General features: G+C 47.7%; 1 protein-coding gene across 1 annotated transcript; it reads left to right on the forward strand.

Annotated features, from left to right (window-relative positions):
- The first annotated feature begins 19,506 nt into the window (after positions 1–19,506).
- LOC142261644 (uncharacterized) lies at positions 19,507–23,170 on the forward strand. Its single transcript, XM_075332122.1, has 2 exons — positions 19,507–19,589; positions 22,347–23,170. Exons 1-2 carry the CDS (start codon positions 19,511–19,513, stop codon positions 23,168–23,170), a joined length of 903 nt encoding a protein of 300 aa, XP_075188237.1. The 5' UTR covers positions 19,507–19,510.
- The last annotated feature ends 48,919 nt before the right edge of the window (positions 23,171–72,089 follow it).

Consider the following 72,089-nt stretch of genomic DNA (forward strand, 5'->3'; position numbering starts at 1 on the left):
TAGCCTGGGCCAACGAGATGCAGAGGTGGGGAAGATCACGCTGATGGAGTGGTCTCAGATCAAGGACCTATGCACCCTTCTGCACAGCTTCGACATGGCGACGAATATGTTTAGCGCTGACAATGCCATTATTAGCATGACAACGGAAGGGCTAACAAGATCTACAAGGACCAGACATTCATCATCACCAAGGCGGCAGGCATGGGACAGTGGGGGAGAGGGATTAACAAGGGCGCATGGTAGCAGCCAAACTGTTTAGGAAGGGGCAGGAGCCCATGAAGAAATGGAGGACGAACTGTCGATGGGCATGGAAGACTTAGCTTATGAGGGAGACCTTGGTCAAATTTCGGTTGTTCAAGGTTGGGAGGATATGTCAGAGGAAGGCAGCATGGTTATCACCTTGCCGCCACCAACACAGCAAGGACTTGGTCCGCAGGGATGCGTAAGACACATGAGTGCCTTCTTGCTGCACTACCTTCAACATGACCCTCGGATTGTCCGAATTAGAAGTAATGATGACTACTGGCTTGCCACACTCTTAGATCCCCGGTACAAGTCCAAGTTTTGCAAAATAATTCCAGCCATAGAAAGGGACGCACGTATGCAGGAGTATCAGCAGAAGCTGTTACTCGATCTTAGCTCGGCTTTTCCACCAAACAACCGTGCAGGTGCAGGGATTGAATCTCCCAGTTGTAACTTGACAAACATGGGACTGTCTCGTCATCAACAGTCAAACCGTACCAGCAGCACCGTATCTGGTGGTAACAGCAGTTTTATTGAATCGTTTCATAATTTTTTAGACCCTCCTTTGCAAGGCCACCAGAGACAAGAAGTCTGACATATAGTCAACGGCTGGAGAGGATGATACAGGAGTATCTCCAAATGAACATCGATGCCATGACTTTGCAAATGGAGCCTTGCTCATTTTGGGCTTCAAATCTTGAAAAATGGCCAGAGCTCTCCACTTACGCCTTGGAGATCTTGTCGTGTCCCGCGGCCAGCGTTGTCTCTGAATGTGTCTTCAGTGCTGCTGGGTGTGTGCTGACAGATAAGCGCACGCGTCTGTCCAGTGACAATGTGGACAGACTAACGTTCATCAAGATGAACAAGTCATGGATCCGCAATAACTTTACTACCCCTGTGTCATCCTGGGGAGAGTAAAGGCTTGTGGATTTGGATTGTGCTTGATGCAAGTCAACATGTGAAGTTTACAACTGGGGCACAAGTGATGCCACTGATGTGGTTTCTGTGGGGCCCAATTTTTTGAAAAAAGGGAGACTCCGCTTGGAGTCCCCTTGCTGTGTTTTTAAAAATGATCCAAGATGAACAAGTCATGGTTCAGCAAGGACTTTGCTACCTACCCCGGTGTCTTCCTGGGGACAGTTAAGGCTGGCGTATTTTTGAATGTGCTTGATGCAAATCAACAGGTCAAGTTTGCAACTGGGGCACAAGTGATGCCACTGACGGGGTGTGTGTGGCCCAATTTTTGGAAAAAAGGGAGACTCTGCTTAGAGTCCCCTTGCTGTGTTTTACATGATTTTAGAAGGGCGTGCCATGCCTATATCTGTGTCTCCTCCTCTTTTTCCTCGTCCAGCTGTTTTGTTTTCGCACGAGTATATGTCCTTGTCACTTTCCCATGTGTTTGTGGTATGTTGTGAGTTGTTTGTCAACTTTTGGACACCTTTGAAGGTGTTTTCTATGTGTTTTTATGTGTTTGCCTCCCATTGTTTTCAATGGGGTTCGAGAGGTTCGTCAAACGGTTCGTCGAACGGCGCCTCGAACGGAGCCTTCAGAGGCTCGCTCATCTCTAGTAACCGCACTCCTCCATGCTGAAACATCAGTGTCTCACAGACACATAGTAGTAGAATGATTAGAAATAGAGTGTTCTGCTCCTCCTCGCATTGTTCCTTTCAATTGTATTGGCATCTGTGATGGTGATGCCGATATAAATGAAAGTACGATCGTCGTCAGGAGGTCCACGGGGCCACAGTGACTCATGGGCCCAATCTAGACAGCTCACTGCTGAATCACCTAGAACAGAGTGGCTAAAATGAGGTCCTCAAAAAATCCACTCTGATATAGACGGCTCACTACTGAAGCAGCTAGAACGGAGTGGCTAAAATGAGGTCCTCAAAAAATCCACTCTGATATAGACGGCTCACTACTGAAGCAGCTAGAACGGAGTGGCTAAAATGAGGTCCTCAAAAAATCCACTACGACACAATGTGGATATTATGAGGACTTTCAGCTGCGCACTGTTACGCTTTTTGCTTTGAGGCTCCTCCCACTCTTCGAAAAAATCCATTGCAGTCACCTCAGCACCAAAGGTACATAATGTAGTGGCTAAAATGAGGTCCTCAAAAAATCCACTCTGATATAGACGGCTCACTACTGAAGCAGCTAGAACGGAGTGGCTAAAATGAGGTCCTCAAAAAATCCACTACGACACAATGTGTGAAATTATAAGCACTTTCTCGGCTGCGCTCTGTTACGTTTTTCGCTGTGAGGCTCCTCCCACTCTTCAAAAAACTGAATTTCAGTCACCTCAGTACCAAATATACATAATGAAGGCTACAGAGAGATCCTCAAAAAAACCACTCTGATCCAATATGGTAAGTTATGAAGACTGTCAGCTGCGCGGTTCCGTTTTTCCTTGTGAGGCTCCGCCCACTCTTTCAATGTCAGTCCTGCAGCCACGACTTGTGGAAATACGGTAAAATTAAAATTCCAGCAAAACTGAACAATCAGCGCTGTGTGTCATTATTTATATTGTAAAAAATAATAATAAAATGTAAGTTATAATAATAATGAAAATAAAAATTTGCCCTTTGGAAAAAAATAATAAATATAACAGTGTGAGCATCTAATAAATAAAAACATGAAATCATTCCAATTATAAATCTGATTCCAGCCCCTGCTGTAGAAACTGAACTGTGCTGTATGGAGAAAAGATCACAGAGATCATCAAAAAATCAACTCTGATCTAGTCACCTCACTGGTGAAGCAGCTAGAACGGAGTGGATAAAATGAGGAGACCAAAAACATGTGACTGCAGCGAGGCCTCAAGAAATCAACTCTGATCTAGACACTTCAGCACTGAACCGGCTAGATCAGAGTGGAAAAAATGAGGCCTCAAAAAATCAACTCCGATATAGCCGGCTCACTACTGAAGCAGCTAGATCAGAGGACCACAAAAAATCAACTCTGATCTAGACGCAACCTAGGGAATACAGGCTGTTTGCAGGTTATGACGTCACTTCCGGGGCGTATTCAGGTACTGTTAGGGGGCGTGTCCTTTATTCAGCGCGGCCTGTAGCTCTAGGCTCAACCGATCTGGATTTTGGGGTAAGAAATAAAAGTGTCTCCTGTCACTACTGGGGGCTGCAGCTCGTGTATATATCACAGGGAAGGGGCTGAAGCTGCAGCACAGGGCTGTGGAGGCTTCCATAAGGAAGGGGGATATGGGGGGCTACACAGGGCAGGGAGTGATGCTGCATATTGGGGGGGGGTTACACTGGGCGATGCTGCATATTGGGGGCTCAAGGGGAGAGAATGCAAGTCAGGGGGGACTGTAGGATGGATGGGGCACATCTAGGGTTTTTAAATCCAGTGAATAAAGACCACAATGTGTGTCAATCAGTGACGTTTCGGTCCTTCCTTGGACCTTTATCAAACTCACACTATAAAGATACATAAGAAAAATACTAAGTGAATATTCTCTGAAAGGTGCATGAATATTAGAGCAAACATCATACATATTACTTGTGGGAAGATCCATAGGAAAGATTTATCTATAGAACAGGAAATGGGCACAATTGGATCATGGCCTCGTCCCCAGCGGCTGCAATATCCCATAATATTCACTTTGTATTTTTCTTATGTATCTTTATAGTGTGAGTTTGATAAAGGTCCAAGGAAGGACCGAAACGTCACTGATTGACACACATTGTGGTCTTTATTCACTGGATTTAAAAAATATTTTTTTGGATATTTTGAGTGCCAGATTTATTTTTTCACTTTATTTTCATTTCATGTCAGATAGTGAGAAAAACCTGCAGATGTGTCTGTATAGAGATCGGAGGGAAAAACCTGCAGATGTGTCTGTATAGAGATCGGAGGGAAAAACCTGCAGATGTGTCTGTATAGAGATCGGAGGGAAAAACCTGCAGATGTGTCTGTATAGAGATTGGAGGGAAAAACCTGCAGATGTGTCTGTATAGAGATTGGAGGGAAAAACCTGCAGATGTGTCTGTATAGAGATTGGAGGGAAAAACCTGCAGATGTGTCTGTATAGAGATTGGAGGGAAAAACCTGCAGATGTGTCTGTATAGAGATTGGAGGGAAAAACCTGCAGATGTGTCTGTATAGAGATTGGAGGGTAAAACCTGCAGATGTGTCTGTATAGAGAGCGGAGGGAAAAACCTGCAGATATCTGTATAGAGTGCAGAGGGAAAAACCTGCAGATGTGTCTATATAGAGAGCGGAGGGGAAAACCTGCAGATGTGTCTGTATAGAGAGCGGAGGGAAAAACCTGCAGATGTGTCTGTAAGGAGCGGATGGAAACTTCTTGTTTTCTTACTGACTCCTCAGCCCTGGTGTGGAGGAAGTGACTGTGGAGGTATCATACAGTGCTTGTATTATACATTATGGGGCAGTGAAAGGGGAATATTTGGGCTTTAAGAGGAAAATTGCTTTGTAAGGGGCTGTAAAGTTGTGAGAGGTTCTTATATGACCCAGCTGAATATTAATTACATTTTTATTTTTTGGGGGAGGGGTACCAATTAGAACTTCCGCTATGGGGGCCAGTGGCGTACAGTCAATAGAGGCAGGCCACGCGACTGCTATGGGGCCTGTGAGCTAGACGGGCCCGTGGACGGCTGCCCGCGGTATCAGCTCCAGCACCGCCCCTCCTCCCCGATCGCACTTTCAAATGTATCAGCATCTGAAAGCGACGGTGACAGAGTGCAGCGCGCCCTCTCATCATTGTCCCGCTGTGCTCTGACAGTTCTTCAACACAGCGGTGACGTCACTAGTAAGCGCCAGCCGCCACTGTGTTAAAGTACTAATCAGAGCACAGACATCTGGTGAACTAGGAGCAGCGGCGGGGGACCGAGGTGAGGTGAGTATGCAGGAACAGCAGGGTATCCACCGGAGGGCCCCGGGTCCTCAGTGAGACCTCCCCCGTGCTTCATACTGTATGGGGCTGGTTATCTGCCCTCTGCTATTGGCTGGCTGGGCTAGGGCAGGGGGCCTCATGCGGCTTCACATGTCGGCCAGATCTGCACTGCACCTTCAGATGTTCTTCTGGAGCCCCAGGAGTGTCACGGTTAACAGACGCTGCCGTGTCTGCACGCTGTGCGCCCTGGACTCCTGCTCCCTGCCGGAGAGAATCAGTGGAGCCTGCAGACCAAAGACAAGCCAGGGGAAGGTAAGAACTGTGTGTGTGTGTGTGTGTGTGTGTATATATACAGTTTATAGCTCTATTGTGTGTGTGCGTGTGTGTAATAAATATATATATATGTGTGTGTGTGGGTCTGATACATATCTAGTGTGTGTGTGTGTAATATACTGTATATTTAGTGTTTGTAATATATTCAGAGTGTGTGTGTGTAATATCTGAGTATATATGTGTGTGTGTATGTATGCATTATATATATATATATGTGTGTGTATGTATGAGTGTATATGTTTGTGTGTGTATATTTGTCTGTTTTTGACTTTTTTTTGTATGAATGAGCATGTATCTGTGTACATGTGTGTATGTATGCATTGTATATATATATATTATATATATATATATGTGTATGTATGAGTGTATATGTATGTGTGTGTGTATATGTTTGTGTGTATATTTGTCTGTTTTTGACTTTTTTTGTATGAATGAGCATGTATCTGTGTACATGTGTGTATGTACAGTATATGCCTGTGTGTCTGTGTATTTGTGCTTGTCTGTGTATGTGCCTGTCTGTATTCTGTGTGAATGTATGTGCCTACGTTTCTGTGTCAATGTACATATATCGCATACTCTCCACATACACACACCACATACAGTGTGTGCAGGCTTGTGCCTGTGTCTACATATGTGTGCGTGTCTTTGCATGTGTTTGCCCTTCTGCATGTCTACATATCTTTGTGTGTATCCGTGTGCAGGTATGTGCCTGGCTGCATTCTTGTGCATGTCTGCATATGTGTGTGTGTGTCTGTGTGCGTGCATGTTACTGGCTGCGTTCTTGTGCGTGCGTCTGTTTGCCTGATTATTAGTGTGTGTCTGCATTCATGTGTGTGTCTATGTGAATATGTGCATGTGTGTCTACATGCACCTGTCTGCATGTATGTACATTTTTCTGTATATGTGCATATGTGTGCCTGCCTATTTGTATGTGTGCCTGTTATTGTGTGTGGCTACGTATACAAGCGTATATGTATGTATGTGCACATTTCTGTGTCTGCATATGTATATCTGAGTGCATGTCTTTGTGTGTTCAGGCCTGTGTGTTTACATATGTATTAGTGTGTGTGCTTGTCTGCATGAGTGTTCATATCTGTGTGCATTTGTATGCATCTGTCTGTGCCTGTCTGCATGCATTTGTCTGTCTTTGTATATCTGTTTGTCTGTGTATGTAAGCGTGTGTGCATGTATGTGTGTCTACATAAGTTTGCATGTCAGTGCATTTTTGTATGTGTGCATGTCTGCATGCATGTGTTAGTCTGTGCCTGTCTGCATGTGTATGCATGTATGTGGGCCTACATCACATCTTTAAACATCGCTGCTATGCGCCGCGTTCAGATGTCATCGCATGGTTTCGGATGGGTGGGGTGGCCATTTGACCACACAGGATATGAAGCCGTAGGGTGGAGGGGGGAGCGCAGAGAGGTGAGAAGAATCTTGTTCCTCCCTCTGTGAATGGACAGAGTAGTGCATATAGGATCCCAGGATGGGGCAATTTAGAGGGCCTGGGATGGAGGAAGATAGGGGCCCAGGATGGGGCAGTTTAGGGTCCTGGGATGGAGGAAGATAGGGGCCCAGGATGGGGCAGTTTAGGGTCCTGGGATGGAGGAAGATAGGGGCCCAGGATGGGGCAGTTTAGGGGCCTGGGATGGAGGGAGATAGGGGCCCAGGATGGGGCAGTTTAGGGGCCTGGGATGGAGGAAGATAGGGGCCCAGGATGGGGCAGTTTAGGGTCCTGGGATGGAGGAACATAGGGGCCCAGGACTGGGCAGTTTAGGGGCCTGGGATGGAGGAAGATAGGATCCCAGGATTGGGCAGTTTAGGGGCCTGGGATGGAGGAACATAGGAGGTCAGGATGGGAGACATTATTAAATACAGGGGGCCAGGATGGGGGACATAATTACTATATGGGGCCAGAGTGAGGAACATACATTATTGGTTTATGCTGGCAAATAGTAGAGATAATTACTGTCGGGGCAAATTAGGGGACATAATTACTGATGAAATATAGTTTATTTTCTATGATACTATCTATCTATCCATCTATCTATCCATGGTGGGAACAAAAGTCTGATGTAGTGTAGAAATTGGGGAAACAGTGTGGCATGTGCCCTGGGAGTGATCAGCTATAGTGACTGTGTGTTATTTTCTGCAGAGGCATTTTCTGGCTGGAAGAAATGATGGCGGTCAGCGCCAGATGGAGAGGAAAAGCGAAGGTGAACAACGTCAGCTAGAGACATCACTGATAAGTCAGTGTATTATATGTCCAGACACACACTATACACTATATACAGAACTCCTGTGTTTAATGTCACTGGTGATCACTGTATTACCTATATACAGATCTCCTGTCTATAAAGTCACCAGTGATCACTGTTTTAGTTGTACCCTATATACAGAATTCCTGTGTATGTCACCGGTGATCACTCTGTTACCTATACACATACACTATATACAGAACGTCTGTGTATAATGCCACTGGTGATCACTGTATTACCTGTACACTGACACTATATACAGAGCTCCTTTTAATGTCAGATAGATCTTTTGCCAGAGGTGCTAAGGCTGTTTTGAGTATTCTGGTAATAAATGCCTGGAGATTGGCTTGTCTGGACTATCAAGCAGTTCTGCTTCTGTGTCAGAGACATCTGAATTGTGGTCAGGTGTATGTTGTCCTCCTTTGCTCTGCTCTGTTTGTTGTTTATTTTTCTGTTGCTTGTTAACGAATTTGTCCATCTTTCTTGTGGGGTTTGGATACGCGATATACCTCTGTTGATGCGGATTTCTGGCCAAACTTACCGTATTTCTCGGACTATAAGACGCACCGGACTATAAGACGCACCCTGGTTTTAGAGGAGGAAAATAGGAAAATAAAACTTTAAGCAAAAAAATCTGGTCATGACACACTGTTATGGGGCGAGGATCTGCTGCTGACACTGTTATGGGGGTAATGTCCCCAAATTCTCTACTAAGGTACCCCATCCTGGTAATGATCCTCCTGCCTTGTATATGATCCTGCTATAAACCCCCATCCTGCTCATATACCCCCATCCTGCTTATATACCAGCATCCTGCTCATATTCCCCCATCCTATTCATATACCCCATCCTATTCATATACCCCATCCTATTCATATACCCCCATCCTATTCATATACCCCCATCCTGTTCATATACCCCCATCCTGTTCATATACCCCCATCCTGTTCATATACCCCCATCCTGTTCATATACCCCCATCCTGTTCATATACTCCCCATCCATCCTGCTCATATACTCCCATCCTGTTCATATACCCCCATCCTGTTCATATACCCCCATCCTGTTCATATACCCCCATCCTGTTCATATACCCCCATCCTGTTCATATACCCCCATCCTGTTCATATACGCCCCATCCATCCTGTTCATATACGCCCCATCCTGTTCATATACCCCCATCCTGTTCATATACCCCCATCCTGTTCATATACCCCCATCCTGTTCATATACCTCCATCCTGTTCATATACCCCCATCCTGTTCATATACCCCCATCCTGTTCATATACCCCCATCCTGTTCATATACCCCCATCCTGTTCATATACCCCCATCCTGTTCATATACGCCCCATCCTGTTCATATACGCCCCATCCTGTTCATATACGCCCCATCCTGTTCATATACGCCCCATCCTGTTCATATACGCCCCATCCTGTTCATATACCCCCATCCTGTTCATATACCCCCATCCTGTTTATATACCCCCATCCTGTTTATATACCCCCATCCTGTTCATATACCCCCATCCTGTTCATATACCCCCATCCTGTTCATATACCCCCATCCTGTTCATATACCCCCATCCTGTTCATATACCCCCATCCTGTTCATATACCCCCATCCTGTTCATATACCCCCATCCTGTTCATATACTCCCCATCCATCCTGCTCATATACTCCCATCCTGTTCATACACCCCCATCCTGTTCATATACCCCCATCCTGTTCATATACCCCCATCCTGTTCATATACCCCCATCCTGTTCATATACGCCCCATCCATCCTGTTCATATACGCCCCATCCTGTTCATATACCCCCATCCTGTTCATATACCCCCATCCTGTTCATATACCCCCATCCTGTTCATATACCCCCATCCTGTTCATATACCCCATCCTGTTCATATACCCCCATCCTGTTCATATACGCCCCATCCATCCTGTTCATATACGCCCCATCCTGTTCATATACGCCCCATCCTGTTCATATACCCCCATCCTGTTCATATACCCCCATCCTGTTCATATACCCCCATCCTGTTCATATACCCCCATCCTGTTCATATACCCCCCCATCCCTCCTGCTCATATACTCCCATCCTGCTGTATGCCCCCATCATGCTCATATACCATCCTGGTATATGGCCTGTATCCTATAGCACAGAGAAAAAAAAACAAACGTTTATACTCACCTTTTCCTCACTCCCTGCAGCCGATCATCTTCCTCTCTGCGCCACTGACCTGTGTGTGTGTGTGTGTGTGTGTGTGTGTGTGTGTGTGTGTGTGTAGCCGTTCCCCTGCAGCACGCGATGTCTTCCTTTCTGTGCCGATCAGCTGACCGGCACAGATCAGCTGACCGGCACAGACAGGAAGACATAGCGTGCGGCAGGGGGACGGCTCCACACACGGGGACGGGTGAGTGCACTGATTTACTGCACTCCGCGCTGATGATGACGCGCGGGCAGTGAATACAGCCACACATGATCACTCCAGGCTGTAATTGCCAGGTGTGATCATGCGGCCCGGATCTTTACTATGCGCGCGTCCCCGCTCGTCCTCCCGCCCACCTGTCAGCGCCGGCTTCTACGCTGAGAAATGGGCGGGAGGATGGGCGTGCATATGTAATGAGCGGGCACACGTGGTCACAGCAGGCTGCTACAGCCTGCTCGTGCCCCCGATGACCCGCTCCACCGCAGCACCTCATTCCCCGCAGCCACAGTCAGACCATAAGACGCACCCCCAACTTTCCCCCAACATTTGGGGGGGGAAAAAAAGTGCGTCTTATGGTCCGAAAAATACGGTAACCATGTTTTATCCTGTTCATCTGTAGGTTGAGCTGGGGTTCTCCCAGGTAGCAGAGAGACTGATTTATTGCATTTCTCTAAGACCCAGTACCTGCGAGTCTGTTTAAGTTAGGTGCTTGGTTCTGGTGTATGTATGAACCTGGTGTCCCAGGGGGTATGTTCAGTGACCAGGCTTCCTGAGACAAGCAGTAAAGAGATCTATGTAAGGGGATATCTTCTTCTTATGATCTACTTGCTAGGATGTAGGTCGTTTCCCCTTCACAATATAATCAGATGTGTCCCCTTTAAAGCTGGGTTCACACATAGCGACAGCGACAACGACATCGCTGTTACGTCACCATTTTCTGTGACGTAACAGCGACCTTGTAAGTCGCTGTTATGATCGCTGCTTAGCTGTCAAACACAGCGACGCAGCAGCGATCATAACGTCGCTACATGTGCAGAGAGCAGGGAGCAGCGCACAATGCTTAGCGCTGGTTCCTTGCTATCCTAGCTACAGTACACATGGGGTTAATTACCCGATGCGTACTGCAGCTACATGTGCACAGAGCAGGAGCCGGCACTGGCAGCGAGAGCGGCGGAGGCTGGTAACGAAGGTAAATATCGGGTAACCAGGGAAAGGGCTTCCCTTGGTTACCTGATGTTTACAGTGGTTACAGCTTTCCGCAGCTGCCAGACGCCGGCTCCTGCTCCCTGCTCGCTTCATTTCGTCGCTCTCTCGCTGTCACACACAGCGATGTGTGCTTCACAGCGGGAGAGCGACGACGAAAAAATGAAGCAGGACATTCAGCAACGAGCAACGACCTCACAGCAGGGGCCAGCTCGTTGCTGGATGTCACACACAGCGACAGCGACGGGACGTCGCTGCAACGTCACAGAAAATTGTGACGTAGCAGCGACGTCATTGTCGTCGTCGCTGTGTGTGACACCACCTTTAAAGGTCCAGTCACACTAAGCAACTTACCAGCGATCCCAACAACGATAGGGATCGCTGGTAAGTTGCTAGGATGTTGCTGGTGAGATGTCACACTGCGATGCTCCAGCGATCCCACCAGCTACCTGACCTGGCAGGGATCGCTGGAGCGTCGCTACACGAGTTGCTGGTGAGCTCACCAGTGACCAGCCCCCAGCGCCGCGTGGAAGATGCTGCGCTTGGTAACTAAGGTAAATATCGGGTAACTAACCCGATATTTACCTTGGTTACCAGCACACGCAGCTACACGTGCAGAGAGCAGGGAGCAGCGCACACCGCTTAGCGCTGGCTCCCTGCTCTCCTAGCTACAGCACACATCGGGTTAATTAACCCGATGTGTCCTGCAGCTACATGTGCACAGAGCAGGAGCCGGCGCTGACAGTGAGAGCGGCGGAGGCTGGTAGCGAAGGTAAATATCGGGTAACCAAGGACAGGGCTTCTTGGTTACCCAATGTTTACCGTGGTTACCAATGTCCGCAGAAGACGGCTCCTGCTGCCTGCACATTTAGTTGTTGCTGTCTCGCTGTCACACACAGCGATGTGTGCTTCACAGCGGGACAGCAACAACTAAAAAATGGCCCAGGACATTCAGCAACAACCAACGACCTCACAGCAGGGGCCGGGTTGTTGCTGGATGTCACACACAGCGACATCACTAGGAACATCGCTGCTACGTCACAAAAGTTGTTCGTTAGCAGCGATGTTGCTAGCGATGTTGCTTAGTGTGACGGGGCCTCAAGAGTCACTGAGTACTGGACCTTATCTATATTTATAATTGCCTTATTCTGTCTGTCTGTCTGTCTGTCATGCTCCAAAATTGTGTCCTTACGGTGACATTGTGTCCTTACGGTGACACAAAGCTGATTGGCCGCTGGGCTCGCCATGGCCCCGCCCCCCCACACGGATTGGCCGCTCGCCCAGGCTGCGCCCCCACACGGATTGGCCAGCCGGTCGCCCAGGCTCCGCCCCCCCACAGATTGGCCTCTGGCCCCGGCACCCTGCAGGCATTGGCAACTCGGCCCCGCCCCCCTCACGCAATGCACGCTAGCTCTGGCCCCGCCCCCCCCGCGCATTCCCCGAACTGACACGGTCACGGAGCCATGACTCCCAGGTGAGTACTGTACTCCCCCCCCCCAACGGGAGCCCACATCAGCGTACGCCGCCAACCCAGCCGACACTTACCCTCGCATTGCTGGCCTTGCCGCCGTATGCTGGTGTGGGCTCCCGTGCGAGCGGGGGACGAGATGCGCTGGTAACCATGGTAGCATAGTTACCAGTGCATCAAGGTCCTGCAGCGGCAGAAGATCCACACGCACACACATAACAGCACATACACACACATACACACACATCAGATCACACTCACTCTCACAAACACCTCACACACACCTCACACACACATCGCATCCACACACTCACAGCATCCGGCGATATCGCTTGCTTCTCGGCCTCGATACTGTGCTGTTGTGACCTTCCAGGACCTGTCGGAGGATCACATGGCCAGAAGCATGTGGTATCTCCGGATGTTGTGAGTATGAGCGCGTATGTGCAATATCGTCAATGTGTGTGTGCGTGAGTGTATGCGATCGGGTGTGTGTGAGTGTATGCGATCGGGTGTGTGTGAGTGTATGCGATCGGGTGTGTGTCGGTGTGTGTGAGTGTATGCGATCGGATCTGTGAGTGTCGGCAGAGGAGCATGGCGTGCTGGAGGAGGCTGGGAGGAGAGAGGCTGATCCTGGGAAAGGCTGGGAGGGGGAGGCTGATGCTGGGGACAGAGAGGCTGATGCTGGGATGAGAGAGGCTGATGCTGGGATGAGAGAGGCTGATGCTGGGATGAGAGAGGCTGATGCTGGGATGAGAGAGGCTGATGCTGGGGACAAAGAGGCTGATGCTGGGGACAGAGAGGCTGATGCTGGGGACAGAGAGGCTGATGCTGGGGACAGAGAGGCTGATGCTGGGGACAGAGAGGCTGATGCTGGGGACAGAGAGGCTGATGCTGGGGACAGAGAGGCTTATGCTGGGGACAGAGAGGCTTATGCTGGGGACAGAGAGGCTGATGCTGGGGACAGAGAGGCTGATGCTGGGGACAGAGAGGCTGATGCTGGGGACAGAGAGGCTGATGCTGGGATGAGAGAGGCTGATCCTGGGGAAGGCTGGGATGGAGAGGCTGATGCTGGGGACAGAGAGGCTGATGCTGGGATGAGAGAGGCTGATGCTGGGATGAGAGAGGCTGATGCTGGGGACAGAGAGGCTGATGCTGGGGATAGAGGCTGATGCTGGGGACAGAGAGGCTGATGCTGGGGACAGAGAGGCTGATGCTGGGGACAGAGAGGCTGATGCTGGGGACAGAGAGGCTGATGCTGGGGACAGAGAGGCTGATGCTGGGATGAGAGAGGCTGATGCTGGGATGAGAGAGGCTGATGCTGGGGACAGAGAGGCTGATGCTGGGGACAGAGAGGCTGATGCTGGGGACAGAGAGGCTGATGCTGGGGACAGAGAGGCTGATGCTGGGGACAGAGAGGCTGATGCTGCGGGGAGAGAGGCTGATGCTGGGGACAGAGAGGCTGATGCTGGGGACAGAGAGGCTGATGCTGGGGACAGAGAGGCTGATGCTGGGGACAGAGAGGCTGATGCTGGGGACAGAGAGGCTGATGCTGCGGGGAGAGAGGCTGATGCTGCGGGCAAAGAGGCTGATGCTGCGGGTAGAGAGGCTGATGCTGGCGCAGCATGGCGGATGGAGCACGTTTGGGAGTGCGCAGCATGGGAGATGGAGGACGATGGGGGGTGCGCAGCATAGGGGATGGAGCACGATGGGGAGTGCGCTGCATGGGGGATGGAGCACGATGGGGAGTGCGGAGTATGGCGGATGGAGCACATTTGGGAGTGCGCAGCATGGCGGATGGAGCACGTTTGGGAGTGCGCAGCATGGCGGATGGAGCACGTTTGGGAGTGCGCAGCATGGGGGATGGAGCACGATGGGGAGTGCGCAGCATGGCGGATGGAGCACGTTTGGGAGTGCGCAGCATGGGGGATGGAGCACGTTTGGGAGTGCGCAGCATGGGGGATGGAGCACGTTTGGGAGTGCGCAGCATGGCGGATGGAGCACGTTTGGGAGTGCGCAGCATGGGGGATGGAGCACGTTTGGGAGTGCGCAGCATGGGGGATGGAGCACGAAAGGGAGTGCGCAGGATGGGAGATGGAGCACGATGGGGGGTGCGCAGCATAGGGGATGGAGCACGATGGGGGGTGCGCAGCATAGGGGATGGAGCACGATGGGGAGTGTGCTGCATGGGGGATGGAGCACGATGGGAAGTGCACACCTCCCCCCAACACACACACACGCGCGCGCACTGCACAACACACCACACACACACACTGGGAACCACAAACAACTGCCCTACACAGACACCCACACACTGACAACGCTGCACACACAAATATACGCACATACCGCACAACACACACATTGCACAAAACATACCTCCCCCCAAAACACACCACACACACACAAACCGCGCAACACACACACAGCGCTCCACAAACAACGCAACACACAAACAACACCGCTCTCACCCCCCATCACACCCAGACAACACCCAGAACATGTACAGCGCCTACACAAACACTTGGTAACTACACACAACAACATCTATATATATATATATATATATATATATATATATAATATACAAAAATCATACATGAACTACACAATACGTAAATTCTAGAATACCCGATGCGTAGAATCGGGCCACTTTCTAGTCTGGTTAATATTTGTTTAAGCCGCTGCCAGGAGGAGAAGGGGGGGAGGTTTATTCCTGTATATATGCTCCTCAGTGTCCCAAACAAGCTGTTCAGGACAGCGTTTCCCTGACTCTAGTCACCAGCTCCTGGACCAGTCACATACGGCAGATAAGTCACCACAGGGGGGAGGATTGTTTGCAGTGCTGCAGGTGATAAGGCCCTGTGTGGCCTCAGCAGCCGCTCTCACTAGCAGAAATCCCTGAGACAATGACTCCTGGGCAGTTCAGGGAGATGAGAGTGGTCAGGAGAGTGCTCTGTTTACCTCTGAGGGAGGGAGGAGGTTTGCTGGGAGCTATTCTGTGTCTGGGCAGAGCTTTCCTCCAGGCCGAGGCTTCCTCATGTGGACTAGGCCGCAACTTCTCCTCCCCACAGATACCCCCAGGGCTTGCTGCACAGAGGGTCCCTCAATGCTGGGGTCACCAGAGGACAGGTCTCACCGCTGGGTAAGCTTTAAAAGACTCGATGCCTTCGGATTTTTTCACTTTTTAGCAGAGCTCTCCAGCCTCACGTCTGCTCCTTGCTTCAGTCAGGCCACGCCCCTCCTTGTGTCTATATATACAGAGCTCCTGTGTATAATGGCACTTATGGTAACATTAGTGTTATTAGTATTGTGGTTTTTAATTCATGATCATTATTGTAGTATTATTCAGTCAGTATGTGGTCTGGTCATGGCATGTTGGTATTTGACCCTTGTATGTGGTTGTATTCGGTCACTATGTCGTGTTAATATGTTGTCTGGTCACGATATGGTGGTATTTCTCTTTGTATGTGGTATTATTCGATCACTATGTGGTCTGGTCATAGTGTAGCGGTATTTCTTCCTTTTGTATGTGGTTGTATTCAGTCACTATGTGGTGGTAATATGTTGTCTGGTCATGATATGGTGGTATTTCTCTTTTGTATGTGGTATTATTTGGTCACCATGTGGTTTAGTCACAGTGTGGCGGTATTTCACCCTTGCATGTGCTATTATTCGGTCACTATGTAGTCTGGTCATAGTGTTGCAGTATTTCTTCCTTTGTATGCGGTTGTATTCTGTCACTATGTGGTGGTAATATGTTGTCTGGTCACGGTGTGACAGTATTTCCTCCTTGTATGTGATATTATTGGTCTTGGTATACTGGATTGTGTTGTGTATGGAGGTCACTTTTTCTCTCTGATATCAATATGGGAAATATACTTTCCAATAGAGATTAAATACTTGAATGTTTAACCCCTCCCTGTCCTGTGATTATTACACTGTAGCACATATGCACTTACAGAGGTTGTCTGGTGAAAACAAGTAATCGCCTCTTCATTTTACTATATGGAGGACTATCTGAGGCCCATTATTCTCTTCTAAAGCCCTTGCACACGTTGAGTATTTGGTCAGTATTTTACCTCAGTATTTGTAGCCAAAACCAGCAGTGGAACAATCAGAGGAAAAGTAGAATAGAAACACAGGCACCACTTCTGTATTTATCACCCACTCCTGGATTTGGCTACAAATACTGATGTAAGATACTCACCGTGTTTGGGGGGCACTTTTGTTGTCATCAAATTTTATGGCTGCAGTGAAAGGGGAATCTAGGGGCTTCAATAGGAGGAAAATTATTTGGTATGGGCTGTAAAGTTGTGAAATATGCTCTTCTGTGTCCCAGCTGAATATTTTTATTAATTTTTTATTTTTTTTTGTGGGGGTGGGGCCCAATTAGAAATTCTGCTATGGGGCCCCATGATTTCTATGTACGTCCCTGATGGGGGCCCAGGATTCTATGTACACCTCTGTTCGTCCCCTTAACACTAGTCCCAGAGATGGGTCATTTAACATTTCTACCTTTGGAACCCAGAGAGCTCGACATTTCTGGGACTTCTAGTGTTAAAGAAAAACAATTGAATAAAACTAATTTTCCTCAAAGATTTTCAAAAATACAACATTGTTGACTAAACCAATTCCCAAATGACGGAAAAATAAGCATTAGGGCGTCCAAATTGTGAAGACAAAACAATGAAGGAAATCCCAATGTCATAATGTACCACACTAAGTGGACCCTGCCACGTCTGCTTCTATCCCTGCTGAACTGACTCTGGGGCCGCACGGGGGATATAGGAGGCGTAGAGGCCATGCATGGATTGGTCTCAGGGGCCATATGGCTCAAACAGGGGCGGGGAAATGACCTTTTCTGCGGCCCCCGGGGCAGATTCCCGGAGGCTGCAGTGCTTGGGCAGCCGCTCATCTTGTCTATGGCCGGCAGACAGCACTGGGGTGGGACTTCCTCCCTTCCTCCGGCTCCTACATGCTCCTCTGTGAGATTGCAGCTAGAAGCAGAGTGATGGGGGAGGGGCCTGTATAGTGCCGTGCGTTCTGCCTCTCACCCTCCCGTTCTGTGCACTCTGCCTCTGTGCTCAGCTATTCAGGTCTAGCACCGCAGAGGAGAGAGAAGACGAGAATGAAGCCAGCCCTTGAGCTGAGCTGCTGCATCCATCTTGCGTCAGGCAGGAACTTGTGCTGCACCTGATCTTACAGGGCAACTAAGCAGCAGGTATTTATATCTGAGCTAAGTGTGTTTATATCTAATATATACCACCATATATCAAATGTATTTGTGACTTCAATGTCCAGTATGTGTGCGCTGTGTATACGGCGTTTGTGCGCTGTGTATACGGCGTGTGTGCGCTGTGTATACGGCGTGTGTGCGCTGTGTATACGGCGTGTGTGCGCTGTGTATACGGCGTGTGTGCGCTGTGTATACGGCGTGTGTGCGCTGTGTATACGGCGTGTGTGCGCTGTGTATACGGCGTGTGTGCGCTGTGTTTGGCAATTAATAAAGTTTCATATTTTAAGTCTTATTGGTATATCTAATTCCTGGTGTGCACATGTTTACATGCAGAGCTTTTCATTCTCCTTATGTGCTGTGTATATGGCTTGTTGAATGCTGTGCATGGCTTCTGTGTGTGCTGTATACGGCATGTGTGCTGTGTATACGACGTGTGAGTGCTGTGTACAGTATACAGTACCTCCTGTGCATGTGTACTGTATATGGCCACTGTGTATCGTGGGCGGTGTACAATATGACCAGTCTGTCAAGGCTGTGTGCAGTATACGGCCAGTGTGTGATTACAATGTGTGGTTTACAGCCAGTGTGCGGTGTGCGGCCAGTGTGTCGGGGCTGCGTGCGGCCAGTGTGTCGGGGCTGCGTGCGGCCAGTGTGTCGGGGCTGCGTGCGGCCAGTGTGTCGGGGCTGCGTGCGGCCAGTGTGTCGGGGCGGCGTGCGGCCAGTGTGTCGGGGCGGCGTGCGGCCAGTGTGTCGGGGCGGCGTGCGGCCAGTGTGTCGGGGCGGCGTGCGGCCAGTGTGTCGGGGCGGCGTGCGGCCAGTGTGTCGGGGCGGCGTGCGGCCAGTGTGTCGGGGCGGCGTGCGGCCAGTGTGTAGGGGCGGCGTGCGGCCAGTGTGTCGGGGCGGCGTGCGGCCAGTGTGTCGGGGCGGCGTGCGGCCAGTGTGTCGGGGCGGCGTGCGGCCAGTGTGTCGGGGCGGCGTGCGGCCAGTGTGTCGGGGCGGCGTGCGGCCAGTGTGTCGGGGCGGCGTGCGGCACGCGGCCAGTGTGTCGGGGCTGCGTGCGGCACGCGGCCAGTGTGTCGGGGCTGCGTGCGGCACGCGGCCAGTGTGTCGGGGCTGCGTGCGGCACGCGGCCAGTGTGTCGGGGCTGCGTGCGGCACGCGGCCAGTGTGTCTGGGCTGCGTGCGGCACGCGGCCAGTGTGTCGGGGCTGTGTGTGTATGTACAGTGTCTACTGTGTGATCTATATGATTTACCAATCTTATTATCATGAAGAGTTGTCTGCGCTCCAGACAAAGACAAACCTGGAAAAGCAGTTGTGAGAAGCAGACATTATTATTATTTTTTATTTATTATTATAGCGCCATCAATTCCATGGCGCTTTCCATGTGAAAGGTATATACATAATAGGGAGAAGTACATTACATTACAGCCGCACCAAAGAGAAGCAGCTCCGGCTGCCACAGTAGGGGTATAGGAGTGAGTTAATTGTTTGACCAAATAAAGCCGGGTAATTTTCAAGTTGATAATTTTTTGTGGCCCCCGAAGGTTGTTAGAATTTTCCAAATGGCCCCCGGCAGAAAAAAGGTTCCCCATCCCTGATCTAGAACCTGCCACATGACTTTTCCTTCTGTCCGTGACTTTTACAATATTTATTTTACAGCTTTAAAATTCAGGGAAAAGATATGCAGAACGCTGCAGACACAATGGAAAAAGGAGAAATGGATGTGCGGGGTGATGAACGGAGTAGAGACCTTTCCACAGGTAACCCTCCTCAGTGAAGCGTCACCATTAAATAACAGAAAAAAATGACATTCCCAGCTGCAAGGAGAAAATGAAGTTACATTCTCCCTGCTGCCGCTCGTATACAGTCACCGATGCAGTGCAGGAAACAGTAACACTTACCGCTCACAGGCTGTCAGCCAAGGAACAAGAGGGTTGATTACTGGGCACTCACTATGTAGTGAGTGGTGACTGTTTCAGCCTCTCCCACTGTGCTGGTGACTGGAAGTGAGCAGCTGCTGGGAGAATGTAACTGCATTTTCTCCTTGTAGTTACTGTGTCACAATCTCTCCGCTGTCTTAGACGCAGTGAGTGACAATTTTGCCTCCCTGTGGAATCAGGGCCGTGCCAAGCTGTTCGTTTGTTGAGCAACAGCTCAATTCAATCTGAAACTGAGAGGTGCTTGGTTTCTTCAGCGGTTCCCTGTTCTGAGTGATCAGTTACTTAGCTGAGTAGTCAGTCCCAAATAGAGGGTATCACGGAGGTGCAAAGGTACCTGGAGAAGGGACCCCAAAAATGGCCCGCAGACTAGGGTCCGTGTGCTGTTCCTTATCCCACAGGTAGGCTTGATGGTATCCAGGTCTGGACCGCCAGCTTAACCCTAACTCCTGTCCAAACCCTGATCTAACACCCCCTCTCCCACCACCTGGAGTGGAGATGCAAATGCCACAGACACAGGAAAAAAAACAAAACTCGTGCACACTGCACACAAAAAGGAGACACAGTACGTGTATTGGAGGGAATAAAGTATAAGGAAGGAAGTAAATGTACAACGGGGAAACTTCCACACCACATCACTCCAACATCGGTATACTGGTCACCAAGAGTAGGATCGCCAGAAAGACCGGCATCACAGGAGCATAAGCTGGAGCTATCATCTGCAGCAACAAACACTCTCAAACCTTAAATAGGGAGAAGACAGGGGAATAGAAATTTAGCCTTCTGAGTCTCAAGGAGCCACACACCGCTCCACAGGAATTAACTCAGGACTGGAAAGCAATGGAAAAGACTCAGCGAAGGCTGAACAACTAAGATCAGGTTGCCTGTGAACAGAGTCCGACACCGCAGCTGCACCCCGCGAATATGGGCCTGAACACCACATGACACGGGGCCTTTATTATCTGTGCTCTGATCTATAGCTGCCAGATTTTGGACCTCCTCTTACCATTCATTTGCCCTGATCCACTATCCTCCTTATATTCTGACCCCAGACCTGACCACGCGTTTGTCTTTCCCCTTAGTTCACGGCATGCTCTCTTTGTATTTGACCCCAGAACATTTTATAACCCTGCCTCACGGCTTGTCCGTGCAGTGACTAGTGTCACACACTGTTCCAATAAACCAGATAGATATCACTTAAATGCTAGTAGGTACTCAGATTACCACTATATCTGCAGGTAAATAGTGTTTTTGTAGCTGCCAGGTTTTCTTTAACCCCTTCTCGATATGTAACATATTATTACATCCTATTACTTCTTGCGGGCTCAGAAGCTGAGTCTCTATTATTGACTGTAGATGATGTCTGAGTTATTCAGTGGAGGTAAGCTTCACCCACTACTGTTAACTTTCAATCTTTGACAGCAGCATTCGCAGCTCGCAGCCAATGAGGTACAACGTTCCACATATCCAACGCCCCCAGCAACATTTATCATTGGGTGCATATGGGTCGCCATAATAGTTGGGGGTCTGCTAAAGACCCTTTGCCCTATATAGGAGTACGCCTATGATCACACCTAGATACTTTCCTTCAGTGGTGTAGATTTGAAAATTAGATAATTTGTGGGGTGTGATTCCACTGTTTAGGCACATCAAGGGCTTTACAAATGTGACATGGCATCCTCTTTCAGCCAATTTTGTTCTCCAAAAGTCAAATTGTGCCCCTTCCCTTCCGAGTCCTGGGGTATCTGCGTATACACAAGAAATTGCACAACAGAATTATATGGTCCATTTTCTCATCTTACCCTTGGGAAAATGAAAATTTGTGGTTAAAGGAACACTTTTGTGTTGTGTTTTATTTTTTTCCTTCCACATAGCTTTAATTTCTATGACGCCTTACTGCTGTAGGAATATTACAAAAAATAGATAAATACATAGCTAATGTGGAAAATTAGTAAAATGACCTAGGCATTGCATTACTGCTTTAGATATATTTGCAAAGAGAGATTCTTAGCTTATGTATTGGCCAATCCATGTGAGCCCAATAACCTCGACAAGGTGATCTCATTATATTGGGAACCTAACCTTAAATGCTTCTATGTGTGATTAAAAATCTGCATGTCTGGGCAGATAGGTTCCTGGCTAAATAAAATGGTAGACACACCCTGGCTATAGGGCAGAGTGCTTGGTCAGCTGCTCTTCAAGGTTATCGGGCTCACATGGATTGGTCAATACATAAGCTAAGAATCTCACTTTACAAATATCTGTCGTTTTACTCATTTTTCTCATTACCTGTGTATTAATCCCTTTTTCTAATATTTCTACAGCAGTAATGCAATGCCAAAGTATCCTTATATTATTGAGTGCCATTGCATATGTTTTTGTAGATATGTTTTATTGAATCTCGTTTTGAGCACTTCGAAGGGTGCAGTTTTTTAAAATGTCATTTTGGGTGTTTTCTGTCACATAGGCATTTTAAAATAGAACACTACACACTTTGGAATTTATATGGATTTATGTGTTCCTATGTATGTTTGAGGTTATATTATTTAAAGCTTATAACTTCAATTTTAATTATGGCAGATGACGGTACCAGGAGTTCAACACAGAAAGCGAAGGGCAGTGAAAGTCACAAAGGAGAGAAGCCATATTCTTGTTCAGAATGTGAGAAGTGTTTTGCTAAGAAATCAAATCTCATTACACATGAGAGAATTCACACAGGAGAGAAGCCATATTCATGTGCAGAATGTGGAAAATGTTTTGCTCTGAAAGCACGTCTTATTAGACATGAGGTAATTCACACAGGAGTGAAGCCATATTCATGTGCAGAATGTGGGAAATGTTTTGCTCGGAAATCCAATCTCATTAGACATGAGAGAATTCACACAGGAGAGAAGCCATATTCATGTGCAGAATGTGGAAAATGTTTTACTCTGAAAGCAGTTTTTATTAGACATGAGGTAATTCACACAGGAGTGAAGCCATATTCATGTGCAGAATGTGAGAAATGTTTTGCTGACAAATTAGATCTCATTACACATGAGAGAATTCACACAGGAGTGAAGCCGTATTCATGTTCAGAATGTGAGAAATGTTTTGCTCGGAAATCAAATCATGTTAAACATTTGAGAATTCACACAGGAGTGAAGCCATATTCATGTTCAGAATGTGAGAAATGTTTTGCTCGGAAATCAGATATTATTACACATGTGAGAAGTCACACAGGAGTGAAGCCATATTCATGTTCAGAATGTGGGAAATGTTTTTTTCAGCAATCACATCTCATTAGACACGTGAGAAGTCACACAGGAGAGAATTCATATTCATGTTCAGAATGTGGGAAATTTTTTGCTTGGAAATCACATCTTATTACACATGAGCGAATTCACACAGGAGTGAAGTCATAGTCATGAATAGAATGTCTGTTTTAGTAAGTCTATTAATATTTACTATCTGTTAATAAAGAGTTCATTTTCATGTCATTACAGTTGTGTACTTTGTATGATGGATCATTTACAAACTATTCATCTTTTTACACTTTTTAATTTTTGATGGAGAGAAAAAACTTTTTTTTTTTGTTATAGCAAAGTTGTACGCTTTTATTCATCCATTTGTATTGCTTGAATGAGAGCAGAATTCATTTTGTTAAATCTACACTCCATTTTGTCTTTGTGTAAGAGCCTGTACTGTGTCTCCCCTTGTGTAAGGGGTACTTCTCACATAGTGAGATCACTGCTGAGTCACGTTTTTTGTGATGCACCAGTGACCTCATTAGCAATCTCGCTGTGTGTGACACTGAGCAGCGACCTGGCCCCTGCTATGAAATCGCTGCTCGTTACACACAGTGCTGGTTTATTTTTTGGACTTTGCTCTCCCGCTGTGAAGCACACCGCTGTGTTTGACAGCGAGAGAGCAACGATCTGAATGTGCAGGGAGCCGGCTTCTGACAGCCTGTGGTAAGCTGTAACCAAGGTAAATATCGGGTAACCAAGCAAAGCCCTTTGCTTGGTTACCTGATATTTACCTTGGTACTAGCGTACGCCGCTCTCAGGCTGCCAGTGCCGACTCCCTGCACACATAGCCGGAGTACATATTGAGTAAATAGACAAAGCGGTTTGCTTATTAACCCGATGCATACTCTGGCTAGGAGTGCAGGGAGCCAGCGCTAAGTGGTGTGCGCTGGTAACCAAGGAAAATATCGGGTAACCAAGCAAAGTGCTTTGCTTGGTTACCCGATATTTACCTTAGTTACCAGGCTCTGCATCGCTTCCACGCTGGCTGGGGGCTGGTTTCTGGTGAGATCTGCCTGATTGACAGCTCACCAGCAACCATGTAGCGACGCACCAGCGATCCTGACCAGGTCAGATTGCCGGTGGGATCGCTGGAGCGTCGCTAAAGTGTGACGGTACCCTAATGCAACAGAGACCTCTATGTTTACTTTAGATAAGGACTTGTATAGTTTCAGTTTCTTTGTTAAAAGTGAAGTTTAGGAATAAAAACTAAAAAGTTTATAGTCTTCTATAAATGAGTGATGATGATGTAATCTTTTATTTGTTTGAGACAAAGGGAGAGCTACTCCTGATACTTTATTGTCTCAGAGGGGCGTCTCCTATACATACATACATACATACATACATACATACATACACACATGATCTCTCTATAATTTAATTTAATTAGGAACACACACACGCACACACAATGTTATATGTCCCATGCTGAATGGCGACAACAAAATCTGGTGTCTAAACAGTGACCCACTATTCCTGAGAACCGCTGATCCAACCACCTTGTCGTCTTCAGAAAGGCAACTCAAGCTGTATCAAAAGGTAAGAAGCTGATTCTTACAATATTCGAATTTGATGCGCAGACAATTTTGCTAATTTTCCCACCTGCAAAGAATGGAGAGGGCTGTAGTTTGTATTGCAGGTAGCGTCAACTGTGACAGAATAAAAAAACAATACAGAAAATTACATTGCATGATTTTTAAATAAGTTTACATTTTATTGCGAGAAATAAGTATTTGATACAATGGAAATACAGAACTTAGCATTTGGCACAGAAACCTTTGTTTGCAGTTACAGAGGTGAGACCTTTCCTACAGTTCTTGACCCAGTTTGCACACACTTCAGCAGGGATTTTGGTTCACTCCTCCATATAGATCTTCTCCAGATCTTTCAGGTTTCTGGGCTGCATTGAGTTTCAGTTCCTTCCAAAGATTTTCTATTAGGCTCAGGTCCTTAGTTGCCCTGTCTGTGTGTTTCGGGTCATAGTCATGATGTAAGACCAAGCCACGACCCATCTTCAATGCTGTAACACTAATTCTATTTTGGTCTCACTTGACCACATGACCTTCTCCCATGCCTCCCTGGATCATCCAGATGGTCACTGGCAAGATTCAAATGAGCCTTGATGTGCTGGCATGAACAGGGGGACCTTGCATGCCCTGCAGAATTTTAATCCATGACGGCATAGTGTGTTACAGTAATATTTGAGAATGTGGTCTTAGTTTTGTTCAGGTCATTGACCAGGTCGTCCCGTGTAATTCTGGGCTGATTCTTGACCTTTCTCATTATACTTACCTCCACGAGGCGAGATCTTGCATGGAGCCGCAAACAGAGTAAGATTGACAGTCATTGGGGGGCGTGCGTGCTGCAGAGCATTAGGAGCCTGCATGCGACAGCATTGCAAGGGTGCGTGCGGCAGGGCATTGCGGCAGAGCATTGGATGGTGTGCGTACGGCAGAGCATTGAGGGGCGTGCATGCAGCAGAGCATGGTGGGCGGGCGTGCGGCAGAGATTTGTAGGCGGGCGCGTGGCAGAGCATTGCTGGTACAGGTAGTACAGAGCGCTATTTAAGGAGCACTATGCAGCTGTCCTTGGTGACACTTTAGACATTAGGATCACTTTGCGCTCTCCAATAAAATGGCTCCGCCCTGTGATCCTAAACTTCATTCTCTCATCCTTTTGCAAACACCCAGAACAGGAGGGCGAGGTGACATTACACACATGAGCAGATTACACCCACTTTTACTGCAGTTGTAATGTAAGCTAGTTCTACAGTAGGTCTACAGTAGGATTGCAGCAGCTGCTCCCCTTAATGCTTAAGAGTGGAAAATATCATCTCAGCTGAAGACTTTGCCTCTTTCTTCAAGCAGAAGATAGACAACAGAGCAAGCTTTGGCCCACAATCACCACAGCCCCTCATCATAGCTACTCAGCCGTCTTCCTCCAAATCCAGCTTCTCCACCATGACAGAAAACAATCTTTTCACTCTCTCAAGATCACATCTAACCACCTGTGCACTTGACCCGCTCCCATCGCACCCCATCCCCAACATCACCACAGTCCTCATCCCAGCCCTAACTCATCTCTTCAACCTATCACTAACAAGTGGTGTATTCCCTTCATGCTTTAAACATGCCTCCATTACACCCATCCTCAAAAAGCCCTCCCTTGACCCATCATCTGTATCAAACTATCGCCCCATAACCCTTCTACCCTATGCCTCAAAACTACTGGAACATGTCCATCTTGAATTGTCCTCATACCTCTCCTCCTGCTCCCTCTTGACCAGCTACAATCTGGCTTCCGACCACATCAGTACTGAAACTGCCCTAACCAAAGTCACCAATGATCTACTAACCGCCAAAGCCAAGCAACACTACTCTTCCCTTTCGCCCATGACTGCACCACCTGAGAGAGAGGTTCCGCCCACATCAGGACAGGAAACCCACTGATAAAAAGGCGGTACCTCTCCTCCACATCAGTTTGGTTTCCTGTCCTGATGGGACAACCCACGGATTCTCCAGCTCTGACCCGGTGTGGAAGTTTGGTTTCTTACCAAAAGCCGGCATTCGGGCCTGGATGCTCCTCCCCAGGGCTTCGGCTGTCTGCGGTGGTGGGGCGCCGGCCTGGAGCGGGAGCTCGGCTCTGTGTTGCCCCAGGCTATGTGATCCTCACACGGAGCCCGCGAGACGGGCGCCCTGCTGACGGAACACCGGGGTGAAAAGGAAGTGACGCAGCACCCGGAAGTTCATCACCTGTGCATGTGCAAGGTGTTCCAAGATGGCGGCTGTGGAGACACGGGGCTCACTGGGTGCTCTCGTCCACTAAAACCCGCCGCCTTTAGAAAGACAGCGTGGCTCAGGGCTCATCCCAACTGAACGCCGGCCTCCTTAACCGTGGGCGTAACACTACTCAGACAACACAGGGTGAGGGAACCACAATAATTAGACTTTATTGGATCCCCAAACAATTAACGGCACATAACCAGCAAAACACACAAATGTAACAGGCAACAGAGTCTCACCCTTCCGCTGGCTCACCAGGGATTTAGAATGTCCATGCCTCAGAGCTTCCAGGGCCGCTTACTCCAGTCCAGCAGCACCCCGCTTTTGGCGGGCACCCACCGAGTAAGGAATAACGCCAGATTTAGGAAGCTGTGTGAGGTCTGCAAAGTCTGTAACAGGTGACTGAACTGTCCCAACCTGAGAGTCTTCCTTAGGTAGTCCTGGTATGATGTTACAATTCTGGCAGCCGGAGTCGAAATCCCTAGGCTGTGGATATGGTCTCCAACCGGATCCGGAGTCCCTAGATTGAAGCCATAAGCTATCCTGATCCTCTAGTCAGCTCCAAAGAGCTTAGACTGGATCCATCAGCATCCATCAAACTTCATCAACCCTGGTGGCTTAAAGAAGTCCCTTTTTATAGCCATAACTTTCCCTTAGGATACACTGCGTCCTCATCGATTGGTTGGACAAGATTGCTTCTCCCATTGGATGAATTTCAAGCTGCATGGATAATGTTCATTTAAATGATGTGCATAGAAAGACTCAGTATATATACATGGATTCGGCAAGTCACAGACTCAACAATGGCTACTAAGGTAATCACATTAGCAATACACTACTACAATACAATGGTTACTGGAAAAGTCTGGAGAACAATACGTCTGGCTTTCAGTGGCCAACACAATTATATTGAGTCAAGAGTCTTGTAAAAACAATGAGGGACTTCTCCCCCATCTATAGACAATCTATCATGCTGTCTGGCTGGATTTTAAGAAACTTTAACCCATGAGAGTCCATGTCGTCACAGCGGCGCCCAGTGAACGGATTTCAGGTGGGAAATTTGAACCAGGGAGGTATGAGGACTCACCTTCGCTGCATTCTGGTGAGTATGACTTCTCCCCTATTCAGGATGGAAGACAACTCTCCTCCAGAGCAGGATGTGCTGGAACAGCATACAGATTCCCAGGGCAGCGAGGGGAGCGCTCCTCCGGCAGGGCTAGTCCGTTCAGTCCGGCAAGTCGACATTCCAGGGGATCTGAGAAATACAAATCTGGAAGTCATAAACTGCCTCCGAAACTAGTACCAGATCTGCCATCTTGGGGGGTGAGTGTCTGCTGCAGCATTTCATTGTTTAAAAGTTCCCCCTATGTTCCCTTCTTTCTTCAGGAGGTACCTCTAAGAGGAATCCTAGGAATTGTGGGGTTTACAAGGACAGTCTATCCTCAGATTACCAAGGGGGCCTTGTGCCACCTGTATCAAAGAGTTCTTCTGTTTTATTTAGATCATAATGTCGAAATTACACACAAAATTAAACATGACCAAATCCTGACATGTTTCGGACCCTAGAACAGGGTCCTTATTCTTAGGTAACATGGACAGATATGTATGCTGAATTTATAAGAGGAAACATGAACATGTCTCAGTGAATCAGTGTCCAAGTGAGAACATCTGTTGTAGACTGATTGTTCATTTAAGGCAAGACAGGGAGCAAAAAAACAAAAGAGGCTGCTGGGTGTTGTGGTGCACCTTTAACCCTAGCTATATTGGGAGGCTTGGACTGCTTGTATCACTTGTGATTCTCAGTTCTGGTCTAGATTCTGCTATGTGGATCAGGTAGTTACTGTCCTCTGATGACTGAGGAAGGGGGGTGCCTGGCCAAAAAATCCCAAAGAAAATCAAGGCACTGTGGAAAAAAACAAACCAAAAAAGACACATAATGTTACCACAAAAAGCTTAATATACCATTTTGACACTCTAGGTGTGATCAAAGATACATAGTTTATAATTATATCATTCCAGATGTTATAAAGTGTAAATAAGCGAATCCCTCAGCACCGGAAAGACTGCTTCTATTGTTCTCTGTTGTCAGCCATTATACACAACTGTTATTGGTATAGAGAGGCTGCAACTATTATCCCTTGTTGTCAATCTTACAAGTCATAGAATAACTGTTATAATGTGGGAGAACTACTGCTTTTATTCTCTGTTGTCAGCTATTACTAACCAAGAAAAGGCTGTTATAATATGGGGGAACCACATCCACTATTCTCTATTGTCAACCTTAACAGGCTAGGTAAGAAACTATTGTAATATGGAAACTAATGTCTATTGTTCTCTGTTCTCAGCCATACAAGCTGGGAGAAAACAAAAAACAATGGGGTAATCTTAGTAGAAGGAAACTGCATCTATTCCTCTTCTCTGGGCTTGGTTTATGTATGGAAGCACCAAGCCTCAAGGCTGAGTTGAGAGATATTAGCCGTGCTGAAGTCAGGGAAACACATAAACAATCCACTAGAAATGATGGGGGAACTTCAGATAAATCAGGCGGCTCTGAACGGGGTTCCAGAAAATTTTCACCTGCCTCTTCCTCAGCCTTGGACTCCTCATCTTCCTCAGATGTGGACGGCAGACTATGCTTCCCATCCTCTGAGGTGACACCCCTAGTGAAAGCTGTCCACTCCACTATGGGGCTGGTGGATGATAAAGATCCTGAATCCACACAAGACCTCATGTTGGAGGCCTGGAATGCAGGTCCGTGGTACCTGGAAGGCTGCAGCAGGAGCTCTTTGCCCGGCGGTGGCAGGTACATGTGTAACAAGGTCCATAATGGTCTGGGTCCAACAATTAGAAGACTAACTTAAGCGTACCGTGTCTAGTAAGGATATTATTTCCTCAATTCCACGTATACAGGGGGCGACAGACTTCTAGCGGATGCTTCCATCGACTCACTCAAATTATCTGCAAAGGTAGCAGCTCTTTCCAATTCAGCCAGAAGGGCCCTCTAGTTGAAATGCTGGAAGGGAGACGTACAGTCCAGGAACAGACTATGCAGGATACCTTGTGAAGGAGACTTTTTGTTTGGATCACAACTGGATGACTTTCTGTCCACTTAGGGTGGATCATAAATCAGGAAAAATCTAGAACACAAACCTCAACAGTGTCGGTCTTTCTTGGGGCTGATGCTGGATTCAGTCGCTCAGAAGTCTTTTCTGAAGTCACAATCCCTGGTCACCTTGGTGATTGAAAAAACAGTCATGACCCTCAGACAGGCTATGTCTCTTGTGGGGACCCTCACATCCTGCATCCCCATGGTTCCTTGGGCTCAGATAGATATGAGATCCCTTCAGATGGAGGTCCTGGTCTGACAGCAACAGTCAGGAGGCTTCTTGGATATGAGAATCCGCTTGGATCCAAAGGTGTTGCTTTCTCTGTCCTGGTGGCAGGACTTAACTCTATTGTCCGCAGGGGTGTCCGGGTGTCCCAACATCACGGATATCATCCCAACAGATGCAGGTCACTTAGACTGGGGAGCTTACCTGAGAACTCACCTGTTAAAAGGACTATGGGACGATCATGTGAGGACTCAGTCCTCAAACTTCAGTGAACTAACTGCAATAAAATCAGCTAGGGATCATCCCATGACGATAGATGCAATGCCGATCCCCTGGTCACAGGGTCTTCTATATGCCTTTCCACCCCTGGTTCTTCTTCCGGCGGTGCTCAGGAAGGTTCGGGAAGACAAGGCCCTCATTATCCTCATAGCTCACTTCTGGCCAAAAAGAGCCTGGTTCTGTTGGCTCCAAAGACTGGCAATATCAGACCCTTGGATACTGCCGGACAGGACAGACCTACTAGTCCAGGGACCAATGTGCCAACTCAATGCTCCTACCCTCCACTTGACAGCGTGGCATTTGAAAGGCGGCTGCTCCTAGCACAGGGATTCTCCTGAGAATTTAGTAAAACTCTCCTTAAAAGTAGGAAGCCGGTCGCCACTGGTATTTAGGGAAGGGTCTGGTGAAAAATCCAGCAAGTTTCCTGGGCACAGATCGGGGGTCCCCCTCTCTTCCCGGCCATCCTAAAAATCCTTCAGTAAGGGTTGGATTGAACTTATCCACTAGAACCTTGAAGGTACAAGTTTTGGCCCTAGGAGCCCTCTATAAACATAACCTCAGAGAATAGATGGATTAGCAGGTTCATTAAATCCTGTGCTAGAGCGACTCCTGTCCCTTCTCCTCGCATGCCTCCCTGGGATTAAATCTTGTCCTTGATGCCCTTATAGACACCCCATTGAGCCCCTTTCAGATGTTCCCTCCAAGACCCTGAAGGTGGTACTACTCATTGCTTGACGTCCGCTAGATGGGTGGGTGACCTACAGGCGCTCTCCATTATCCATCCATATACCCAAATTTTGGTCGATAAGGTGGTATTGCGTACAGATCCCTCATAGCCTAAAGTGGTAAAGCCCTTCACAGGTCCCAGGAATTCATACTGCCTTCCATTGTGACCCTCCTTCCAATGACAAAGTGGACAGGCTCCATAGCTTGGATGTAAGACTTGACCTTATAACCTACTTAGATAGGACCAGGGAATTGCGAGAATCTCAGGCCCTGTTTTTGTTACGTTCTAGGGAAAGTCCGGGGGCTGTAAAGTATCTACAAGCACCTTGGCTAGGTGGACCCGGGATGCTAGGTCGCTGACCTACTCAACTAAGGGGGTGCCAGTTCCCCTGCAGATTAGGGCCTTTCCACTGGGTCACTTTCTACTACTTGGGCTGAGCGGGCAGAGATGTCTATTGATCAGATATGCAGGGCCGCCACTTGGTCCTCTTCCTCTACCTTTTTCTGTCACTATAGACTTGACTTGTCCTCCACGGCCGACCCTTCTTGGTAGATGGGTATTACAGGCGGTGGTCCCTCCCTACGGTGATTGGTCTCTAGAATCTCTCAGGTGGTGCTGTCATGGGCGAAAGGGAAAAATCTTAATTGCTTACCGGTAATGGTAATTTTCAGAAGCCCATGACAGCACCCTTAGTTCCCCCCCTATTCACTGGTTATGGGCACCCTTCGGGGAGTGTTAGAGTTAATGGTGTATTCCTTTTGGTGGTGGTGTGATTAACATTTTTGTTTGTGTTTTGTTGGTCCTCTCTGGAACTGTAAACCTACTGATGTGGAGGAGAGGTACCGCCTTTTTATCAGTGGGTTTCCTGTCCTGATGTGGGCGGAACCAATCTCAGGTGGTGCTGTCATGGCCTTCTGAAAATCCCATTACCGGTAAGTAGTTAAGATTATCCTCCTCCTCCTGGACCTGTCCTCTGCCTTCGACACAGTAGACCATCCCCTCCAACTACAGATTCTCTCATCTCTGGGCATCACAGACTTGGCTCTATCTTGGATCATCTCATAGCTAACCGACTGAACTTTCAGCGTCTCCCATCCTCACACCACTTCCTCATCTCACTCCCTATCTGTCGGTATCCCCCAAGGCTCAGTTCTTGGACCCCTGCTATTCTCCATCTACACCTTCCCCCTGGGACAGCTCATAGAGTACCACGGTTTTCAGTATCATCTCTATGCCGATGACACACAGATCTACCTCTCTGGACCTGACATTACCTCCTCTCTACTGACCAAAATTCCACAATGTCTAATTCATCCTTCTTCTCTGCACGATTCCTAAAGCTTAACATGGATAAACAGAGTTCATTGTCTTTCCTCCTCCTCATTCATCTCCTCCAACAAGCCTTTCCATTAGAGTTGAGCGCGGTTCGCGGTTCTCCAGTTCGCAGTTCGAGTGATTTTGGGGGGTGTTCTAGATCGAACTAGAACTCGAGCTTTTTGCTAAAGTTCGATAGTTCTAGTTACGTTCGAGAACGGTTCTAGCAGCAAAAAGCAGGGCTTTTTACAGCTACAGTGTGCAGGGAGCCATCGCTGGCAGCCTGCCAGAAGCTGGTAACCAAGATAAACATCGGGTATCCAAGCAAAGCGCTTTGGTTAGTAACCCGATATTTATCCTAGTTACGTGTGCAGGAAGCCGACACTTCCCCGCTCAGCTCGCTCTGCCCCCTCCTGCACGCGGCATGTACACATACACACACACACACACACACACTCACCTGTCCCCAGCCATGCAGTCCACGACACTGACGTCCTCAGCGACACATGACCCCACTAGGCTCCACCCACTTTGCACTCTGCCGCCAGCACACATGGCTCCTCCCACCTGGCACTCTGCACACATGGTCCCACTAGGCTCCGCCCACCTGGCACTCTGCACACATGGCGCTGCTAGGCTCCGCCCACCTGGCACTCTGCACACATCGTCCCGCTAGACTCCACCCACCTGACACTCTGCACACATTACCCCGCTAGGCTCCGCCCACCTGTCACTCTGCACACATGGTCCCGCTAGGCTCCGCTCACCTGGCACTCTGCACACATTGCCCCGCTAGGCTCCGCCCACCTGTCACTCTGCACACATTACCTCGCTAGGCTCCGCCCACCTGACACTCTGCACATATTACCCTGCTAGGCTCCGCCCACCTGGCACTCTGCACACATTACCCCGCTAGGCTCCGCCCACCTGGCACTCTGCACACATGGTCCCGCTCGGCTTACCTGCGGTGATGAAGTCCCTACCTCAGTGCTGTCACTGTCCTCCATGGCCGCCGCTTGTCACATCACCTTCTCTCGCTTCCGACCCGAGACTGACTAGTGGTGACGTCACGGGCCTCTCGCGATACTTGGCTGTGAAGGTCATTGAACTCAGTGACAGGTGCTGTCAGCAGTGCAGGAGATCAGCGCAGGTAATGTACCTCGCTGACAGCAGCACTTGTCGTCCCCTGCAGTGACCTGGGCTGACCCATTGATGTTAGGTCAGGTCACTGCACTGCTCTCCCAGCCAATGAGGAACATTCTGCTCTTCATTGACTGGGACAGTGTGGATCGTCATGTGAACCCCTTGGATTACACCAGACCTGGATTTGTTTTTCTTTCTAATAAAATGGTTAAAGAGGGAATGTATTGGGGAGTGTTTTTTCAAATAAAAATGTGTTTGTTGTCTATTTTTTTATTTATTACTGACTGGGTTGGTGATGTCGGGTATCTGATAGACGCCTGACCTCACCAACCCCAGGGCTTGGTACCAGGTGACATTACACATCTGGTATTGACCCCATATATTACCCCGTTTGCCACCGCACCAGGGCATGGGATGAGCTGGGGCGAAGCACCAGGATTGGCGCATCTAATGGATGCGCCACTTCTGGGGCGGCTGCGGCCTGCTATTTTTAGGCTGGGGAGAGTCCAATAACCATGGACCTCCCTAGTCTGAGAATATCAGACCCCAGCTGTCTGCTTTACCTTGGCTGGTGATCCAATTTTGGGGGGACCCCTACGTGTTTTGTTTTTTTTAATTATTTATTTAATTTAAAATAACAGTGTGGGGTGCCTCAGTTTTGGATTACCAGCCAAGGTGAAGCTGCCAGCTGTGGTCTGCAGGCTGCAGCCGTCTGCTTTACCCTAGCTGGCTACAAAAATAGGGGGAACCTTACGTCATTTTTTTTTTTTTTTTTCATTTTTTTGACTAAATACAAAGCTAAGCACCCCTTAGTGCCACATGAAAGGCACCAAAGGGTGCAAAATTACAAAATGCAGGAGAGTGGGACATTATGTGTCTTCCTGCCATTATAATGACAGAAAAGACTGATATGAAGTGTACAAGCACAAGAAAATCACCAGAGCGCTCTACGCTGTGAAAAGCAGTAGAAAATGGCACTGGAGTGAACATGTGACCGCCTCATGTAGGATGAAGCTATGGATCCTGGGTAAATTTATGTATTTTCCCTCCAGTTTTTTTGTAGTAAGCAAAAAAAACAGAAGGCACACGGATGACAAACAGATGACATACGGACCGTCTACGGAATGGAAACGGATGCCACACGGATGTACCTGTGAAAAAATATGGACTGTTTTTTGCAGACCGCAAAAATGGATCGGTCGTGTTAATGTAGCCTTATTCTGATCTGCCGTTTATAAACAGCAGGCAGAAATAAGTGAATAACGCCCCCCAGCGTCAGAAAATCTCCGGGGTTTCAGGCGTAGCTGAGACCCTGGAGATAGTGATTCAGGACGGTTTTTCCGGTCCCCGCTCACGTGATCACAGGTATACACCGTAAACCGATGATCACGTTACAGTAAATGACAGCGCCAGTAAAAAATTATTTATCTCCCATCTGGCATGAACAAACATGATAAATCTCCTACCCGGTCCCCTCCGGTCCCCCGGTGTCGCAAAAGTGCCCCCCCTGATGCCCTCCCAGAAATCCAAGATGGCCGCGTGCACAGCAGCGCGCCGGCCTCATTCACCCTACTCCTCTGATTTGTGTCTCATGTGCCATGACACATGCGACAGAAAACTCCTCCCCAGGCCCTGCCAGGTCACCCCCTATAACCCCACCGGTGTTCCCCGGTGTCCCACGGTACCTGTGCAGCGTTGATCCCCCGCGGCCCTCTCCTTCACAATAGACGCTGCCGCATGCACAGAGCGGCTGTCAGCTCAAGTTCCTGTGTTCAGACACAGTGAGTGGTGGTTATGCATCTGTAAGCTAAATGGGCAGCATGGTGGCTCAGTGGTTAGCACTGCAGTCTTGCAGCGCTGAAGTCCTGGGTTCAATTCCCACCAAGGACACCATCTGCAAGGAGTTTGTATGTTCTCCCCGTGTTTGCGTGGGTTTCCTCCCACACTCCAAAGACATACAGATAGGGAATTTAGATTGTGAGCCCCAATGGGGACAGTGTTCCCAATGTATGCAAAGCGCTATGGAATTAATAGCGCTAAATAAATGAATAAATTATTATTATTACTGCAATGCCCTGCTCATGAGGTAAGGAACATAGTTGATCAGGAGAGCTATATACTACATTTCCAAATGGAGGCATTTGATTTTATAGTTGCCCTGCTGAACGACTACCAAACATGAGAATCCGTTATACGCACAAGAAAACACATCTAAATAGCGAGCTCTGTTGTTTATTATTCATTCAGCTGGATAACTGGACTTAAAGGGGTATTCCATCTCCAAGATCCTATCCCCAATATATAGTAGTAGCAATAATATCAGCAAATACCAATATTTGGAAATGGAGAATAGTTCTCCTGATTAGGCATGCCCTTACCTCATGAGTAGAGCATTGCAGCTTTGGTAGCAACCGTTACGACATGGACTCTGCTGCTGTGGACCCGGGGAGAGTTGGTGCAGATTCATTGCACCCACACTCCTCACATGGAGGGTCTGCACTCCTAGAAAATGGGGGATACGTTCCCGTTTTTTCCTTACAATAAATTTGTGAAAGAGGGAATGTTTTGGGGAGTTTTCTTTCAAATAAATTTTTTTTGTCAATTTTTTTTTTCTTTTAGTACTGACAGTTTGTAATGTCGGGTATCTGATAGACACCATGACATCACAAACTGCTGGGCTTGATGTCAGGTGACTTTACAACTAGTATCAACCCCATTTATTACCCCGTTTGCCACTGCACCAGGGCACGGGATGAGCTGTGGTGAAGCGCCAGGATTGGCGCATCTAGTGGATGCGCCACGTCTGGGGTGCCTGTGGCCTGCTATTTTTAAGCTGTGAAGGCCCAATAACTATGGACCTTCCCACCCTGAGAATACCAGACCACAGCTGTCCGCTTTACCTTGGCTGGTGATCCAATTTGGGGGGGACCCTACCTTTTTTTTTTGTAATTATTATTATTTATAAAATAATTATAAAAAAAGAGCCTGGGGTGACCTCCACATTGGATCCCCAACCACGGTAAAGCTGCCAGCTGTGGTTTTCAGGCTACAGCCGTCTGCTTTATCCTAGCTGGCTATCAAAAATGGGGGGACCCAACATCATTTATTTTTTAACTATTTTTTAAATAAAAAAAATTAATGGGCTTCCCTGTATTTTGATTGCCAGCCAAGGTAACGCCAGGCAGATGGGGGTGGCAACCCATAGCTGTCTGCTTTATCTGCACTGAGAATCAAAAATACCGCGGAGCGCTACGTGCGCTTCGCCATATTTTTGTATGCTAGCCAGGTACAGCAGGCAGGTATGGGCTGCCCGTAACCCCCAGCTGCCTATTTGTACCCGGCTGGGAACTAAAAATATAGGGAAGCCCTTTTTTAATTAATTCATGAATTTTATGAAATAATTAAAAATAAAAAAAATAAAAAAATGACGTAGGCTTCGCCCCACTTTTGTGTCCAGCCGGGTACAACTAACCAGCTGGGGATTGGAATCCACAGCACAGGTTAGCCCGAGGTTTCTGGGCCCCTCTGCTGCGAATTGCAGTCCGCAGCCGCCCCAGAAAATGGCGCTCTCATTGAAGCGCCATCATCTGGCGCTGTATCCAACTCTTCCAACAGCCCTGGAGCCGGGTGGCTTGTTGGGTAATCATGAGTTAATACTGGCTTTGTTTTACTAGCCAGTATTAAGCCAGAGATTCTTAATGTCAGGCACGTTTGACCCGGCCATTAAGAATCTCCAATAAAGGGTTAAAAAAAAAACACCACACAGAGAAAAAATACTTTAATAGAAATAAATACACAGACACATTAGAGACTCCATCTTTATTACCCCTTGTCAGCCCTCCACGATCCTACTCTTCTGTCTTCTTTCCCCTTCAACACATGCAGCTCTGTCTGCTCCATCAGACAGCACAGCTGCATGGGGGAAGACGCTGTGCTCCGTGCAGAAATCACTCTGTGAGAGTGACCACAGGCTCCTGGCTGTAAGCGGTGGCACAGGTTGCCATAGCAACGCTGCTCCGATCACGTGATTCCGGTGCCGCTGCGTGCTGGTAGCGGGACGTCCCCGTCACCGCTACCAAGCGCGTTGCTATGGCAACGGTGATCTCCGTGATTGACCGGCTGTGTCAGCCGGTCAGGAGCCGGCTTCTGCGGACGCTGGTAACTACGGTAAACATCGGGTAACCCAGAAGCCCTTTCCTTGGTTACCCGATGTTTACCGTAGTTACCAGCCTCCGCCGCTCTCATGCTGCCAGTGCCAGCCCCCTGCACACATAGCCAGACTACACATCGGGTTAAATTAACCCGATGTGTACTCTGGCTAGGAGTGCAGGGAGCCAGCGCTAAGCGGTGTGTGCTGGTAACCAAGGTAAATATCGGGTAGCTTACCCGATATTTACCTTAGTTACCAAGCGCAGCATCGCTTCCACACGTGCTGCTGGCTGGGGGCTGTGGTCACTGGTTGCTGGTGAGATCTGCCTGTGTGACAGCTCACCAGCAACCCGTGGAGCGACGCTCCAGCTATCCCTGCCAGGTCAGGTTGCTTGTGGGATCAATGGAGCGTCGCTTAGTGTGACGGTACCTTAAGGGAACGGGGAAGCAGAGCGGGGAGTCGAGCTAGAGCATGTCGCCGGTACACGGCGATACACAAACATGCACCGTGTAACAGAGAGATGCAATGACAGGTCCTACATGACGCGTCATAATCATGTGACTAGTCTGTAGCCAATGAGATAACAGGCACGTGACTGGTCACATGGCTATTTTTCACGTCACGATAGGTCCTGCATCACTGCTGACAGTGCTGGTTACCGGGAGGATTCAGCGATCATTGGATGGAATAGTGGCAGGAGACAGAGTGCAGGAGGGATCGCGGGGACCGGTAAGTGTTATGGCAATGTTTATTAACTGTATGTGTACATTTATAATGTGTTTTTATGTTTTTGTGATTGCCTCCTATTGTTTCCTATGCGGTTCGCCGAACCGGTTCGCCGAACCGAACTCGAACGAGACCTCCGTTCGGCGAACCGAACTCGAGCCGAACCACGTCCGGTTCGCTCATCTCTACTTTCCATCAAACTTGATGGTTGCTCACTCTCCCCAGTCTCACAAGCTCGTTGCCTTGGAGTAACCCTCGACTCTGCTCTATCCTTCAAGCCACACATCCAAGCCCTCTTCACCTCATGCAGACTACAACTCAAAAATAACTCCCGGATCCGTGCTTTCCTTAACCAAGAATCAGCAAAAACATTAGTGCATGCCCTCATCATCTCCCGCCTCGACTACTGCAACCTCCTGCTCTCTGGCCTCCCTTCCAACACTCTTGCACCCCTTCAATCTATCCTAAACTCTGCGGCCCGCTTAATCCACCTCTCCCCTCGCTATTCCCCAGCCTCGCCACTCTGCAAATCCCTTCACTGGCTTCCCATCGCCCAACGACTCTAGTTCAAAACATTAACCATGACATACAAAGCCATCCACAACCTGTCTCCTCCTTACATCTGTGACCTAGTCTCCCGGTACCTACCTACACGCAACCTCAGATCCTCACAAGATCTCCTTCTCTACTCCTCTCTTATCTCCTCTTCCCACAATCACGTACAAGATTTCTCCCATGCCTCCCCCATACTCTGGAACGCTCTACCTCAGCATATCAGACTCTCTTCCAACAAGCCTACAACCTACAATAACCCTCAGTCCAGCACACCACTGCGCAACCAGCTCAGTCCTCACCTATTGTACCATCACCCATTCCCTGTAGACTGTGAGCCCTCGCGGGCAGTGTCCTCTCTCCTCCTCTACCAGTCTGTTTTGTACTGTTAATGATTGTTGTACATATACCCTCTTTCACTTGTAAAGCGCCATGGAATAAATGGCGCTATAATAATAATTAATAATAAAGCTTTTATTTTTCTCTAGTCACCCTCCACAATCGCACACAGGAGGTTAACTCTCCGCCCTAATAGGGACAGGAAACACAAAGAGGTTAAATAACTCCTCCCCATCTCCAGTGTTTCCTGTCCCTATGGGGCACGAAGACGTTACCTGCGGTGCTTCCGTGGCCGGTGATGAGAACACCCCATACATACTTCCTTATCAACCGGGCAGCTGAGGTCTTAATCAACCTGCTTCCTCCTCTATCGCTGCTCCTGTCTCCTCCAGATTCGGGACCCGCCACAGTGGGAAGCTGGAATATTATCCGGACTGCATAAAGATCCCAGTGAGCGCACTCTCCAGGCTGAACTGAGGATGAAGGGAGATCGCTCTACCCACTCTGCTTCTGTGGAGCCCAGCACAGCCCCCAGTTCAGTGAGTATACTGCAACTTGGGGGAAGGATTGGGGAGACAAGAATGTGGCACTAAAGAAGGAGAAGACTTCCAGCCGTAAATGTGTTGTGTAGCAAGAAGCTTCCTTCAGGCCATAATAAGAAACTATGCCAACCCTGTACTGACCGAGTAGTTAGAGAGGAACAATCCTCGCTCATTGAAGACTTAATAAGCCTGAAATGTCAGGAGGTTCAGTCTTCCCTAGCATTCCTCTCCCAGCCTCTTCCCACTGCAGCCCTAGCACCCAAGAAGAGGACACAGACCCATGGAGTCAGTCAGACTCTTTAGAAGGTCTGCCATCACTACCAGATAAGGTAATAGAGGAAAATGAAGGTATCTTTTCATTGGATAAAGTAGTGACCAAATATTTCTGTTTTAATATTTTATTAAGTTTTCATAAAGAAAAGAAACAACAAAACTGACGAAATAGTAGACACCCTCGGATACAACTTAACTGGCAATAATAAGGGTATAATCCTACAAATGGGGAAATATCCAAGTCATTAAAAGAGGAAAGAAGAAAAAGAAAAAAGGGGGGAAAGAGTTAGGATAGAATATAGTAGTTAAGTCTGAGTAAGGAAGGGTGGGGAGAGACCTCGAGGACCAATTTGATCCCAACAGTGTCAGAACAATTAATAAGAGGACAAACATATCAACCCCCCCCCCCGAAGGGGGGACCAGGCAGATGCTAACGTGAAGAAAGAAACTAGGGACCCGACACAAATGACTCCCAATGGAACCACCTGGTGGCAGTGGCTGCAACCTCCCCGCCAGACTGGGCAATAACTCTTCATGCGGTAGGTCATATCTATTTCCACAAACCATTCCTTCAAAGAAGGAGGCTAGACGGAGTTCCAGTGGTGCTGGATGACCGCCTTGGCAGCCAGAAGAAGATACCTTAGAATTGACTTCTTATAGGCCTTTTCTGGCATATGAAACATATGAAGCAGGGTCGCCTCTGGTCGTTTGGGTACTTTGATTCCTGTGACCTTGAGAATCACGTCCAGGACCCCACTCCAGAAAGTCGCCCGGACTGTTATGGTCAGGAGACCACGGCAAATGATCTTGCAAAAGTCCCATAAGAGGTAGAAAGTAATGCACAAGAGTAGTTGGAAACTTAGTTGGCTTCAATCCGCTGACTATACATACACAACTAGGAGTAGCAGTGGAGCGTTCCTAACCAACCTAGACTCCTCATCACTGCCTGAGAACTAACTAGCCTCAAAGATGGAATGAGGAATCCTGACTTGCCTCAGAGCAGCCCAAAAAGATAGAAAATCCTCCAACATATAAAAACGGTGATGTAAGAAAAAAGACAGCACACAGATGGTTAATATAGGATTAAGCAAAGTGAGGCCCTGCTAGCTAGATACAAAAAGGATAGAAAAGATTACTAGTTGCAGCCAGTGAAAACTCTGAAAAAATACCAACAACTGATAATCAAAAATGCCTTAACGATCACACGATTTTTCCATTCACTATATCAGGAACTCTTGTGCAAGTACAAACTCCAAATCAGACTGGGAGTAAAGACTCCGTTCTTGCTGGGAATAAATCGTCCTCAATAAATAGTGCAGAAAGAACGCCTATTCCTATGCAAGAAACAAAGAGAATTTTCTAAAACATTGAATTAGGAATAGACTTCAAAAGTTAAGCAGAAATGCCCATAAATACAATTCAGCCTAAACCACGCCCAGACTAAGAGAATAAACCCTCGCAAGGAAAAATCTCTGATATTACACAATTCCCACTAATTGCAAACAAAAGACAGAAAAATGAATGAGAACGAGTTAATCTCAGGAAGAATAAACAAAATACTTATCAGGCATAGAATAAAACTGATGCAAAGGAATGAAAAAACTGCTGTAGAAATCATTCCTGGAGAATCCAAAAAAGGAGCAGAAAAAAACAAAAAACAATTCTACATGGAAAGGTAAAAAAGCCTAAAGGCAGGAGGACGACTTCAGGACATCTTTTCTTGGAGCAGAAACAATAATCACCTGGAAAGGTTAGACAAAAACTGCCTTCCTATATTCCCCCAGGCTGGACACCATTGGCTTTCCTGGAACAGCAATCATTCTCCACACCTGTCTGAGTGACAGATGCAGAATCAGACTTATTACCAGCACTAGCCACCAGAGGTAACTTAGAAACACTCCCAGGAACCGCATCAACCCTGATTATATTCTCAACACCGGACAGCGCCACCAAATATGCACCATATCACCTCCAGGGGCACCACATCGCCAGCATACGTCAGGCATGTCCGGACACCATTTATGAAGCAGTGCTGGGACCCGATACCAACGGGAGACTATTCTGTAACAGGTTTCTTGGGACCTTGTGGCCACTGCTGATTTATGGGTTAGGCGTAAACAACTGTCTGAAGCTCCGTCTCCAATGCACTGCAAAAGTGAGGGAGAGCAGTTAGGACCATTGCGGTCAGAATTTTGTAGACACAGGACAATAGGTGTCGGATGAGAGTGCTGGACATACACAGAGATTCGAAGGTGGAGATTGTGGGCTCCGGTGACTCAGCCCGAACCTATGAGTTTCAGAAATGTCGAAGTTCACCATATATTTAAAATGGTAATGCGTTTTGGGTACCTGACCACAATAATTATGGAGAGCGGGAGTAGGACCCAGTCTGGGGCCACATGAAGCAGACGTAAGGGGTTCCATCTGGAGCCACCCAAAAAAGAATTAGATGAAACCCCATGCAGGAACCCCGGGTTGTCCGTAATCGGCATCAGGGGTCCAAGAGGGTGCAGCAAGGGCCTATTAGTTTTGGGGGAATGGACAGTTAACAAGGTCTGCTTAGTGGTGTAGGACATTGCAATGTTGTGACGGGGGAGCGCGGGCCATGTCCATGGGAGAGTTGGCACAGAAAGGGAACATAAGAACATAAGTCCCAAGCATTAGGTCCAGGATCCTTGCATGAGCGGCTGCCAGGGCGTAACGTCTACAGTCCATCAGGCCCTTCCCCCCCTCATCTTTAGGCATGGAGAGAATGCCACTGCGAAGCCAGGAGCGAACCTTGGCCAAAAAAATTGGTTAAATGACTTCTGCACCCTCACCCAGAAGGATGCCGAGATATGCACCCAGGGCTGTGGAGTCGGAGTTGGTGTTCATTTTGGTGGAGTCGGTATAAAATGGACCGACTCAGACTCCTAAAATATATAATAAATTGGGGACAGTAGTGCAATGCAGAATGTGCTGAATATTTTTTCATAGGAATTTGGGAAAGTTATCAAATGTCCTATAAATGGCTGTTCTATTCCTGATCTAAGGCTACATTCACACACAGCTGTTTTGCAGCTTTTTTTGAGGATACGTTTTTCAGCTGCAAAAGCAGATCAGCTTTTTAAAAAACTGCATCACCTGAAAGGTTTTTAAGCTCGTAGATAATGTTTTCAATAGCAAAAGCAGATTAGAAAAACGCCACACAATCTGACATGCTCATTTTTTGTGAGGATCCATTTTTGAGCCCAAAAACAGATCCTCACAAAACGATGTGTCTGAATGTCATATCTTGAAACCCATTGACTTTGCTGGGATGCCCAGAGTCACTGCATTTCACTGCAAAAAACGGATCCGCAAAAACGCTGTGTGTGACTGTATGTAGCCTGAGGATCTAGGCCTTGTCTTAGCTGAGATAAGTCTGTGCTGCACTTGAGCACCAGTGAAGCTCCTCCTCTACAGGCAAGGCTAAAAAGTAACCACACTCAGGAAGAAGGAAGGCCGCACTCATCTCAGAACTGCTAGAGTGAACGGGATAACAAGATTAACGTCATTACTTCTTAAAGCATATTTAAACTTTCAATAAACTGTGCATAAATCAATAGTCCTGTATACTGTATGTCCTCTCTGTATGCTTGATGCTTGTTTTTTCTTTGAGCTCATGTACTTTTGGGAGGATAGCTTCTATACAATATACATACAATATACAGGGAAAATACAGCAACAGGATTGATGAGGACTTATATGAGGACTTGTATAGGTATAGAAGCAAAAACATCAAGTTATTAGCTCTGTTATCATTTTCTTTGTCCCTGGAGCATATATGATACACCACAAACTTGCTCCCTCCCTCCCCCCCTCTTCATAGACTGAAGCAATCTGATGTGAAACATTTAGTGATCTGTACCTAAGAAAAGCCTGAGATTGGAAATTCAAAGTAAAGCTATATAATCACATATTTTACATACTCTATATTTGTCATCTGTACTATTGATTTGTGCAAAGTTTGTTTTATTGCTATCTAAAAATATACAGTGGGGAAAATAAGTACAGTGCTGGCCAAAAGTATTGGCACCCCTGCAATTCTGTCAGAGAATACTCAGTTTCTTCTTGAAAATGATTGCAATCACAAATTCTTTGGTATTATTATCTTCATTTATTTTGCTTGCAATAAAAAACCACAAAAGAGAATGAAACAAAAACCAAATCATTGATCATTTCACACAAAACTCCAAAAATGGGCCAGTCGAAAGTATTGGCACCCTTAGCCTAATACTTGGTTGCACAACCTTTAGCCAAAATAACTGTGAACAACCGCGCTTCCGGTAACCATCAATGAGTTTCTTACAATGCTCTGCTGGAATTTTAGACCAGTCTTCTTTGGCAAACTGCTCCAGGTCCCTGAGATTTGAAGGGGGCCTTCTCCAAACTGCCATTTTGAGATCTCTCCACAGGTGTTCTATGGGATTCAGGTCTGGACTCATTGCTGGCCACTTTAGTAGTCTCCAGTGCTTTCTCTCAAACCATTTTCTAGTGCTTTTTGAAGTGTGTTTTGGGTTATTGTCCTGCTGGAAGACCCATGACCTCTGAGGGAGACCCAGCTTTCTCACACTGGGCCCTACATTATGCTGCAAAATTTGTTGGTAGTCTTCAGACTTCATAATGGCATGCACACGGTCAAGCAGTCCAGTGCCAGAGGCAGCAAAGCAACCCCAAAACATCAAGGATCCTCCGCCATGTTTGACTGTAGGGACAGTGTTCTTTTCTTTGAATGCCTCTTTTTTTTCCTGTAAACTCTATGTTAATGGCTTTTCCCAAAAAGCTCTACTTTTGTCTCATCTCACCAGAGAACATTCTTCCAAAACGTTTTAGGCTTTCTCAGGTAAGTTTTGGCAAACTCCAGCCTGGCTTTTTTATGTCTGGGGGTAAGAAGTGGGGTCTTCCTGGGTATCCTACCATACAGACCCTTTTCATTCAGACGCCGACGGATAGTACGGATTGACACTGTTGTACCCTCGGACTGCAGGGCAGCTTGAACTTGTTTGGATGTTAGTCGAGGTTCTTTATCCACCATCCGCACACTCTTGCGTTGAAATCTCTCGTCAATTTTTCTTTTCCTTCCACATCTAGGGAGGTTAGCCACAGTGTCATGGGCTTTAAACTTACTGAAAAGTGCAAGTTCAGACATTATGGATGGAAGTGCGCTAAGTGGGTTTGTCAGGTAAATTAAGAGGTCATCTGCGAATGCCGAACATTTGTACTCTCGATCCAATATCCTACCCCTTGTATGTTGGGGTTAGATCGGATCGCTACAATGAGGTGCTCTATGACTAAAGCGGGCTTTTTATGCTACGATATCGCTAATGTTTTATCGTCGGGGTCACGCCGTTAGTGACGCACATCCGGCGTCATTAACGATATCGTAGCGTGTGACACTTTTGTGCGATCTAAAACGATCGCAAAAGTGGCAAAAATCGTTTGCCAAGGAGAGCTCGTCCTAAAACCAAAAATCGTTTATTTCTAATTAGCGATGTTGTTCCTCGTTCCTGCAGAAGCACACATCGCTGTGTGTGACACAGCAGGAGCGAGGAACATCGCCTTACCTGCCTCCACCGGCTATGCTGAAGGAAAGAGGTGGGCGGGATGTTTAAGTCCCACTCATCTCCACCCCTCTGCTTCTATTGGACGCCTACCGTGTGACGTCGCTGTGACGCCGAAAGACCTGCCCCCTTAGAATGGAGGCGGATCGCCGGCCAGAACGACATCGCAGGGCAGGTAAGCCGTGTGACGGGGGAGCGCGATTTTGTGCGCGACGGGCAGCGATATGCCCGTGTTGCACAAACGAGGGGGCGGTTTCACACGATAGCGATATCATTACCGATATCGCTCCCGTTTAAAGCCCGCTTAAGATGTATAACAATGGGGAGAGAGGGCAGCCCTGCCGCGTCCCATTACCAATGAAGAAGGGAGACGACAAGGTGTCAATGATTTTTAATTGTGCAGATGGCAAGCGGTAGAGGGCGTGGATTTTTGACCTGAAAATAGGACCCAGTGCTATATTGTGCAGTGTCTGTAAAACCGAGCTCCAAAATGTCCTGTCGAAAGCCTTTTCGGCCTCAACCGACAGGATCATCATGGGGATTTTCTGAGTGCGTGCATGCTGGACCAGTTTTCAAAGGGTTGTGTCTGGCCTCCCTGCCAGGGAGAAAACCCACTTGATCCGGGTGTATTAGACCAGGGAGGAGAGGGTTCAATCTTTTAGCGAGGAGTTTGGCATAGGAGTTTTAAATCTACATTAGGCCTAAAACACACTTCTGCAAAAAAAAAACGTCCGCATGACACGGTCCGTTTTTCGGGTCCGTGTTCCGTTTTTTTTGGGGCGTTTCTCCGGTACGTATGGCATCCGTGTGATGGCGTATGCGAGCCGTGTGTACGTGTAAAATGTCCGTGTTTGTGTGTAAAATGCCCGTGTATGTGTACGTGGAATGTCCGTGTGGAATGTCCGTTTGTGTGTTGCACAATGTCGTTGATACATGTCGGCTGACAGCAGACAGAGTTGCGCGATGAGAATGAACTCGGGTGAACTTCACCCGACTTCGTTGTCATGCCGCGGCTCTGTCTGTGTGCCGCGTACTGATTAGCGGGCACCTGTGAAGGATTCACCAGTGACCGCTAATCCCCCGAGTGACTGAAGTGAGCAGCCCTCTCTCATAGTTACTGCTCCCCGATCACCAGCGTGGCGAGGAACAGCTGTGCAGAGAATACGCGGCAACAATTACTTTGAATATGCCGGCTGCTCATTAATCAATCTCGTATTCCCTGCTTTCCCCACCCACCCATTAATCTGTAAATTACAGTAAATAAACACACACCCGAAAAAATCCTTTATTAGAAATAAAAAACACAAACATATACCCTGGTTTACCACTTTAATAAGACCGAAAAAGCAGTCCATGTCTGGCGTACTCCAGGATGGTCCAGCATCGCATCCATTTCTGCTGCATGGAGGTGACCGGAGCTGCAGAAGACACCGCCGCTAGTGTCAGCTCCACGCAGCTAATGAAGGGAATAGTGCGATCAGCTGTATTCAGCGTTGGCCGCGAGTAACGTCAGTGACAGCTCAGCTGATCGCGCTATTGCCTTCATTAGCTGCGTGGAGGTGACAGGAGCGGTGGTGTCTGCTGCAGCTCCGGTCACCTCCATGCAGCAGAGCTGGATGCGACGCTGGAGGTCCGTGGATTACGCCGGACATGGAGGGCTTTTTCGGGCTTATTAAAGTGGTGAACCAGGGTATATGTTTGTGTTTTTTATTTCTAATAAAGGATTTTTTCGGGTGTGTGTGTGTTTATTTACTGTAATTTACAGATTAATCATGGAAGAAATCTCGGGGAGACGCCTGACATGATTAATCTAGGACTTATTGGCAGCTATGGGCTGCCATTAACTCCTTATTACCCCGATTTGCCAACGCACCAGGGCAAATCGGAAAGAGCCGGGTACAGTCCCAGAACTGTCGCATATAATGTATACGGCAATTCTGGGCGGCTGCTGACTGATATTGTTAGGCTGGGGGGATCCCCATAACGTGGGGCTCCCCATCCTGAGAAAACCAGCCTTCAGCCGTATGGCTTTATCTGGCTGGTATTAAAATGGGGGGGGACCGCACGCAGGTTTTTTAAATTATTTATTTATTTTACTGCACAGTATAGGCCCGCCCACCGGCTGCTGTGATTGGGTGCAGTGAGACAGCTGTCACTCAGCGTGGGGGGCGTGTCTGACTGCAACCAATCATGGGCGCCGGTGGGTGGGGAAAGCAGGGAATACGAGATTGATTAATGAGCGGCCGGCATATTCAAAGTAATTGTTGCCGCGTATTCTCTGCACAGCTGTTCCTCGCCGTGCTGGTAATCGGGGAGCGGTATGAGCCGGGGGAAGAAAAAAAACGAGCGCCAATGTAAGTATGACTGAGAACAGCAGAAAAAAAGGTAAGTATACTGAATTTAATTAAAAAAAAAGTAAAAATAAGATCGCTAGTGTAAAAACGCACACGCACGAAACGTGCTGAACATGGACATACTCCGTGTGCGGTACGTGCAGGCACGGACCCATAGACTAAAGCGGGTCCGTGCCTGCGTGCTGCCGGCCAAAAACGGACATGTCGTCCGTGTAGAAAAGCGCACACACGTACTTACGACACGGACGCACGATTAACATGGGTCTCCGTGTGTACGTGTCTCCGGTACGTGCAAATACGTACCGCACACGTACAAATTAAACAGATGTGTGTTGCGGGTCTTAAGCAAAGAAATTGGCCTGTAGCTGCTGCAGCAGTTGGGGTCCTTCTCGGGTTTAAGAATTAGAGCTATGTGTGCTAATGTAGAGTCAGCTGGGAAGAGTATGGATTCTGAGATAGAGTTAAAAATTTGCAGCATCATGGGCGCTAATTGTTCAGAAAAAGATTTATAAAACTTGGCCAGGAAGCCATCTGGACCAGGGCTTTTGTTTCCGGGTGAGTCACGGGTTGCAGACTGAAGTTCCTCCAATGTAAAAGGACTCTCCAGCTCATCCACCAGGACCCCATTGAGCTTTTTGAAGGGGGAGGATGGGGCAGGAATTATATTGGGGTTTTGTAAGGGGTCTGGGGGACAAATTCTAAAGTTTAGTGTAATATGAGTGGAAGGTGTCTGAAATGTCAGGGGTGGCGTAAGACAGTTTATCATGTGTATTTTTAATACAGGGTATCAGGGTCTGGGTTCTTTTGGACCTCAAGGCATCAGCCAGCATACTGCCCGGTTTGTCCCCAAACTCATAACATTTACCCCTTCCTGACTGGAGTAGGCGCTGATAGGAGGAGTCCAGCAGCTGTTTGCTCGTATGGTTGCGGGCAACAAGGCTTTTTTACAGCTCTAGGTTGGTGACCAATTGTAAAGCCACCTTAAGGGCAACAGCCCTGTTCTTCTTAATACGTGATCCATATTTGATAAACGTACCATGAAGGACGCATTTAAGAGCCACTCATTTATAAGCATGCACCATGTCATGCCGCGAGTGATCAGTGATAAAGTGGTCAATTGTAGCGTGGACATCCACCATACAGAGTTCATCCAGGAGAAAGGACTCATTGAGTTGCCACGACCCCCTCATGTTTGGCAGGGAGGGGACTTTAATGGCACAATAGGCTGGTGGGTGATCAGATAATATAATGTTACCAATCCCCAGGGCAAGATTAAGGTTGGTGGGGGCCCCATAAACGTTAACATTTTTAGCCATAACAGTAGAGCACGAACTGTAGCATTTAGATATAAATCCAATGAACATGTATCTTATCCTGTTCTGCCACATTCAGATTTACAGTACTACAATACAGACACAGTCCAGGATCACTCACAGCCGTCACCTATACACAGTACAATACAGATACAGTCCAAGATCACTCACAGCTGTCACCTATACACAGTACAATACAGATACAGTCCAAGATCACTCACATCCGTCACTTATACACAGAAAGTAGAGTTACTCACATATTTTTTTATTCATCCCAATGTTAAGGCAGCAAGGGCCAGCTACAGGTTTTTGTGGTCCCCGGTTGAGTCTCAGTGGGACCCATCCACATGCAGACATGCACATACACATACAGGCATACGTACATATACATATTTGAAGACAAATTCACAAAAATACATTTAAACAGACAAATATATACACAGTCATATACACTGACACACATGCAGACACAGAGACACAGATGCATTAGAGGTATTAATATGGAGAAGTCACAAGCAGCATAACTCACCTCCCCCCACTTGTTTCCGTCCAGCTCCTCCAGGACATATGGCTGTGTTGCATGATGGCTATCACTAACAGACATGACTGCACACCGTGCACACTGACACAGCACTGCGATATATACACATCACAAGAGGGGCTGGGGCCTACAATATATACATTACAGGAGGGGCAGGGGGCATACACTTTACTGGGGGGGGGGGCATAGATGTTACTGGAGTGGCAAACAGCTCTGGTGGCGTACACATTACTGAGATGGGTGGCTTAGCGCTCTGGGGGACCCATATAGTTCTGGGGTGCTGCACAGACTGCTCTGATTCATATATATACACACACAGCTCTGCTTCACACACACACACACACACACAGCTCTGCTTCACACACACACACACACACACACACACAGCTTTGCTTCACACACACAGCTCTGCTTCACACACACACACAGCTCTGCTTCACACACACACAGCTCTGCTACACACACACAACACTGCTACACACACACACCTTTGCTTCACACACACACAGCTCTGCTTCACACCACACATCTGTCTTCAGCTCTGCTTCACACACACACAGCTCTGCTTCACACACACACACACACACACACAGCTCTGCTTCACACCACACATCTTTCTTCAGCTTTGCTTCACACACACACAGCTCTGCTTCACACCACACATCTGTCTTCAGCTCTGCTTCACACACACACAGCTCTGCTTCACACACACACACACACACACAGCTCTGCTTCACACCACACATCTTTCTTCAGCTTTGCTTCACACACACACACACACACACACACACACACACACACACACAGCTCTGCTTCACACATACACACACACACACAGCTCTGCTTCACACACACACACACAGCTCTACTTCACACACACAGCTCTGCTTCACACACACATACACACACACACACAGCTCTACTTCACACACACAGCTCTACTTCACACACACACATCACACCACACATCTTTCAGCTCTGCCTTTACCTGCTCTGATGCCATCCTCCTGTTGCTCCGGTGTAGGCCGCCATCCTCCTGTTGTTCCGGTGCCGCGGCCATCCTCCTGCTCCAGTGAGTCTCTTCTCCTGGCTGCGGCGTCGGTCTTCTCCTCCGCTGCCGCGGCATCGGTCTTCTCCTCCACGGCGTCCTGCTGTGATGTCTGCAGCATTGGACGCCACAGCACTGCAGGGAGCAGGCACACCTCTGACCCCAGAAGGGCAGGCGCTGGTACTTCCAGGGTCATTCAGCGTCCTGCGCCCGCAGTTTGTTTTTGCGTCTTAAGCTGGTGTCACACTAAGCGACAGCGACGTCGCTGTTACGTCACCATTTTCGGTGACGTAACAGCGACCTTGTAAGTCGCTGTTATGATCGCTGCTTAGCTGTCAAACACAGCAGAAGCAGCGATCATAACGTCGCTGTGCTACATGTGCAGAGAGCAGGGAGCCGCGCTTAGCGCTGGCTCCTTGCTCTCCTAGGTACAGTACACATCGGGTTAATTAACCCGATGTGTGCTGCAGCTACATGTCACAGTGCAGAGAGCAAGGAGCCGCGCGCACTGCTTAGCGCTGGCTCCTTGCTCTCCTTGCTACAGTATACATCGGGTTAATTACCCGATGCATACTGCAGCCACATGTCACAGTGCAGGAGCCGGCACTGGCAGCAAGAGCGGAGGCTGGTAACCAGCGTAAACATCGGGTAACCAGGGAAAGGTCTTCCCTTGGTTACCCGATGTTTACGCTGGTTACAGCTTACCGCAGCTGCCAGTGCCGGCTCCTGCTCCCTCTGATCGCTTCATTTCGTCGCTCTCTCGCTGTCACACACAGCGATGTGTGTGTCACAGCGGGAGAGTGACGACCAAAAAATGAAGCTGGACATTCAGCAACGACCGGCGACCTCACAGCAGGGGCCAGGTCGTTGCTGGATGTCACACACAGCGACAGCGACGGGACGTCGCTGCAACGTCACAGAAAATGGTGACGTAGCAGCGACGTCGTTGTCGTCGTCGTTAAGTGTGACACCAGCTTTAGAGACGCAGATACAAATAAATGTAGGTGCTCCTCCCCCCCCGAAAACACAGCTGATTTATTAGACTGTCTTTACAGAGAGGGAGAGGGTGTGAAGAAAAAACAAATTGCTGACGGGTGGCAAGTATGGCACTGGTGATGGGGGCCCCTTTGGAAGCGCTTTTGGTGGGGGCCCCAGGGCTGAAGCCCCGCCTGCCCCACCTATAATCTGGCCCTGCCAATCCCAGTGGATGAGAGCCAAGGGAGTGCACTGTGCTGTATAAGGATATAATCTAATCAACTGTACAAGTCCTGTGGGTGAGTAAAAACTGTAGTCTTTATCGGATGGGTGCTGGATTCTCCAAGTGTCAGAGTTGTAATTGTAATTATGCTTTTTGATGCGCTTGATGGTCGCGTAAGGGGTGCTGGATTCACCTTTGGAGTTGTCAAGCATCAAGTCTAGGGTAACATTTAGGTCCCCGCATAGTAATACTATGCCTTGTACCAGGAGGGTTACGGTACATACTAATTTGGAAATAAAATGGTCATGGTGTTGGTTGGGAGCGTAGGTATTAATAATTGGAAAAGTTTGGCTACCAACAATTAAAGAGAGGATAATGTATCTGGCCTCACTGTGCACCCTACAATCGAGCACCTGGTGGGGTAGTAATTTGTGTATGGCTATCGCTACACCCTTGGAATGGAAATCAGGGTTGTTTGTTAAAAAACTAGGTTTTTGTTCTTGATTGTGGGTGGGTGTCCCTGTTTAAAGTGAGTTTCTTGGAAGCATATCAATTGAACCTTATGTTTCTGAAAGTGGTAGAGGATTTGCGCTCGCTTCTCTGGTGTGTTGAGGCCTTTTGTGTTAACATAGTAACATAGTTTGTAAGGCGGAAGGAAGACATTATGTCCATCTAGTTCAGCCTATTTTTAGTGCAGCTGTTCTGCAGTGCTGAACCAGGGAAGGTAAAAACCCACAGCGTAGGAGCCAATTTTCTTCATAGGGAAAATATTCTTTCCCGACTCCTAAGCTGAGTCAACTATCTACCTGTAATATTATTTTATTCATAACCTTCTATACTGTTGCTTTCAAGAAAAGCATCCATTCCTCTCTTAAATTCATTCAGTGAGTTGCCCATAACCGAGAGTTCCAGAGCCTCACTGCTCTTACCGTGAAGAACCCTCTTCTATGCTGATGTAGACATTTTCTTTCCTCCAAACGAAGAGAATGCCCCCTTGTTCTTGTCATAGTCCTTGGTACAAAAAGATCATGGGAGAGATCTCTGTATTGCCCTCTGATACGCTTGTACATATTTATTAGGTCTCCTCTAAGTCTTCTCTTTTCTAGAGTAAATAGACCTAATTTTGATAACCTTTCTGGGTATTGTAGTGCTCCTACTCCATTTATTATTTTACTTGCCCACCTCTGAACCCTTTCAAGTTCAGTAATGTCTTTCTTGAGCACCGGCGCCCAAAATTGCACACAATACTCCAAATGTGGTCTGACGAGTGATTTGTACAGAGGGAGAACTATGTTTTCATCTCGTGCCCCCAGACCTCTTCTGATACACCCCATGACCCTATTTGCTTTGGTGGCTGCTGCCTGACACTGGGCACTCCAATTTAGGTTCTTATTCACTAAGATGCCTAAGTCTTTTTCCAAGTCTGATTTCCCCAGCAGTTTCCCATTTAGTAAGTAATCGTAGCATCTGTTTCTCTTTCCCATGTGCAGAACCTTACACTTATCTGTGTTACACCTCAGCTGCCATTTTTCAGCCCAATTCTCCAATTTACTCAAATCCATCTGTAGTTACAAACTGTCCTCCTTTGTGTTAACTACCTTACATAGTTTTGTATCATCTGCAAATACTGATATTTTACTCTGTAATCCATCCTCCAGATCATTAATAAATATATTAAATAGTAGGGGTCCCAATACAGACCCCTGTGGCACCCCACTAGTAACCGTGGCCCAATCTGAGTATGTACCATTTATAACCACTCTTTGTTTTCTATCATTAAGCAGCTAACTACCCATCTACACACATTTTCCCCGAGCCCAAGCTTTCTCATTTTACTTATCAATCTTTTATGTGGGACAGTGTCAAATGCTTTACCGAAGTCGAGATAAATGACAAATAATGATTCTCCTTGGTCCATGTGAGAGCTTTCATCCTCATAGAAGCTGATCAGGTTAGTGTGACAGAAGCGATCCTTCATATATCCATGCCGATATGTAGTTAAACATTTATTAAGATATTGCACAATAGAATCCCTTAAAAAACCCTTCAAACATTTAACCACAACAGATGTTAAGCTTACCGGCCTATAGTTTCCAGGTTCCCTTTTAGACCCCTTTTTGAATATTGGTACCACATTTGCTAGCCGCCAATCCAGTGGAACAGACCCGGTTTCTATAGAGTCTTTAAATATAAGGAATAGAGGCCTGTCTACCACATTACTTAACTCCCTTAATACCCGAGGGTGAATGCCATCAGGGCCTGGTGATTTGTCAATTTTAATGTTACTAAGTTGGTTCTGCACTTCTTCCTGGGTTAGGCAGGTCATACCTAATGGGGCGTTTACATGATCACTCTGCATTTCCCCTGGATTATCCTTTTCCTGTGTGAACACAGTTGAGAAAAAAGTATTTAAAACATTTGCTTTTCCCACATCGCTCTCTATGATTTTACCCTCATTGTTCTTTAAAGGGCCGACACCATCAATTTTAATTTTTTTTCTGTTTATATAATTAAAGAATAGTTTGGGATTTCTTTTGCTTTCCTGAGCAATGAGTCTCTCAGTTTCCACTTTTGCTAAATTGTATTTGTTTTTTTACACATTTTATTTTTCTCTATATCTTTTTAATGCTTCTTCGCTGCCTTCTTGTTTTAGCTTCTTAAATGCCTTGTTATTATTTATTCCCCCTTTTACATCCTTATTTAGCCACATTGGTTTTCTCTTGTTCCTAGCCCTTTTATTTCCGTACGGTATGGCTTCCTCGCAGTGGATGTTTAATACTGATTTAAAAATTTCCCATTTATTTTCTGTGCTCCTATTTTTGAGGACATTGTCCCAATCAATTCGGCGAAGGTCTTCTCTTACGCTGCTTTCACACTACGTTTTATTAACATGCGTCCTGTACATTTTCTTAATGCAAAAACGGATCCAGTGCAAATGCGTTTTCATTTTAATGCATCTGGCTTCTGCCCTTTACACTCAACAGAAACTGCCCTTGTCAAAGTGACCAATGACCTATTGACAGCAAAACGTAACGGTGACCACTCTCTGCTTATTCTTCTTGACCTCTCTGCCGCCTTCGACACTGTTGACCACCATCTTCTTCTCTCTATGCTCCATTCTATCGGCCTAAAGGACACTGTTCTTTCCTGGTTCTCTTCCTATCTTTCTGGCCGCTCATTCAGCCTATCATTTGCTGGCTCCACATCTTCTCCTCTTCCTCTCACTGTTGGGGACCCTCAAGGTTCAGTCCTTGGCCCTCTTCTTTTCTCCCTCTACACTGCCCCAATTGGAATGACCATCAGCAGATTTGGCTTCCAGTACCATCTTCATGCTGATGACACACAGCTATACACCTCATCCCCTGAGCTCACCCCCGCTGTACTAATGAACACAAGTGACTGCCTGACTGCAGTTTGCAACATAATGTCTGCTCTCTATCTGAAACTTAACCTTTCCAAAACTGAACTTCTGCTTTTCCCTCCATCTCCCAACCTTCCTAAACCTGACATCTCCCTCTCTGTATGTGGCACAACGATAAGTCCTAGGCAGCAAGCCCGCTGCCTGGGGTTATACTTGACTCTGATCTCTCCTTCACCTCCCACATACAATCTCTTGCCCGCTCCTGCCGCTAGAACCTCAAGAACATCTCTAGAATCCGCCCCTTTCTCACAATGGAAACGACAAAAACCCTCATCAGTGGTTTTTGGTGGCCCTGATCCACTCTCTACTTGACTACTGTAACTCTCTATTAATTGGTCTACCCCTAACTAGACTCTCTCCTCTACAGTTCATCCTTAATGCAGCAGCCAGGGTCACCTATCTGGCTAACCGCTACTCGGATGCCTCTGCTCTGTGCCAGTCATTGCACTGGCTGCCCATATATCACAGGATCCAATTCAAACTGCTTGTTCTCACCCACAAAGCTCTGTACAGTGTGGCACCCCCTACATCTCCACCCTCCTCTCTGTCTATCACCCCACCCATTCTCTATGCTCTGCAAATGACTTTCGACTAACATCCACACTAATTCGAACCTCCCACTCCCGAATCCAAGACTTCTTCTGAGCTGCACCAAACCTCTGGAACACTCTACCCCAAGAAGTTAGGACAAATCACAACTTACTCAGCTTCAGACGCTCCCTAAAAACGCATCTTTTTAGGGCGGCCTATCATACTCCCTAGCCAAACTAATTTCACCTAATCCCTCTACAACCTCTCAGAACATAACCCCACGTCAAACTCCATGGCACCCAAATGCATCTCAAGGCTCTGGCCTATTGGTCCAGGAAGCCATTATCTATCCCCCAATTCCTTGAGATGGCTGGATTGTTATTGTAAATAAGCACTTGTACCTTGCCCCTCCCCCCATCTCATTGTAGATTGTAAGCTCTCACGAGCAGGGTTGCCTTTTTTCCCTTTAAATATTGTATCTTCTATAATTGTTACTTGTTTGTATATGTTTATGTATATGATATGTATATGAGCCTCCTGAATTGTAAAGCGCTGCGGAATATGTTGGCGCTATAGAAATAAAGATTATTATTATTATTTGCAATGGACTCGCATCAACATGCGTTCACATGTGTTTGCGTGCAGTTTAGTCAAGATCCAGCGACTTGCAGCTTTTTAACTTTTTTCAAAAACTTTACTTGTAGCTTTTTTGAGCTGCGTCCAAATATACACTGTTCATTTTAGGACATGATCATATATCAGTGTCAAACATCAGAAATACCTTGTTTGATCACTGACAACTGGATCACTGACAACTGATACCAGATCACTGACAACTGACAACTGATATCATTGAGAACTGATACCAGATCACTGACAACTGACAACTGACAACTGATTTCTCATACCTGACTTTTTTTTCCTATGATATATTTCTACCTAAATATGAAATCCTATAAATAATGAACCTATAGCTTAATGGTAAGGCATCTGTGTCACACACAGCATTATCCTTTCAAATAAAAAAAATAATACACCCATCCACTAGGGGGGCTATAATCCAGAGCTCTGGCCTTTCCCACTGACCTCCTCCAGCCAAATGTACCGTATTTTTCGGACTATAAGACGCACCCTGGTTTTAGAGGAGGAAAATAGGAAAATAAAATTTTAAGCAAAAAATGTGGTCATGACACACTGTTATGGGGCGAGGATCTGCTGCTGACACTATTATGGGGGTAATGTCCCCAAATTCTCTACTAAGGTATCCCATTCTGGTAATGATCCTCCTGCCTTGTATATGCAGTATATGTCCCTCATCCTGCTATATACCGTCATCCTGCCATATGGCCGCATCCTGCTATATAACCCATCATGGCATATGGCCCCATCCTGCTCATAATATACCCCCATCCTGCTCATATACCCCCATCCGGCTCATAATATACCCCCATCCTGCTCATATACCCCCATCCTGCTCATAATATACCCCCATCCTGCTCATAATATACCCCCATCCTGCTCATAATATACCCCCATCCTGCTCATATGCCCCCATCCTGCTGATATGCCCCCATCCTGCTGATATGCCCCCATCCTGCTGATATGCCCCCCTCCTGCTCATATGCCCCCATCCTGCTCATATGACCCCATCCTGCTCATATGACCCCATCCTGCTCATATACCCCCATCCTGCTCATATACCCCCATCCTGCTCATATACCCCCATCCTGCTCATATGACCCCATCCTGCTCATATGACCCCATCCTGCTCATATGACCCCATCCTGCTCATAATATACCCTCATCCTGGTCTATGGCCGCATTCTGTGGCACATAAAAAAAAATAAATGTTCATACTCACCTCACCTTACCTCACTCCCTGCAGCATCGCTCGTCCTCCCGTCTGTGTCAGCGGCAGCGCCGCTGAATGGAGCCATCCCCGTTACCCTGCTGCATTGCGATTATCTCCTGTGTCTGTGCCGGCGGCTGCGTGTGGATGCGTGCGCACAATGATGACGTGATCGCTGTGCTAGTCTCCACCCAGCCGCCGGCACAGACACAGGAGATGATCGCGATGCAGCAGGGTAACGGGGATGGCTTCATTCAGCGGCGCTGCTGCTGACACAGACGGGAGGACGAGCGATGCTGCAGGGGATTGGTGAGTACTGTACACTGATTCACTGCTCCCCGCGCTGATGATGATGCACGGGGAGCAGTGAATACAGCCGCACATGATCACTCCAGGCCGTAGTTGCCAGGGGTGATCATGCGGGCCGGCTGTTTATCCCCCGCCCATCATCCCGCCCACCTGTCAGTGCCTGCTTCAGCGCTGAGGGATGATGGGCGGGGGATGGGCGTGCATATTAAATGAGCGGGTCCACGTGGTCACGGCAGGCTGCTACAGCCTGCTCGTGCCCCCGATGACCCGCTCCACCGCAGCACCCACATTCCCCGCAGCCCCCATCAGACCATAAGATGCACCCCCCACTTTCCTCCAACATTTGGGGGAAAAAAAGTGCGTCTTATGGTCCGAAAAATACGGTAAATGATATGTGAGTGTGATCAGTGAGTGGTGATGTATGAGAAGGTCACTGCTCAGGTCTCAGACATCAGACTGAGAATTGGCTAGAGCAGAATATTTGCTTGGTTAATCTCATAAGGCAAGAAAGCCTCCCCCATGTCTCCAGGGAATGGCGAGGGGTAAAGTTGCTGCCTCTGGAGAGTGGTTCCTCGGTTCCATCCCAGGAGTGGAAAAATAAAATGTAATTCTTTTTAAATTCTCCTGTTAGTGTGGATCTGCAGTAATGGCTGATCTGTGCCCGTGCAGAAGTCACATCTCACACAGCAGAGTGACTTATACACAGTGTTTGCATGTTTATCCTCAGAACTAGGGAAAATCACTTTCTCGTATCGCTTTGTCCTGTGGAGCAGTGGTTAAGGGCACAGGGTGGAAAGTCTCCAGAGAATCTTGTTTACATCTGTGCAGGAGTCTTCTGCGCATGCACAGAGCGAGTCTGAAGCAGAGAAGTGAGCACCCTAATAACGACTACAGGAATGGTGAGTGCGCATGTCGCGGGCGGGGAGGAGGGTGTCAGCACACCACGCTCACCCCTTCTGCTCGGGTCCGGCGGCTGCTGCTCAGTAGTGGCTCGAGCTGTGGGCCGGATCCCGGGGGTTCTCGAGCGGCACTCCTCGCCCGTGAGTGAAAAGGGGGTTGTTGGGTGTGGGGATTATTTATTGTCCGTGACGCCACCCACGGTTGTGGTGATTTCACCACCGCTGCTCAATATGGGGATCCCAGGGATGGTGATGCGGAGCAGCCAGGTGTTGCGTTGCCCCTCCGTGGGTAGGGGTTGGTGATCCCGGGGCCCGGTGATGAGATGGCAGATGCAGGGCCTGGTGGGCGCAGGGACGCGGGGGCAGCGCTGTGCCTTGCGGCACTGTGGTACTCACTCAGCCTGAGACGTTGACACAGTTTTACGGTAAACCACACGGCTGGAAAGACGGTTCCCACGGACGGCTGCACTTGCTCTCCCAGTAGGTGACGGTGATGTCCCTCTGACCTGGACCTGATGTTTCTAAGTTGGTAGCGATGGGTCCCCACCGGTAACCCGCTCCCCGGCTTCAAGCTGGACCGGAGGAGCTCTACTTTGCCCGCAGACGCTGGCCCTGAGGAACTGGTGCCTTGGCGGTGGCGGTGTTCCTCCTTAATGGTTGGACTGTTGCCTTCAATCGGGACTTGGTTGTTGGGGGATCTACGTCCCCTTCACTGACGGATTCGGCAAATTATGGCGACTCCTAGCCTTGCCGGGGTCCGAGAGGCCCCTGCCCTGGTACTGACTGTCCTTTGCACGCTGCTCCAGGCCGCCGGGTCACTACCCGTCCGCGGTCCTTCCAGGAACTCCCGAACAGTCACCCCTCTGGACAGTCACCGTCGTTGCTGACCTTGCTGACCCGGTCCTACACACAGCTGGACTCACTTCAGGCTTTCTTTCTGTCACCTTTCACCTTCCTTCACTCCTCCTTTACCACTTCCACTTCACTTCTACTTTCACTTCCTTAACTCATCTTAGCTGTTTACTCAAGCTCTCCCTGAGCTAATCTGCCTGGTACTTCCTGCCTCCAGAGCTGTGAACTCCTCGGTGGGCGGAGCCAACCGCCTGGCCTACCCCCTGGTGTGAACATCAGCCCCTGGAGGAAGGCAAAATGGATTTCTGGTTAGCTTTGGTGTTCCTAACTGGGATGTAGGGTGTGGTGGTGTGATGACCTGTGACCCCTGGCTTGCCCAGGGCGTCACATGCACGCGCGGGATCTGCAGACGCTGATGGTGACGTCGCACATGTAAATCAATTGTATCACGCACACAGGGGCATGAGACCATGGAATACATGCAAATGCCCAGAGGGCGATGTGACGCCCATGGGGCTAGAGACCCTGCTCATTTACATAGCAAATATGTAAGTAATAAAACGTTTATTACTTTAATATTCCACAATATTACAAGAAAGGGATGGGTAGGAAGGAGGTATTAGGCTACAGGACACCCTGCTTATAGGTCACAATGCATATGAGACCTGACAGGTTCCCTTTAAGATGGCAGAATGACAATCAGAATGTCAGATATTACATGTGAGACATTACTGGACTTTGTGTGCAGCAGAATATAAACAATAAAAATCTTCTGCTTCTGGGATTTGAACCCAGAAAACTATATTCTATGGAGACTTTCCACCCTGTGCCCTTAACCACTGCTCCACAGGACACAGCGATACGAGAATGTGATTTTCCCTAGTTATGAGGATAAACATGCAAACACTGTGTATAAGTCACTCTGCTGTGTGAGATGTGACTTCTGCACGGGCACAGATCAGCCATTACTGCAGATCCACACAAACAGGAGAATTTAAAGCGTTACATTTTATTTTTCCACTCCTGGGATGGAACCGAGGAACCACTCTCCAGAGGCAGCAACTTTACCCCTCGCCATTCCCTGAAGACATGGGGGAGGCTTTCTTGCCTTATGACATTAACCAAGCAAATATTCTGCTCTAGTCCTGATTGTCAGTCTGATGTCTGAGACCTGAGCAGTGACCTTCTCATACATCACCACTCACTGATCACACTCACATATCATTTACATTTGGCTGGAGGAGGGCAGTGGGAAAGGCCAGAGCTCGGGGTTGTAGCTCCCCTAGTGGATGGGGGTATTTTTTTTTTATTTGAAAGTATAATGCTGTGTGTGACACAGATGCCTTACCATTAAGCTATAGGTTCATTATTTATAGGATTTCATTTTTAAGGAAGAAATATATCATAGGAATAAAAAAGTCAGGTATCAGAAGTCAGTGATCAGGTGTCAGTGATCAGGTATCAGTTGTCAGTGATCAGGTATCAGTTGTCAGTGATCAGGTATCAGTTGTCAGTGATCAGGTATCAGTTGTCAATGATCAGGTATCAGTTGTCAGTGATCTGGTATCAGTTGTCAGTGATCAGGTATCAGTTGTCAGTGATCAGGTATCAGTTGTCAGTGTTCTGGTATCAGTTGTCAGTGATCTGGTATCAGTTGTCAGTGATCTGGTATCAGTTGTCAGTGATCTGGTATCAGTTGTCAGTGATCAGGTATCAGTTGTCAGTGATCTGGTATCAGTTGTCAGTGATCTGGTATCAGTTGTCAGTGATCTGGTATCAGTTGTCAGTGATCAGGTATCAGTTGTCAGTGATCAGGTATCAGTTGTCAGTGATCTGGTATCAGTTGTCAGTGATCTGGTATCAGTTGTCAGTGATCTGGTATCAGTTGTCAGTGATCAGGTATCAGTTGTCAGTGATCAGGTATCAGTTGTCAGTGATCTGGTATCAGTTGTCAGTGATCAGGTATCAGTTGTCAGTGATCAGGTATCAGTTGTCAGTGATCTGGTATCAGTTGTCAGTGATCTGGTATCAGTTGTCAGTGATCTGGTATCAGTTGTCAGTGATCAGGTATCAGTTGTCAGTGATCAGGTATCAGTTGTCAGTGATCTGGTATCAGTTGTCAGTGATCAGGTATCAGTTGTCAGTGATCTGGTATCAGTTGTCAGTGATCTGGTATCAGTTGTCAGTGATCAGGTATCAGTTGTCAGTGATCTGGTATCAGTTGTCAGTGATCAGGTATCAGTTGTCAGTTCTCAGTGATCAAACAAGGTATTTCTGATATATGATCATGTCCTAAAATGAACACTGTATATTTGAACGCAGCTCAAAAAAGCTACAAGTAGCGTTTTTGAAAAAAGTTAAAAAAACTGCAAGTCACTGGATCCTCACTAAACTGCACACAAACGCATGTGAATGCATGTTGACGGGAGTCCATTGCAAATGCATTGAAATGAAAACGCATTTGCACTGGATCCATTTTTGCATTAAAAAAACGTACAGGACACATGTTAAAAAAAACGTAGTGTGAAAGCAGCCTAAGGCCTAAGGCTGCTTTCACACGTTTTTTAACATACATTATGAACATTTTTTTTCTGCAAAAGCGGATCCTGTTTTTCTAAAGAAAAACTCATGCAAACGCAAGTGTTATTTTACAGGATCCTGCCACTTGAAGTTCATGGGCGGGCATTGGAGTCAGGTGATCGGGAGTAAAGGGAACTGAACGTGAAAGACTGGAAATTCAGATGCCGCAGGGGAAAAAAAGAGGAGAGAGAGGAGAGAGAGGAAGAGAGAGGGAGAGGGGAAGAGAGAGAGAAAGAGAGGGAGAGAGAAAGAGAGAGAGGGTGAGAGAGAGAGAGAAAGAGCGAGAAAGGGAGAGAAAGAGAGCGAAAGAAAGAGAAAGAAAGAGAACAAGAGAGAGGAAGAGAGAACGAAAGAGAGAAATTGAAAGAGATAGAGAGAGAGCGGAAGAGAGAGAGAGAAAGAGAGAGAGAGAAATAAAGAAAGAAACAAACTCACTCTCTGGTGTACTGAGCATGCCCAGAAACCACAAACAGGATCCTGTCTATCAGCATGCCAGCGTTCACATGCGTTTGCAGTTTTGTCAGAATCCAGTGACTTGCAGTATTTGGACGCAGCTCAAAAATGCTACAAGTAGCGTTTTTAAACAATGATAAAAAACTGCAAGTCGCTGGAATCTGACAAAACTGCACAAAAACACATGTGAACGCATGTGAACGCATGTGAATGCATATTGACGCGAGTCCATTGCAAATGCATTGAAATTAAAACGCATTTGCACTGGATCCGCTTTTGCAGCAAAAAACGATCAGGACGCATGTTAGAAAAATGTAGTGTGAAAGCAGCCTTGGAGAAGACCTTCACCGAATTGATTGGGACAATGTCCTCACAAATAGGAGCACAGAAAATAAATGGGAAATTTTTAAATCAGTATTAAACACCCACTGCGAGCGAGCCATACCGTACAGAAATAAAAGGGCTAGGAACAGGAGAAAAGCAATGTGGCTAAATAAGGATGTAAAAGGGGCAATAAATAATAACAAGGCATTTAAGAAGCTAAAACAAGAAGGCAGCGAAGAAGCATTAAAAAGATATAGAGAAAAATAAAATGTGTAAAAAACAAATACATTTAGCAAAAGTGGAAACTGAGAGACTCATTGCTCAGGAAAGCAAAAGAAATCCCAAACTATTCTTTAATTATATAAACAGAAAAAAGATTAAAATTGATGGTGTCGGCCCTTTAAAAAACAATGAGGGTAAAATCATAGAGAACGATGTGGGAAAAGCAAATGTTTTAAATACTTTTTTCTCAACTGTGTTCACACAGGAAAAGGATAATCCAGGGGAAATGCAGAGTGATCATGTAAACTCCCCATTAAGTATGACCTGCCTAACCCAGGAAGAAGTGCAGAACCGACTTAGTAACATTAAAATTGACAAATCACCAGGCCCTGATGGCATTCACCCTCGGGTATTAAGGGAGTTAAGTAATGTGGTAGACAGGCCTCTATTCCTTATATATTAAAGACTCTATAGAAACCGGGTCTGTTCCACTGGATTGGCGGCTAGCAAATGTGGTACCAATATTCAAAAAAGGGATCTAAAAGGGAACCTGGAAACTATAGGCCGGTAAGCTTAACATCTGTTGAGGGTAAAATGTTTGAAGGGTTTTTTTGTTTTTTTTTTATAATTCTTTATTTAACCTAGAAACATGGAGAAACATCGATCCAAAACAGTAGCAAACATTTTACAACCATTGTACATTGACACCCCTCAGGCAAACTGTAACATCTGAAAGCCTCTACACTTTGACTCCTCCATGTATACCCGGGAATTTTCAAATATAGAGATTCTGTAGAGAATTAAGGAAAGAAAGAGAGAGAAGCAAGTGAGCAGAAGAAAGTAGATCTTAGACGAATAGGGGGAAACACACAAAGGGTGAAGGAAGGGGGGGTAAAGGGAAAAACATAAGGGGACATACAGCCACTAGGCAAATATCCAATATCTCGATACACCTCTGCCTAACGGCAGAAGTAGGCCCCCTCAGTCAGGGGGGATCCAGGTACCATATTCCGTGGAGAATTTAAACTCAATCCAGGGAAACCAGATCTTGTGAAAAACCTCCTGTCTGTCGTGGAGAGACGCCGTCAGGTCCTCCATATACAACAATTCATTCACCCTGTTCGCCCACATTGACAGTGTCGGTGGAATGGGGGATCTCCATCTCAGGGGGACGCACGTCCTTGCAGCCATCACCAAGAAGCTCAAGAGCGACCCCTTATAGGCACGGGCAGAGGAATCGGGCAACTGAAGCAAGAAGAGCTCCGGGCCCAGGGTCTGCGCATGTCCAACCACATGCCCGATCACACCCCGTACCCCCTCCCAAAACCGCTGCAACTCCGGGCATTCCCAGAATATGTGCAGGAAATTACCTTCCCCAATCCCACATCTCCAACAACTGGAGTCTACACCTGGGAACATCCTGTGGAGTTTTGTCGGGACTCTATACCAGCGAGATATACATTTATAGTTGGCCTCTTGAAGTTTAGAGCTAACCGATGTTTTGTGGGCAAGTAACAGCACCTTATTTCTTTGCGAGGTCGAGAGGGTGATGCCCAGGTCTGACTCCCAGTGCAAGAGGAACCCAGGAGGGGACAGGTCTGTAACGTTGCATAACATGGAATGTGAGATAGCCAGGGAGTGTCGAAGCGACCCCTTTTCCATACACAGCTTCTCAAAGTCGGTAAGGGGTCTGACAAACTGGCTATGGACCGGAAGAGTGCAGAGATAGTGTCGGAGCTGTAAGGATCGCCACAGGCCCAGGGGCCCAGGGACCCGGAAGTTCCGAAGTTCCTCAGTTGTTGGCCATTGCCCCTCGGCTCCAATGTGTTGAGCACGGAATCTGTTCCGGGAAATCCAGAGACGAAACATCGGGTCAGAGAGACCCGGCGAGAAATTCGGGGTGCCTATGACCGGAGAAAGGGGAGAGGGTAGGGGCATTAGGGCTCTCCGAACCGCCTCCTGGGAACAACAAAATAGCGTCGCTCCAATAGTAGGATGGGATTTGAGTTCTGTGCCCACAGGGGAAAGCGCCCAGGGTAGCCCCGCCAATGGTATTTCAGTAAAGCTCTGTTCCACCTGAACCCATGCTTTGGCCTTAGAATGTCGACACCAGTCCACCACCCTGGCCATGTGAGTAGCAATGTAATATGTCTTAAGGTCTGGGAGGCCCAGGCCCCCCCTAGCTCTAGGTCTACACAACAACGACCGTGCCAGTCTCGCCGGCTTGTTTGCCCACAGGAACTTCGTTTGTAGAGAGGAAACTTCTCTAAAGAATGACCTGGGAATCCCTATGGGTAGGGTCTGAAGGAGGTACAAGAGTCTCGGAAAAATGTTCATCTTAAAAATCGCGGCCCGTCCGAACCACGTAAAGGTGCCTTTTGACCAGGTTGTACAGTCCTCTTTAATTTTTTGGAGAAGAGGGATGAAGTTCAACTGAAAAAGGGAGCTCACATCGGCCGACAGTTTAAGTCCCAAGTACCGCAAGTACTGAAGAGCCCACTGAATATCAGAGGCTCCCCGCAGCTGCGAAACTACCTCCGCAGGGAGGTTGACGCCCAGTGCCTCCGATTTAGACAAGTTGATCTTGAAGTTGGAAAGAAGGGAGTAACGATCAAATTCCTGCATAAGCACCGGGAGTGATTCGGCTGGGTCAGCGATAAAAAATAATAGATCATCCGCGAAGGCTGCTATCTTATGAGTCACTCCCCCGATCTCCGATCCCTTAATGCTAGTATTCATCCGAATGTGTCGCAGTAGGGGCTCTAATGTGAGTATGAATATCATTGGGGAAAGCGGACAACCCTGTCGAGTGCCATTGGTAATCGGAAAACTCTCTGAAAGCACTCCATTAACCCGAACACGAGCCGACGGTGCACTATATGGAGAACCTATCCAACTTAGCATGTTTCCCCCCAGCCCTAGGAAAGCAAGGACACCGTCCAGGAACGTCCAGCTGACCCGGTCGAACACCTTCTCGGCGTCTGTCGACAACAACATGAGAGATCCACCATCAGACCTGGCCCTATGAATCAGGTTAATGGCCCTTGTGGTGTTATCCCTAGCCTCCCTGCCCAGCATGAACCCGGCCTGGTCAGAATGGACTATACCTCCTAGCAGGGGGGACAGTCGCTCGGCCAGAATCTTAGCAAACAGCTTTAGGTCCACATTAAGCAGGGAGATCGGGCGATAGTTGGCACAAGTGGAGGGATCCCTCCCCTCTTTAGGAATAACCACTATGGTTGCTGCAAGGGCATCTCTAGGTAAGGGTGAGGATGGACAAGATGGGATGTTGTTGAAGGCAGCTAAAAAGTGGGGGGTCAATATGTGTGCCAGCTTCTTGTAATAGGCCACCGGGAGTCCATCCGGCCCCGGTGCCTTACCCGAGGGGGAGTTCTTTAGGGCCGCAGCTAGCTCCGCCTCAGAGATCGGTGTCTCCAGTGCCTCTACATCTTCCGGTTTAAGCCTCGGGAGTCCTGAGGATCTTAAGTAATCCTGGATTCTTTCCCTGGCTATCTCCCTTTCGCCCTCTGTCAACTTATTGTCAATCGAATACAGGGCAGAGTAAAAGTCCCTAAATGCGGCCGCAATGTCAGCTGGGAGCGAGGCTCTCTCCCCGGATTGTTTCTGTATATGTGGTACAAACCCCTTCATCCTTTGAATCCGCAGTGCCCTTGCCAAAGTCCTGCTATTTTTGTTTCCAAATTCGTAAAAATGCCTACGGCATTTTGCTAGTGAGGCTTTAGCTTTGTTGGAAAGTAGCGATTTCAACTTTTCTCTTTTCTGAAAGAGAAGGGTTTTGGTCTCGTCATCTAGTCGGTCTTTGTGGATCCTCTCCAACGCATGTATATCTGCCAAGAGCGACTCAACTTCCGCGTTTCTCTCCCGTTTCAACCGAGCTCCATGCTTAATAAACAGACCTCTCACTACACATTTATGTGCTTCCCATGTTACCGCGGGTGAGGTATCTCCCCGGGCACAACAGTTGAAGTACTCCTCCACCGCCTCCTGTATCTCCTGCATGGTCCCCCTGTCCCCCAGCAAAGAAGTATTCAATGTCCATTGGCCTTGTTTAACCAACGGGCTCACCAGGGAGACATCCAGGATTATTAAAGCGTGGTCAGAAAACATTATCTCATCTATTTCAGTACCCACCAGACAGTGAAGATCCCTGTGTTTGATAAAAAAATGGTCCAGCCTTGAGTACGTGTTATGGACAGCGGAATAAAAGGAATAGTCTCGATCTGTCGGGTGTTGCACCCTCCATGCGTCAACTAGCTGGTATTCGTGTAACCCCCGTTTGATCCGGCTATGAGTGGCTCTAGACATATTGGCAGCTCCCTTTGAAGTATCTAACTCAGGGTCCATAACAAAATTAAAGTCCCCTCCCATTATCAACGTGCCCTCTGAAAACTCGTCCAGGATGTTCAGGTATTTTAGCAGGGCCGAGCATTGCCCCGTGTTGGGAAGGTAAAGGGCCGCAAAGGTGAAGACCTGGGACTGGACACGACCCTTTATCATGATCAGTCTCCCCTCCTCGTCCGTGTGGGTCCCCATCAACTCCCATGGCAGAGAGCTCGCAACCAGAATGCTTGTCCCCCTGGATCGTGGATCAGGTGATGGCGAGTGGTAGACCGTCGAGTATCTCCGGTCAGATAGCTTATATGGTTTGTCTAGGCAATAGTGTGTTTCTTGCAGGAAGATTACCTGAAGTCGCCTTTTCCATAGCAGGTTCAGGAGGATTGAGCGTTTCTCTGGACTGTGAAGGCCCTTGACATTCAGGGACCCCACTCTAAGATCAGGTTTGGACATCTGCTTCGTGGCTACAACAGGAACCTACGGGGAAACGACAAAGACTAGACGCACAAACACACCACGAGGAGAGGTTTTGAGGGGAAGGGGGACGAAAAGAGGGAGTTGTAGAAGTAGGGAAGGGAAAAAAGGAGAAAAAGGAAAAGAGAGAGAAATTAGGCGGAAGAAGGAGAAAAAGAAAGAAAACGGAGAACAAGAAAAGATGCTCTCAAAGAGCTTGCAGGTCTATGGGCCCGCCCTAGACCTACAAGGGCAGTCTCAACGAAGATGAAAATAAACACACGAATGAAGCCTACCCACCCCCCCCCCCACCCCCCAGTATACTGGCTATCACCCCTGTAAACCCACAGAAGGCAATGCTTATTATGAATTCCAACAGCCTCTCCACCGCCGCCCCCCTCAGACCTTATGTAAGGCCCACCTCCACCCACATCGGAACAGTTACCCCAGAAAATGCAAATGAGCACAATACACCAATACAGTAATCCAAGAACGGAGCCTTATAAGTTTCTCAGCCACTGCCCCCGCTTGGCATGGATCCTGGAACCTTCCCCCTCCTCTGCATCTGGGGACTCGTGGACTCCAAGGATAGCCAGTCTGGGATGGAGAGGTCGGGCAGATCCAGGAATTTGTATAAAGCCGGCAGGTCAGCAGGATGTTTCAATAGGAAGATAGACGACCCCCTCCGGACAATAAGGTGGAATGGATGGCCCCAGCGGTAAGAGGCGTTCACCTCCCTAATTTTAACCAGGAGTGGGTGGAGCTGACGCCTCATGTAAAGTGTGCGGCTGGAGACATCAGAGAAAAGCTTAATAACTGCACCGTCCATCTTTACAGGTCCGAACTCCCAGGCCCTCCTCAGGATCAGCTCCTTGTCCGTGTAAAAGTGTAAAACGGCAAAGAACGTCTCTTGGTGCGGCCGCACCGGCTCCCTGGGTGGCCCTGGCAACTCTGTGTACTCTGTCACAAAGAAACGTGGCATCCAGTGGTCTATTAGTGACTGCATTAAATATTTCTTGCACCTTGGTGCGGAGCGACTCAGTGGGCCAGTCCTCTGGGATACCTTTTACTCTTATATTGTTACGACGACCTCTGTTCTCTTGATCGTCAAGCAGCAGTGACATATACTTAAACCGATTATTGTAGGCCATACAATCTTTCTCCAGCCGTGTGACCCTGCTTTCCAGAGAGTCCTGAGCCTGTTCAGTGGCTGTGACCCTGTCATCCAGGGCCCCTATCTCCTCTCTCACAGCCGTGATGGCTTGTTGATGAGATTGCTCTATTCTGCAGACCAGTGCATCTAGGTCACTTTTACTTGGAAGAGCTAAGATTAGCTCCCTCAGTGCCTGTATTTCTGATGAATTACAAGCAGAGCTCGCATGTGTGGGGGAGAGAGCCGCGCTGCCCAGGGGAGGCCCCCCCTCTGAGAGAAAGATAGCTGGAATGTCTCTGCCTGGGGATTCCTCTGGTGAGTGCAGAGGGCAGCTCTCACACACTTGGCTTGTGCTGATCAGGTACTGTGTATCCGTCAGGACCCCCATGTTCTGGGCCTCCCCCCCGCTCCTCCGCTTCTCCTCACCTTCCTCCTCGCGGTGCCCTGTGGATCCCATGGCGTCTCTGCTGTGGAGCTTTCCAGCCGTGTGATGTCCTTTCGACAGCTGGGACACCCTCTCAGCAGCCGCTCTCGTCCCCGCTCCGTCGCAAGGGCTCTCGCTGGCAGCCGCCGGCTTCTTCAGCGTCCCCGCTTGTGGGGATTCCCCTCCAGCAGGCCGCGGCGAGGGAGCCGGCGCCATCTTAACGCCGCTCCCCGCACTCTTCATCTCCAGCGGCGGCCCGCTGAGAAAGCGCTCCATTCTTCCTCCTGGACGCACGGCTCCAGCCACGGCGGTGGGTGCTCCCTGGGGCTTCCTTTTAGGCGGCATAAGTTTGTGGAGAGGCTGTATAAAAGCTAAATACGGGCGGTGGGTGTAGGAGCTCAGGCAGTTAGCTTCCTCACACCACCATGTCCAAGCCACGCCCCCGTTTGAAGGGTTTTTAAGGGATGCTATTATGGAATGTCTCAATGTTAATAAATGTTTAACTCCATACCAGCATGGATTTATGAAGGATCGCTTCTGTCACACTAACCTGATCAGCTTCTATGAGGATGTAAGCTCTCACATGGACCAGGTAGCTGCTTATTGATAGAAAATAAAAAGTGGTTATTAATGGTGCATACTCAGATTGGGCCACGGTTACTAGTGGGGTGCCACAGGGGTCTGTATTGGGCCCCCTACTATGTAATATATTTATTAATGATCTGGAGGATGGATTACAGAGTAAAATATCAGTATTTGCAGATGATACAAAACTATGTAAGGTAGTTAACACAAAGGAGGACAGTTTCTAACTACAGATAGATTTGAGTAAATTGGAGAATTGGGCTGAAAAATGGCAGCTGAAGTGTAACACAGATAAGTGTAAGGTTCTGCAAATGGGAAGGAGAAACAGATACTATGATTACTTACTAAAATGGGAAACTGCTGGGGAAATCAGACATGGAAAAAGGCTTAGGCATCTTAGTCCATAAGAAGCTAAATTGGAGTGCCCAGTGTCAGGCAGCTGCCACCAAAGCAAATAGGGTGATGGGATGCATTAGAAGAGGTCTGGAGGCACGAGATGAAAACATAGTTCTCCCTCTGTATAAATCACTCGTCAGACCACACTTGGAGTATTGTGTGCAATTTTGGGCGCCGGTGCTCAAGAAAGACATTACTGAACTTGAAAGGGTTCAGAGGCGGGCAACTAAAATAATAAATGGAGTGGGTGCATTACAATACACGGAAAGGTTATCAAAATTATCTCTATTTACTCTAGAAAAGAGAAGACTTAGGGGAGACCTAATAAATATGTACAAGTATTTCAGAGGGCAATACAGAGATCTCTCCCATGATCTGTTTGTACCAAGGACTATGACAAGAACAAGGGGGCATTCTCTTCGTTTGTAGGAAAGAAAATGTCTACATCAGCATAGAAGAGGGTTCTTCACGGTAAGAGCAGTGAGGCTCTGGAACTCTCTTCCTGAGGAAGTGGTGATGACCAACTCACTGAATGAATTTAAGAGAGGAATTGATGCTTTTCTTGAAAGCAACAGTATAGAAGGTTATGAATAAAATAATATTACAGGTAGATAGTTGACTCAGCTTAGGAGTCGGGAAAGAATATTTTCCCTATGAAGAAAATTGGCTCCTACGCTGTGGGTTTTACCTTCCCCTGCTTCAACACTGCAGAACAGCTGCACTAAAAATAGGCTGAACTAGATGGACATAACGTCTTCCTTCCGCCTTACAAACTATGTTACTATGTTAACGTAAAAGGCCTCAACACACCAGAGAAGTGAGCGCAAATCCTCTACCACTTTCACACATTGTAAGGTTCAATTGATATGCTTCCAAGAAACTCACTTTAAACAGGGACACCCACCCGCAATCAAGAACAAATATTACACAACCTAGTTTTTTAACAAACAACCCTAATTCCCATTCCAAGGGTGTAGCGATAGCCAAACACAAATTACTACCCCCCCAGGTGCTGGATTGTAGGGTGCACAGTG

The sequence above is a fragment of the Anomaloglossus baeobatrachus genome, unplaced genomic scaffold, assembly GCF_048569485.1.
Source record: "Anomaloglossus baeobatrachus isolate aAnoBae1 unplaced genomic scaffold, aAnoBae1.hap1 Scaffold_2264, whole genome shotgun sequence".
In the NCBI taxonomy this organism is placed as follows: domain Eukaryota; kingdom Metazoa; phylum Chordata; class Amphibia; order Anura; family Aromobatidae; genus Anomaloglossus; species Anomaloglossus baeobatrachus.

Bases quoted from the DNA above. Each gene is read 5' to 3' on its own strand.
- LOC142261644 (XM_075332122.1), top strand. From the start codon at position 19,511: ATGCAGAACGCTGCAGACACAATGGAAAAAGGAGAAATGGATGTGCGG. The intron at 19,590-22,346 runs GTAACCCTCCTC...TAATTATGGCAG, and splicing joins GAGTAGAGACCTTTCCACAG to ATGACGGTACCAGGAGTTCA.